The sequence below is a fragment of the Bubalus kerabau genome, chromosome 5 (assembly GCF_029407905.1).
Source record: "Bubalus kerabau isolate K-KA32 ecotype Philippines breed swamp buffalo chromosome 5, PCC_UOA_SB_1v2, whole genome shotgun sequence".
NCBI classification, from domain to species: Eukaryota; Metazoa; Chordata; class Mammalia; order Artiodactyla; family Bovidae; genus Bubalus; species Bubalus kerabau.
In genome coordinates this window covers 57,389,523-57,460,899 of record NC_073628.1, presented here as the reverse complement: position 1 = coordinate 57,460,899, position 71,377 = coordinate 57,389,523, and the positions used below count along the sequence as shown (strand labels likewise).

Below are 71,377 nucleotides of genomic sequence, written 5' to 3'. Positions count from 1 at the left end.
AGCCTGGCGCCTTTGGGAACTACAAAGTTCATACGACTGGAGTTTGCAGGGCAGGGAGTGATAACACAGCCTTCTGAGAGACACGCATGTCTGTGACAAAGCAGTTTCTCTGAGATGGCAGGTAGGGAAGGGCAGAGTCACAGTGCAGCCCCACCCAGGCCTGACTAAAGCCTCTGCTGGGAACCGCTGCCCACCCAGGACACGCCCCCCAAAGATTCAAGACCATGTTACATAGCACACAGTGCTGAGCAGTACCCTACTCAATGATCAGCCTTCTTTTTTCCAGCTTTATTGAGATAAAATTGACAAATAAAATTGTAAGATAGTTAAAGTGTGTACTGTGATGACTTCATATATGTATATGTTGTGAAAGGATTCCCGCCCCCCCATTGAGTTTACACATCCATCACTTCACATTATTACCATTTTTTTTTTCTGATGAAACATTTAAGAAATCAGCCTTTTATAATGGGCCTGGACTCTGGGACTAACTCTTCAAAGCAGTAATATTTAAAGTTAATGGAAAGAGTATAGTTGCTTGCTAATTATTATTTAGATAATATTTCAATATGCAATATTTTATATGATATAGTTTTAAATAATAGCCTCACTTGCAACTTCAATATTATCTCTAAAAGCTCTGCACAAAAGATTTTATCACCATTTTACAAGGGATAGCCTTTGGCACAGAAGGGTTAAGTGCCCAAGGCTGTGGATCCACACCCAGCTTTCTCTCAGCCCACCACGCCTGGAGCCCAATGAAAGCACTGGCCAAGCTGTCCCTGCATAGACAACACAAGAGCATTATACTGAAATAGTCAAAAATATAGTGCATGTTATCCCAGTTTCGCCCTTGAGACACCTTGTATTGCTGCAAAACTGTAACTGTCTACAGAAATAGACAGTATCTTCCAGTGGGCATTTAAAAACAAGCTTTCCAGGCGCTGTCCTATCCCTGATGATATTTTTGCAACATAATTATAGGCAACACCACCAACCCTGAGATCAGTCAGCTGGCTGTCTCCTGAAATCCAGCTGTCTCCAGCTAAAATTCAGTAACTGAATTCAGTAACAGTGTAGTGCTGTTTACTGCACTATATTTTAGGTTATCTAGATATAAAAATTTTTAATATGACTCCCAAGAAAGTGTCTGGCTTGGGAAAAAAAAGTTTTTTAAAAAGCTAATAAGAAAACAAACTGCTGGGAATTCCCTGGTTGCCTAGTGGTTAGGATTCCAGGCTTTCACTACCATGCTGCTGCTGCTGCTAAGTCGCTTCAGTTGTGTCCGACTCTGTGCAACCTCATAGACGGCAGCCCGCAAGGCTCCGCCATCCCTGGGATTCTCCAGGCAAGAACACCGGAGTGGGCTGCCATTTCCTTCTCCAATGCATGAAAGTGAAAGGTGAAAGTGAAGTCGTTCAGTCGTGTCCAACTCTTAGCGACCCCATGGACTGCAGCCTACCAGGCTCCTCCGTCCATGGGATTTTCCAGGCAAGAGCCCTGGAGTGGGGTGCCGTTGCCATAGCCTGGGTCCAATCCCTGGTCGGCGAACTGAAATCATGCAAGCCATGTAGTGCAATCAAATCAATAACAACAGAAAAATTGCAGGAAAGTGAGGACCAGTTAGCCAGCCAGAAAAAAACAGTTTTTAACATAATTTGTAAGGCCTTATGGCTATATTCATGTTTGGTTAAGTGGGGTTGACTAATATTGTCTAGTCGTTGTTTTTTTTTTTTTTTTAAGTTAAATGAAAATAGTCCCAAATAAGTAAAAAGAATGTCACATTCGGAGCACCGTATAATGTCTTTATTTTGAACATATTGGAACAAATTTCTTATTTTGAACATTACAGAAACTATTTTCTCTTAGATTCTATCAGGGAAATGTTGAACATGTAGGTAGAAATCATTGCTTTAAGGGAGCTCTAAGTTATGACCTGCCTGGGACGCACACGTGATTATCTGTCCTTGACTCTGCACTGTCACATATGTGACTTTCAAGTTCATTACCTAACTTGTTGACTACCTCACAAATTACTCTGAAATAAAGTATAATGTTTTGGGTTTTAGGCCTTAGAAATGTATGGGGAAAGAAACTAAATCAAATATGGAATATTAATAGGATTTAAAGGCTAAAAATCAAACCAGCCTTCGATACAGTTTCAAGAAGGTGCAGTAGCGAGATGTCACCGTTGCCTGAGTTGTTCTCGGGGAGCCCCATCCCAAGCCTGGACCACAACCACTGATCCTCTCCCCAGGGCCCCCCATGCTACAGAGGACAGACCAGCACAGCACACACCCACCCAGCCTTCTACACACTGTCTCTTGCTTCGCTTACCATCCAGATTAGCTTTGTCCTGTGTCAGAGTCAAAGCTGATGGCCAGATTCCTCTGGGATACCCCAGGACATCACTAGATTCTCCTACTCCCCCAACGAGGCACGACTGCCAGCCTGCCTTCTCCAATCAAGGCGGATGCTTATTTTTTGAGGTCAATAAGTGAAAGTCCTCGTGTCCACTTTTGGAATGAGGTAACTTTTGGAAAACATGCTGAGGATGCTATATTCTTCTGAGAAGTCACTCCAGTTTCCTCTCACAGCTTAGTTTTAAATATAATAGCAAAGCACAAGCTCTAGATGTAGACATAGGTTTAAGTCCTAGCTTTCTCAGTTCCTGTGTCCCCAACTGTCCCATCTGTAGAATGGGATGATAATGCCTTCTCTGTGGGGCTGTTTTGTGGGCACACAGAAGATTCAATAAGCAAACTGCTATTATTATGATATATAATGTTAATTGAAATGAGAAGAGAAATACTCAGGACATAGAGTGTGGGATGCTACGAAGGAACTAGTGAACTGAGAAGCTGATGGGCCCAGGCCCACCCTGGATTCTGCTCTTTGGTGGCATGGTTGCAGTTGAGGTTGGACAAAGCTGGGCCATGAGGAGGGCCAGCCAGTTTCACAGGTCTCCGTGGAGTAAGAAAACTGTGACTCTGACCTGGCTTCATCCCTAGAAGCCCAGAAACTCAATCCCATCCAGAAATCATCTTGGGGAGGCTAACCTATGCCCACAAGCTCACAGAGGCCTGTGCATGAGACCAGATGGTCGGTGGGCCCAACAGACATGTCCGCCTGGCCTGCAGAATCACTGCCCGGAAAGAATTTACCCAGGAGAAAGGTGATCAGAAGGCACTTAGAGAGCTTGGAATCGCAACAGAGAAGTTCATTTTATCACTTGAAAATATAGTAGGACCATGCCTTGCTAGTCGGCTGCCTGAGTCCTCACCGTCAGGACACCTGACCAGCGGGCAGGCGTTCCCTTCAGACCCTGGTGTCTGCCAGACAGAAGCCAGAGAGCTGTGAGCTCTTCTCTCAGTGTCTCCTTCGCTGCCAAGACCGACCAACTTCCCTTCAAATCCACACATTTCTCCTTTAGATTTGCTTATACTCCAATCAGATGATCTACTGCCTCAGAACTTCTCATGACATGTTGATTTTAGAATTTACCTCTGGGAGGCCTAGGAAGAAAGTATTTCCAAGCTCTTTGTGGAGGGATAGGGGATTGTCAGTGGGTAACTAAGGACGGTCTATGAGTACAATAATCTCTGCCTTGCTCAGCTCTTACAGAGTTGAAAAGACATAGAAAATTAAAATCCTCTGTGTGAAGGAAATGCCTTTGTTAGAGAGATGTGACTTTCTCCATGAAACGCTGACAGACACTGTGTTCTCTTTTTAATTTTATTTACTTATTTTTGGCTGTGCTAGGTCTTCACTGGGGCTTCCCAGGCGTCTTGGTGGTAAAGAATCTGCCTGCCAAGCAGGAGATGCAGGTTCGATCCTCGAATCAGGAAGATCCCCTAGAGAAGGAAATGGCACTCCAGTGTTCTTGCCTGAGAAATCCCATGGATAGAGGACCCTGGTGGGCTACAGTCCATGGGGTCAAAAAGAGTCAGACTTGACTTAACAACTAAAAATCATCAACAGGTCTTCACAAATGCACAGGCTTTTCTCTACTTGTGTCAAGCGGAAGCTACTCTCTAGTTGCGATGTGCAAGCTTCTCAGTTCAGTGGCTTCTGTTGTTGCAGAGCATGGGCTCTAGGAAGCATGGGCTCAGTAGCTGTGCCTCCAGGACTTTAGAGTACAGGCTCACCAGCTGTGGTTCACAGGCTTAGTTTTTCCACTTAGTTTTTCCATGCAGTATCTGCCCAGATAAGGGATCAAACCTGTGTCTCCTGCATTGGCAATTCATTCCCATTGAGCCACCAGGGAAGCCCACATTTAGTTCTTTAAACCACACATTCTCCTCTACCCCTTTTCCTGTCTTCTTTCCCTGGTCTTTATTTGGAATGAATGGGAGGGTATCCATGGAAGAAGGCAAATGTAGTAGCAAAAGCTGTAAAAGCTGGGATTTGATGTTTCCCCCAGATACTCCCAGCTCAAAGCTAGCTGCACACTCGGGCACAAGCCTGCAGAGAAGTGATTGACACACTGGCCTGTGAGCCCACCAGCCTCTCTCTAGAGGGTTTCCTAGGGCACCTTGCTGCAGAGCCTTCCGGCTGAATGCTTAGCTGGGTCACAGGCATCTCACCAAGCTACTTCCTGTGCCCAAAGCAACCACCAAAAAGTTACAATTACTTAAGTGAATCTGAAGTTTGAGGCTGAGGGACAGTTGGAGGCCTGTAGTCTGACCCTTCTCTTGCTCCATCCGCCTCATCCATGCTCCTGGGCTGTATCACTTCAGTCTCCATTTCATGTTACAAAGCATTTTTTTTCACTCTCTCCCTAGCACAGGAGTGAAGCAATGGAGATTATATAAAGTCTCTCTCTCTCTCTTTTTTTTCTTTTGGCTGCACCTCACAGCGTGCAGGATCTTTGTTCCCCAACCCGGGGTTGAACCCTGGCCACGGCAATGAAAGCCCCAAGTTCTAACCACTGGACTGCCAGGAAATTCCCTAAACTCTGTCTTCTATTTGAAGTCAAAGCCCCAAGTTTTAGACAATTTCCTGGCGCTGCATTACTTCTCTAATAAATATCAATATTTATTGAATTCACACAGTAGACGTCACCAACCTGAAATGAATGATGCAGTAAGCTGTACACTATGTCTTTCATGCAGTGCTCTTGCCAAAAATGCTTTTCCAGATCTATTCTTGAGAAAATAATCAGATAGTCTAGAATGTAGGTCAACAACCCACACTCTCTACAATAAAACTCTTTTAAAATGGGAATTTGTTGTATGGCTCAGGAAACTCAAACAGGGCTCTGTATCAACCTAGAGAGGGGTGGGGTGGGGAGGGAGATGGGGGGAGGGTCAAAAGGGAGGGAATATATGTATACCTATGGCTGATTCATGTTGAGGTTTGACAGAAAACAACAAAATTCTGTAAAGCAGTTATCCTTCAATAAAAAAAATAAATTTTAAAAAAGGAAAAAAATAAAGGCAAAGCTATTAGAAAAAAGAAAGAAACTCAGTGTTACGAAAAGAAAAAAAAAAAAGACAGGGAATTGTAGATTGAAGCTATTCAACATAACTGTCAGTGACAAGAAAAATACTCTATGTCTGAGCTGTTCAATATAGTAGCCACTATCCCATATGAACACTTGAAATGTGGCCAGTGTGATGGGTGAGCTGAATTTTAAATTTATTTAATTTTAACTTTGAATATAAATAATCACACATGGATACTGGCTCCTGTATTGAACACTGCATGAAAGGGAAAGTGTTAGTTGCTAAGACATGTCCAACTCTGTGACCGCATGGACTGTAGCCCACCAGGCCCCTCTGTCTATAGATGTTCCAGGCCAGAATACTGGAGTGGGTTGCCATTTCCTTCTCCAGGGACTCTTACCAACCCAGGGATTGAACCTGGGTCTCCCCACTGCAGGCAGGTTCTTTACTGTCTGAGCCATCAGGGAAGCCCCTAGGATACAGCATAGTTTTACATTAAAACAAAACCAAAAAAAAGACTAAAGAAATAAAACAACCAAATGCAATGTATGAATTTTTATTGTATTCTGGATCAGAGTAGGGGAAATGAGAAAAAAAATATTTCAAAGGATATAGATAAATGTAAATTGTTTATGATATTATCGAGCTAAGGTTTTGTTAGGAATGATAATGGTATTGTTACCAAGTCCAAGGTCCTACTCCTCACCCCACAACAAGCCAATAAATGGAGAGCTGATTTTGGGGGCAAGGAATCACAACTTTATTTTGAAAGTCAGCTGATGAAGAAGATGGTGGACTAATGTTCCAGAGAACCATTTTACCTAGTTAAAATCAAAGCTACTTTTATGGAGTGACTGTGGTAAATTGTTGCAAACATTCTGGTGATAGAATCCTTTTTTCTTGCAGCTGTCCACATAGGTCAAGTCATGATGCTCCTATAAACTTCTAACAAGACAAAAGTTATTCTCTGTTCTACAATGTTTTATTTCTATACAAATGGAAGAGTATTATACCTTTAAAGGTCAGAGCTTTGAGAATGAGTTATCCTGTATATTTCAGGAGACAGGCAACATTCTTAACTTGTAACAAAATCAATACAATTCAAAGGTTAAGGTAAAAGAAAACAGATCCAATATGGAGGCACATTTATCCTTCTCTATTACAACATTTTGGTTTTAAAAGAGAATTTAATTATTAGATCCTGTGTACTGAAGTGTGTGGGGGGTCCAACTGTGTGCTACTTAGTTTCAAATGGTTTGATACATACATATACACAAAGAGAGGAAGCAGATGGGGCAAAATGTCAGTAATCGAAAATCCAGTTTTAGGACATATTGATATACATTTACTCTTAACACTTCTATGGGCTTGAAAATTTTTTAAATAAAAAGTGGGAAGTACAAAGGAAAGAGGCAAGCACCCACTGGAACTGTGACAGGACCAGAGCAAGGCTGACCACTTTCCCCAGCTTCCAAAAAGCTGTGTTCCAAACATGTACATGCAAATTCGTGTTTGGCACTCCGACTATACTTTCTCTCTCTCTTATTTATAACTGTCTCTCTGGGAAACTGCAACTACTATTAAAGAAATCAGATCAGATCAGATCAGTCGCTCAGTCGTGTCCGACTCCTTGCGACCCCATGAATCGCAGCACGCCAGGCCTCCCTGTCCATCACCAACTCCCGGAGTTCACTCAGACTCACATCCATCGAGTCAGTGATGCCATCCAGCCATCTCATCCTCTGTCGTCCCCTTCTCCTCCTGCCCCCAATCCCTCCCAGCATCAGAGTCTTTTCCAATGAGTCAACTCTTCACATGAGGTGCCCAAAGTACTGGAGTTTCAGCTTTAGCATCATTCCTTCCAAAGAAATCCCAGGGCTGATCTCCTTCAGAATGGACTGGTTGGATCTCCTTGCAGTCCAAGGGACTCTCAAGAGTCTTCTCCAACACCACAGTTCAAAGGCATCAATTCTTTGGCGCTCAGCCTTCTTCACAGTCCAACTCTCACATCCATACATGACCACAGGAAAAACCATAGCCTTGACTAGATGGACCTTTGTTGGCAACATAATGTCTCTGCTTTTGAATATGGTATCTAAGTTGGTCATAACTTTCCTTCCAAGGAGTAAGCGTCTTTTAATTTCATGGCTGCAGTCACCATCTGCAGTGATTTCGGAGCCCAGAAAAATAAAGTCTGACACTGTTTCCACTGTTTCCCCATCTATTTGCCATGAAGTGATGGGACCGGATGCCATGATCTTAGTTTTCTGAATGTTGAGCTTTAAGCCAACTTTTTCACTCTTCACTTTCACTTTCATCAAGAGGCTTTTTAGTTCCTCTTCACTCTCTGCCATAAGGGTGGTGTCATCTGCATATCTGAGGTTATTGATATTTCTCCTGGCAATCTTGATTCCAGCTTGTGTTTCTTCCAGCCCAGCATTTCTCATGATGTACTCTGCATATAAGTTAAATAAGCAGGGCATCACCTTAGTATTTGACAAAAAGGCAGATTTCCCTGGGTCCTACCCCAGGCCTGCAAAGTCAGAATGTTCATATTTAACAAGCACCCCCCAGCAATTTTAATGTACACTGAAGTTTGAGAATTTAAAGTGTGGTAAGACTTAGGTGTATGAAAAGAAGCCTGAGGGGTATCCTGATAGGTGAAGAACCTGAAGCAAATATACAAAGTCAAAATTGAAATTGGTGACTTCCCTGGTGGTACAGTGGATAGTAATCTGCCTGCCAAGACAGGGGCACAGGTTCAATCCCTGGTCTGGGAAGATTCCGCATGCGGCCTGGGAGCCGCAACAACTGAGCCCATGCGCCGCAACTGCTGAAGGCTGGATGCCCTAGAGCCCCTGCTCCGCAAAAAGAGAAGCCATTGCAGTGAGAAGCCTGCACATCGCAACTAGAAGTAGCCCCCGCCTGCCCCAACAAGAGAAAAGCCCACACGTAACAATGAAGACCCAGCGTAGTCAAAACTACTTAATTCCAAAAAAGTCTGTCCTGGGAGGGGATGCTAGAGCTTAATAACTGTGCTCAGGATTGTAGAATTGGCTGTATCCCATCAAATCCTCCCCTACCTTACAAAAAAAAAAAAAAAGAAAGAAAGAAAGAAATTGGGCTTTTAAAGAGTAGAAGGAGCATCAGTTTTCAGAGGGGGACAATTCCCACTTGAGATCAGGTGAGACAGAGTTGTTAGGTAGGGTGGGACCAGTGTACAGAAAGCTGCTGACATCAGTCAGGGAAGTTGGCCTGTTTTTGAACAGTTGGTAAATAATGAAGGAACAAATCACAACAAACTGTGGAAAATTTTTCAAGAGATGGGAATACCAGACCACCTCACCTGCCTCCTGAGAAATCTGTATGCAGGTCAAGAATCAACAGTTAGAACTGGACATGGAACAACGGACTGGTTCCAAATTGAGAAAGGAGTACATCAAGACTATATATGGTCATCCTGCTTATTTAACTTCTATGCAGAGTACATCATGCAAAATGCTGGGCTGGAAGAAGCACAAACTGCAGTCAAGACTGCTGGGAAAAATATCAATAACTTCAGACATGCAGATGACACCACCCTTACAGCAGAAAGTGAAGAAGAACTAAAAAGCCTCTTGATGAAAGTGAAAGAGGAGAGTGAAAAAGTTGGCTTAAAACTCAGCATTCAAAAAATGAAGATCATGGCACCCGGTCCTATCATGGTAAATAGATGGAGAAACAATGGAAACAGTGACAGACTTTATTTTCTTGGGCTCCAAAATCACTGCAGATGCCATGAAATTAAAAGCTCCTTGGAAGAAAAGCTATGACCAACCTAGAAAGCATATTAAAAAGCAGAGACATTACTTTGCCAACCAAGGTCCATCTAGTCAAAGCTATGGTTTTTTCAGTAGTCATGTATGGATGTGAGAGTTGGACCATAAAGAAAGCTGAGTGCTGATGAATTGATGCTTTTGAACAGTGGTGTTGGAGAAGATTCTTGAGAGTCCCTTGGACTGCAAGATTAAACCAGTCAATCCTAAAGGAAATCAACCCTGAATATTCACTGAAAGGACTGATGCTGAAGCTGAAGTTCCAATACTTTGGCCACCTGATGCGAAGAACTGACTCACAGGAAAAGACCCTGACTGAGGGCAGGAGGAGAAGGGGACGACAGAGGATGAGATGGTTGGATGGCATCACTGACTCAATGGACATGAGTTTGAGCAAGCTCTGGGAGTTGGTGATGGGCAGGGACGCCTGGCATGCTGCAGTCCATAGGGTCACAAAGAATCAGACACGACTGAGTGACTGAACTGAATAAGGTTTTAGAAAAATCAACCTGGCTGGCTGTATAGGATGCATTGAAGATTTTAAAAACTAAAATCAGAGAGACCAATAAACAGGCTTTTGATGATGATCCAGGAGTGAGTAATGAAAGCAGCACTGGATACAAAGTGTAAAGGATGAGTGGAAGAAATGTCTTTGAAGGAAGGATCAATAGGATGTGGTGACTGATTTTTTAAAATGGAGGGGCTACACTGTCATGTGTAAAACAGACAGCTAGTGGGCAGCCGCTGATTAACACACGGAGCCCAGCCTGCTGCAGTGACAAACTGGAGAAGGGGGATGGGGGGTGGAGCTTCAAGAGGGAAGGAATAGAATATATAATTACGGCTAATTTGAGTTGTTGTATGGCAGGAACCAACACAACATTGCAAGGCAATTACTCTCCAGTTAAAAATAAATTTTAAAAATCTTAAAAGAGAGGGGCTGTAGAGCAATGTGTGTAAGAGGAAATATGCATAATGCTCAAGGTCCATATACACTCTACTGTACATAAAACAGATAGTTAAAAAGAGCTTACTGTATAGCACAGGAAACTCTCCTCAATACTCTGCAATGGTTTATATGGGAAAAGAATCTAAAAAAGAGTGGATATATGTGTGTATACAAGTGATTCACTCTGATGTATACCTAAAACTAACACAACACTGTAAATCAACTTTACTTCAGTAAAAATGTAAAAAAGAAAAGCAAAAAGTCTGGAAATTCTACTAACAAAAACAAAAACTTAACAACATATTTTTTAAATTGGCTAAGGAGTTGAATAGATTTTTCTCCAAAGAAGACATACAGATGGCAAAAAATACATATATGAAAAAGTGATCAATAACTCTAATCATTAGGGAAATACAAATTAAAACCACAGTGAAGTATCACTTTGCATTTGTCAGGATGGCTATTATTTTTTTTTTTAAAAGAGAGAGAAAGAGAGAAACGACAAGTGTTAGGATGAGGAGAAACTGAAACCCTTGTACACTGTTGGTAGGAATGTAAATGCTGCAGCCGTTACGGAAAACAGCATGGAGTTTCCTCAAAAAATTAAAAATAGAACTATCATATGATCCAATGATCCCACTTCTGGAAATTTATCCAACAGAATTGAAATCAAGATCTCAAAAAGATGTTAGTACTCTTATGTTCATCGCAGCACCATTTACAATAGCCAAGATAAAGTAGCAACTTATATGTCCATCAAAATATGAAATTTTAAAAATTGTGTATGCAATGGTGAAAAACCAAAATCATTTCCTCTAAGATCAGGAACAAGACAAGGGTGCCTACTCTCACCACTATTATTCAACATAGTCTTAGAAGTCCTAGCATGGCAGTCAGAGAAGGAAAAGAGATAATAGGAATCCAAATTGGCAAAGAAGTAAAACTGTCACTGTTTGCAGATGACATGATACTAAACATAGAAAATCCTAAAGATGCCACCAGAAAACTACTGGAGCTAATCAATGAATTTAGTAAAATCACAGGATACAAAGTCAATATGCAAAAATCTCTTGCATTCTTATACACTAACAATGAAAGATCAGAAAGAGAAATTAAGGAAACTATCCCATTCACCAGTGCAACAAAAATAATAAAATACCTAGGAATAAACCTAGGTTAAAAACATACGAGGTAAAAGACCTGTATGAAGAAAACTATGAGACTAATGAAAGAAATCAGTGATGACACAAATAGATGGAGAGATATGCCATATTCTTGGATTGGAAGAGTCAATATTGTGAAAATGAGTATCCAAAGCAATCTACATATTCAATGCAATCCCTATCAAATTACCAACAGCATTTTTCACAGAACTAGAACAAAACATTTTACAATTTGTATGGAAGCACAAAAGACCCTAATTAACAAAAGCAATCTTAAGAAAAAAAAAAACCAAAACAGAGCTGGAGAAAGCAGGCTCCCTGATTTAAGGCTATTCTACAGGCGACAGTCATCAAGACAGTACGGTACTGGCATAGAAACAGAAGTATAAATCAGTGGAGCAGGACAGAAACTCAGAGATACACACACCCACTTATGGTCACCTAATGTATGACAAAGGAAGCCAGAATACACAGTGGAGTAAAGACAGCCTCAAGGAATGAAATTAGAACACCCCTTAATACCAAACACAAATATAAACTCAGAATGGACTAAAGATCTAAATGTAAGGCCAGACTATAAAACTCTGACAGGGAAATGTAGAACACTCTTTGACATAAATTACAGCAAGATCTTTTTTTGACACATCTCCTAGAGTAATGAGAATAAAAACAAAAATAAACAAATGGGACCTGCTGCTGCTACTGCTAAGTCGCTTCAGTCGTGTCCGACTCTGTGTGACCCCAGAGACGACAGCCCACCAGGCTCCACCGTCCCTGGGATTCTCCAGGCAAGAACACTGGAGTGGGTTGCCATGTCCTTCTCCAATGCATGAAAGTGAAAAGTGAAAGTGAAGTCGCTCAGTCGTGTCTGACTCTTAGCGACCCCATGGACTGCAGCCCACCAGGCTCCTCCATCCATGGGATTTTCCAGGCAAGAGTACTGGAGTGGGGTGCCAAGACCTAATTGAACTTAAAAGCTTTTGCACAGCAAAGGAAACCATAAACAAGATGAAAAGACAGCTCTCAGAATGGAATAAAATATTTGCAAATGAAGTAACTGACAAAGGATCAGTCTCCAAAATATATAAGCAGCTCACGCAGCTCAATAGCAAAACAAACAGTCCAATCAGAAAATGGCCATTTCTCCAGAGAAAACATAAAGATGGCCAACAAGCACATGAAAAATGCTCGATATCACTAATGATTAGAGAAATGCAAATGAAAACTACAATGAGATATCACTTCATACTGGTCAGAATGGCTATCACCACAAAATCTACAAACAATAAATACTAGAGAGGGTGTGGAGAAAAAGGAACCCTCTTGCACTGTTGGTGGGAATGTAAACTGATATAGCCACTCTGGAGGACAGTTTGGAGATTCCTTAAAAAACTGAAAATAGAACTACCACATGACCCAGCAATCCCACTACTGGGCATATACCCAGAGAAAACCATAATTCAAAAAGACATGCACCCCATTGTTCACTGTAGCACTATTTACAATAGCCAAGACATGGAAGCAATCTAAATGTCCATCAACAAGAAAATGGATAAAGAAGATGTAATCATATATATATATATGTCAGTTCAGTCGCTCAGTCGTGTCTGACTCTTTGTGACCCCATGGACTACAGCACGCCAGGCCTCCCTGTCTATCACCAACTCCCGGAGTTCACTCAAACTCATGTCCATCGAGTCGGTGATGCCATCCATCCATCTCATCCTCTGTCGTCCCCTTCTCATCCTGCCCTCAATCTTTCCCAGCATCAGGGTCTTTTCTAATGAGTCAGCTCTTCACATCAGGTGGCCAAAGTATTGGAGTTTCAGCTTCAGCATCAGTCCTTCCAATGAATATTCCGACTGATTTCCTTTAGGATGGACTGGTTGGATCTCCTTGCAGTCCAAGGGACTCTCAAGAGTCTTCTCCAACACCACAGTTCAAAAGCATCAATTCACTGGCACTCAGCTTTCTTTATAGTCCAACACTAATATCCATATGTGACTACTAGAAAAACCATAGCTTTGACTAGACAGACCTTTGTTGACAAAGTAATGTCTCTGCTTTTTAATATGCTGTCCAGGTTGGTCATAGCTTTTTTTCCAAAGAGCAAGCATCTTTTAATTTCATGGCTGCAGTCACCATCTGAAGTGATTTTGGAGCCCAAGAAAATAAAGTCTGTCACTGTTTCCACTGTTTCCCCAACTATTTGCCATGAAGTGATGGGGCCAGATGCCATGATCTTAGTTTTTTTGAATGCTGACTTTTAAGCCAACTTTTTCACTCTCTTCTTTCACTTTCAACAAGAGGCTCTTTAGTTCTTTTCCACTTCCTGCCATAACGGTGGTGACATCTGCATATCTGAGGTTATTGATATTTCTCCTGGCAATCTTGATTCCAGCTTGTGCTTCATCCAGCCCAGCATTTCGCACGATGTGCTCTGCAAAGAAGTTAAATAAGCAGGGTGACAATATACAGCCTTGATGTACTCCTTTACCAATTTGTAACCAGTCTATTGTTCCATGTCCAATTCTAACTGTTGCTTCTTGACCTGCATACAGATTTCTCAGGAGGCAGGTGAGGTGCTCTGATATTCCCATCTCTTGAAGAATTTTCCACAGTTTGTTGTGATCCACACAGTCAAAGGCTTTGGCATAGTCAATAAAGCAGAAGTAAATGTTTTTCGGGAACTCTTTTGCTTTTTCAAAGATCCAACAGATGTTGGCAATTTGATCTCTGGTTCCTCTGCCTTTTCTAAATCCAGCTTGAACATCTGAAAGTTCATGGTTCATACATTGTTGAAGCCTGGCTTGAAGAATTTTGAGCATTACTTTGCTAGTGTGTGAGATGACTGCAACTGTGCAGTAATTTGAACATTTTTTGGCATTGCCAAAGTATAGATATGTGTGTGTGTGTGTGTGTGTACATACACACACAATGGAATATTACCCAGCCATAAAAAGGAGTGAAACTGAGTCACTTTTAGAGATGCTGATGGACTTATTATAGACTGTTAAACAGAGTGAAGTAAGTCAGACAGAGGAAAACAAATTGGAGAAGACTCTTGAGAGTCCCTTGGACTGCAAGGAGATCCAACCAGTCCATCCTAAAGGAAATCCATCCTAGGTGTTCATCAGAAGGACTAATGTTGAAGCTGAAGCTCCAGTACTTTGGCCATCTGATGGCGAAGAGCTGACTCATTGGAAAAGATCCTGATGCTGGGAAAGATTGAGGGCAGGAGGAGAAGGGGACAACAGAGGATGAGATGAATGGATGGCATCACCGACTTGATGGACATGGGTTTGGGTGGACTCTGAGAGTTGGTGATGGACACGGAGGCGTGGCATGCTGCAGTTCATGGGGTCGCAAAGAGTCAAACAAGACTGAGTGACTGAACTGAACACATATGTGGAATCTGAAAAAATTGGTATAGATGATCTTATTTATGAAGCAGTAATAGAGACACAGATGTAGAGAACAAATCCATGGATACCAAGGAGGAAAGGGGAGATGGATGAACTGGGAAATTGGGATTGACAAATATACACTACTGATACTATGTATAAAACAGATAACTAGTGAGAACTTTCTGTACTGCACAGGGAGTTTTACTGAACATTCTATAGTGACCTACATGTGCAAGAAATAAAAACAAGAGGAGATACATGTATATGCATAACAGATTCATTTGCTGCACAATAGAGATCTACATAGCAGTGTAAAGCATCTCTACTCCAATAAAAATTTTAAAATAAAATTAAAAGTTGTATATGCATACAATGTAATATTATTTTGCCATTAAAAAGAAGGAAATTCTGCAATACATTACAACATGGATAAACCTTAAAGATATTAATTATGCTAAGTGAAATATCCAAGAAAGAAAATTTACTGCATGATTTCACCTATATGAGGTATCTAAAATAGTTAAATTTATAGAAATAAAGAATGGACTAAATAGTGGTGACTAAGGGCTGGAGGGAGGGAGAAATAGGGAGTTAATAATCAATAGACATAAGATTCATTTAAGCAAGATGAATGAGTTCTAGAGATCTGTACCTCGATTGCACACTTAAAATTCGTGTTTTTATATTGCTGCGACTGCATACTTTAAAACTTAAAAAAAAAAAACTTACAAGGTAGGTCTCATGTTAAGTGTTCCTACCACAGTAAAATAAAAAATTTCAGCTCTGAGTGGAAGGAAGAAATGATGAGGCCAGTGACAGAAATAGTTGTTTTTGAGGTGAAGCAGTGAGAGGGAGGCTCTGGCAGGACAGCAAACTAAAAGTACCTTTATATCAGTTGAGCAAAACTGATTGGAGATGAAGATATAAATAAAACTTAGACAAAGAGAAATGTGAAGCCAAGGGCAATTCACCAAAGTAAAAAGTTTAAAGAATGATCAGCTCAGGGACCAAGAATCAAGTGTTTAGAAATACTTAAAGAGTGACAGGATAAAAGGAAGTAGTGAAATAAGGTGATCATCAGAGAAGAAGGAGGCTGAACAAGAAAGAACGGTGTCACTAAGTCACATGAGAAGCAAATTGCAAGATATGGTTCACTATGCCAAAGCCAACGGGAATTGAGAAAAGACCATTGGGAAGGAAACTGAGACATTCCAAAAAGATGAGAAGCCTAGCCTGACCCTTCCCTACCTGGGTAACAAACATTGTGAACCATGTTGATGGTCTCTCCTCGAGGTTAAGGTCAAGAGACCCGAGCAGGGCTGATTTTTCCATCTTCCTGTTGCTTTCTCTTCTATTCCTGGGAAAAGCATAGAAAACGGAGCTTATTTTGTTTGCCATGAAGCTCATGGCCGCTTAACTCCTACCTAAAGGGCAGGCAGGTCAGAAGTTACAGACTAAAAAATTAAAAATATTTGCAAAACTGTAGTTTAATCATTATTCATGAGCAACAGCAAAAACAAATGGAGGAGGACTGGCAGTGTACTTCAATCAGCTTCCAACTCAAATGATGTGAGCGGTGTAGTGTGACTGAAGATTGTGCAAGTGAGAATGAGGAACCGTCTGTTGTTTTCTGTCTTTACTGCAGTAGCAAGTTATTAAATATTAATAACTAACATTTAACGACATGGGATTTCCTGAGTCGGTCTTTTAATCTGTCCTTGAATTTGACTGGTTTGAGGTCTTTTGGGGTGGGTATGTCTATCTATCCATTTGGAAGAATAGGAAATGGACTTGAAGCATGAGGGATGAAGCTTGAGCTTTTATTAGTGGAAATAATATATGGAATCTATGGAATAATTTTTTTAATCTTAACTCCATAAAACTTTTATTAAAGATGAGACATGTATGTGGGGACAGATTTAGGAAGGTTAGATCATGTCGGACAAACCGCTTTCTTTAGAATGTTTTCTATTCCAGAATTATTTAAAAATAAAATTCCAAACCATTGAAGGAGTTTGAAACTAAGTGTATTAAAAAAAAAAAAAAAAATAGCGCATAAACTACACTTCCAGGAAGCCATACGGGCGAGTCGCTGCGCTCTGCAAGTAGCCTTCGCCGCAAGGTACGCTGGGAAGTGTAGTGCGCCAAGCGACGTTGCACGTGACACGCGGAGGCAGGCGAGGGGACCGCGCCACCTGAGGCGGTCCGGGGTCCGGAGGAGGCTAGGCGTACGCCTCTCTTTCCCCCCGAATTTGGTCTGTGCAGTTAGGGGGTGGCCTCCATCTCCTCCCCACCGTGAGGTGAAATAAGCTGGCTGTGTTCCGTCGCCCGCTGGAGCAGCTCCGGGGAAGTCTGGGCGGGTAAGGCATCGTGGTGCCTCGCCCCTTTTCTCGGCGGCCGGGCGGGCAGGGGAAGAAGGTAACAGCCGGGGGCTCAGAGCCTGCGCCCTGCGCTCCGCCCAGGCTGCGGCCGCGCGGGGAGGAAGCGCGTCTAGTTGAGCGCAAAGTTTCCTTTTTTTTTTTTTTGCTTTCTCTTCAGAGTCGCCCTAACGGGCTGTGGGGCGGGTATGCCACCCTTCAGTTTGAGCGGGGGTCCCGAGACCAAGAGGTGAAAATAAGCAAACCCCCCACTCCCCGCCTCCGTAAAGCGTCCATCCCGCTAGCCATGAGCAGCCGCGACCACCTGTTCAAAGTGCTGGTGGTGGGGGACGCCGCGGTCGGCAAGACGTCCCTGGTGCAGCGATATTCCCAGGACAGCTTCAGCAAACACTACAAGTCCACGGTGGGAGGTGAGACGCTGCGAGGGGCGGGCGGGGCAGCGGCCGGGGTCCTGCGACCAGCCGCGGACTGGAGTCGGCTGGGGGCCGGGGTTTTGCAGTCTTAAGGTCCTTCCCCGGGCCAGGAAGGAGCTGTCTGGGACCCTGGTGTTTGATGTGCATGCCTCTCCGGGGGGTTTCCAGTGAAGTTTACCCAGTCAGAGCTGACTGTGTCGAGAGAGAAAGGCAAAGGTGTGACGGTAGGAAATGGGGAAGGGTGGGTGAGAAAATGAGCAGTTGCTGCGTTTCGCTGGGGAGCTGTGAACTCAAGCCTCCAGCCTTCCTAGCGGTCACTGGCAAATCTCTGCGACAAGCGGACGCCGCTGAGACCTTCTGGAGAACCTGGTTAGGTACCAGCTGGAGCTGCTGTTCTACCTTTCACGAGAGTTACAGACAGTTGTTGAAGGAACAGAAGGGTGTTTAACCTGGCCTCAAGGAGCCTGGCTTTGTTATGGAGATGCCTGCCTGGGAGAGCCCCTTGGACACTCAGTCAGATGCTGATGAGCTGTGTGGTTTTTGTCCATTGATTGTTTAAAGACAACCTATTCCTAGTGTAAAATATACCACTTTTCTATTTTCCCACCCCTTTTTCTCTCAAACTGGGGAGGCAAAGGACAAAGGGGACACCAGGGGTTCACTTCTTTTCCAGGTGTGGCCTTTGGACTCAACTTTCCAGAAGTAGAAGAATGCCTTTTAATTAAAAGTTTAGCTGGGGAGAGCTGGTGAAGAGGGAAAGTAACAAACATTTATTTATCTCCATTAAAAGAACTTTTGTAATACAAATTTTGAAAATGTACACTAGTGTTCATTATGGAATTTTTAAAAATTAACATGCAATTACATTGCAATTAAGACATCTTCCTTAAGAACACCCATCAAAATGAAGGGTTTTAAGGTTCAAACAAACAAAAAAAAAATAAGTAACATGAGGGCCCCTAATTCACGGATTTGGTTTAAAAGTATCCCACTAATTTTTAGCAATTGCTCTAGTTTTCCTATAGTAAAGAATATAATTGACTGGCTATTTTTTTCAGTGTTTATTCTAAATTTCCCCTAGCTTTCATTTCTGTCATAGATGTGAAGAAATATATTTCCAAACACCAGAAATTATCCTGTTTCTGTCTTCATCAAAAGCTCTTCCCCCTTGTCCTTAACTCATGGAGTCTCAGCAACTACAGATGAGGCAGGAGCTTCCAGCACAGCTCTTAAGCATCACCCGTGGGGTGAATCCTCTGGGACCTTTTCACTTTATCTCATTCCTGCCCAGGATAATTCCTACAGCCTTATGAAGGATGTAGAATTCCCCCAAGGGTGTGATTTTCTCATAATACAATTGGATTAGAAACCAACAGTGAAATTGAATGTGGAAGATGCAAAGGCCAACACACTTACCTCATTTCCATCTTCTACCTTATCATTGCTTCCCTAAGAAAGCCCCCTAAATCTTCCAAAAACTGTTTAACCTGAGATAAGTTGTTTTTGTAATTACTCTCACCTAATATTCTCCAATTGAGTTTTCTCAGCCTGAGCCAACTGTCTGAAAAGAGATAAGGCAATATTAGTAGGATCAAATAATTGGTTTGACAAGAAAGTAAAAGCCAGAGATGCCTTCAGAAGATGCATGTGAATTATATGTCCCATATTCAGTACATGGGTGTGGTCCATTGAGGGCTTAAAATAACCAAATAAACAAACAATGAATGAATGAATTCGATTGGAGTTGTGTGTCCCTAGGGTTGTATCTGCGTATTTGATATGACTTTGTGGACTTTTTAAAGGTAAACTTTATTCAAGTATATTATACATATATTTTCAGTGGATTTTGCTCTGAAGGTTCTCCAGTGGTCTGACTCAGAGATGGTGCGCCTCCAGCTGTGGGATATTGCAGGTAGGATGGGAAGACGGGACAAGAATAAGGGGAGAGATTTTGGTTTAACCAACAAGCTTTCAGAGAAAAAGTGGAACCAAACTTTTTTTTCTGAAGCTGGAATGATCAGACTGCTCTGAGGATATATAAGCTGAATAGATGTAGAGCTTTTGTAGATCTGTAAATGTTTTACCCTGAATAAATGTAGAGCAGTCTCTGTGTGGGTGGAAGGGCTGGTGAGGTAGTGAACTATGAAGACCATAGGTGGATGCTCCCACAGCAGGCAGAGGGTGCTCTTTCTAAGGTTTCCAGCTGACCTTGGTGAGAAACAAGAGAAGACAATAATAATAGCTAGACAAAGTATTAAAAAGCAGAGACATCACTTTGCTGACAAAGATCTGTCTAGTCAAAGCTATGGTTTTTCCAGTAGTCATGTATGGATGTGAGAGTTGGACCATAAAGAAGGCTGAGCGCTGAAGAATTTATGCTTTCAAATTGTGGTGCTGGAGAAGACTCTTGAGAGTCCCTTAGACTGCAAGGAGATCAAACCAGTCAATTGTAAAGGAAATCAACCCTAAATATTCATTGGAAGGACTGATGCTGAAGCTGAAGCTCCAATACTTTTGGCCATCTGATGCAAAGAGTGGACTGATTGGAAAAGACCCTGATGCTGGGAAAGATTGAAATCAGAAGTAGAAGGGAACGACAGAGGATGAGATGGTTGAATGGCATCATAGAATCAATGGACATGAGTTTGAGCAAACTTCGGGAGATAGTTAAAGACAGGGAATCCTGGCATGCTGCAGTCCATGGAATCACAAAGTTGAACGCGACTGAGCGGCTGAACAACAACCCTTATTTATTATTTGCTAATCACTTTTCTAAGCGTTTTAGATTCACTGACTCATTAATCTTTACAACTAGCCTGTAATAAAAAAAAAAAAAAACTACTGCTTTCCCCCACTTTACAGATGAGCAATCTGAAGCACTGAAATGTTGACTTATCCAAAGTCACATAGATGGTAAATGACAGAGCAGGAATTTGGAAGTGGATGATCTGGGTACAAAATCTGGACTCACCCGCTCCTCATACTGCCCTCTTTCCTTTAATGAAGATGGAAAGGGCAGGGTGTCAGAGAGGGTCCCCAAGCTGGTTCTGAGGATCACCTTCTCAAGAACTGTCTTACTTCCCAGGGCAGGAGCGCTTCACCTCTATGACCCGACTTTACTATCGGGATGCCTCTGCCTGTGTTATTATGTTTGATGTTACCAATGCCACTACCTTCAGCAACAGCCAGAAATGGAAACAAGACCTGGACAGCAAGCTCACACTGCCCAATGGAGAGCCGGTGCCCTGCCTGCTCTTAGCCAACAAGGTAAGTGGTCAGCTTGGAAAACGGCCCCTGGCTTCAGTCTGGTCAGAGAGTAAGTGAATCTAAAATGCACTCTGATTCTAGGTTTCCACTTGCCCTTCTCAAGCTGGCAAAATCTTCTCTACCTCTCTTCAAGAGATGTTGAAACTTTCTTTGAGAAGAACGTTGACCGTAGATTTCTGATGCTTCTGTTCTAGCCATTAGGGGAACTATTTTAAATCCACGTGTATCTGAGCAATGTTCCTATTCTCAGGAAGTTTATGGTGTTGCCTTTGATTTATTTTCTTTGCCAGTGTGATCTATCCCCTTGGGCAGTGAGCCGAGACCAGGTTGACCGGTTCAGTAAAGAGAATGGTTTCACAGGTTGGACAGAAACCTCGGTCAAGGAGAACAAAAATATTAATGAGGCCATGAGGTGAGTAGCTTATGCTGTTCTAGAGATAAGCATACAGATGTACCCATCTTTCACGGCAGTATCTTGAACCTTCTTGTTTCTGAGCAAACAAGAACAGATTGAGCCAATAGAATGCTGACTTCTGAAGGCCAGGGATGCGGTCTTCTCTCCTGAGATAATTGGGGATAATGAGGCATTTAAACCTTGTGGCTTTACTGATTGCCATCTGGTGACAAAACACAATATCTGCTGTTTCTCCATTCAGTTTCTCAGGCTTATTTTTTATTTGATTTTTAGAGTCCTCATTGAAAAGATGATGAGCAATTCCAGAGAAGATATGTCTTTGTCCACCCAGGGGAACTACATCAACCTGCAAACCAAGCCGTCCTCCAGCTGGGCCTGCTGCTAGTAGCATTTGGCTTGTTTTCCCTCCCAGCTCCAGGAGGTCTTTCTCTTCCCTTTGGTTGCCCATCCAACAGTTTTACTAAGTACATTTGACCTGTCTGCTGGTAACTGTCTGGTAAGGAGAGCCATCATCACTAAGAAAAGACACATGGGACCCATGGGCATTTCTGCCTCTTGCTTGCTGCTGGCTTACAGAGACCAGTCAGTGTCTTCTGTCCAAACAAGATCATCTCATCCCTCAGTTTATGGTCTGGGATTGATTTTGTGGCAAGGATTAGAAATTAGCATCTGTGTTTCAAGAAGCATAATTCTCACCTGCTTTTGAGTGTATTTTTCCATTCAATGTATATTGATATCCCAGTCTGATAGGACTTCAGTTACAAGGAAAGTGAGATCAAAGCTCATTTCCCAAATTCCTTGTTGGCCATTGCTTTCATATTCTTTCTGTTTTGCCTTTGAATTAAACATCTGATTCTGAGATGCAGGAGGAGTGGGGCCAGATAATGTGGGTTTAGGGCTACTGGAGGCCCTAAACCAAAAGTCACTGTATTTTTTAAAGATTCTAAAGTTGTATTAGCTTTCTCCTGTCTTGGCTTTAAGAACAGCCAAGCTTTTAAATGAACTCTTTGGTGAGAGCATTTCTTTCTCCAAAGAAATTAATTCTCACGTTATTGTTTTCTAGTATCTTTTTCCCAGTGGGCTGGGGACCGGGTTTGCAGGTTTCTGGGTTGATGTCTTGCTGTATAATGCTGCAAGTGACATCAATTGGCCATGGTGCCCTAAAATAGGTCTGTTCCTCAAAGCTCTGGTAGTCTGAGTGGAAGAAGAGGGAGAGGTTAACAGAACAAAATCCTGTGGGACAACTTGCTTATGAGCACTTTTGTGGCTAGCACTTAACAGTCATAGGAAATAAATATTATATATAGACCTTTGCCTGGGGGTGGAAAGTAGATACACAGAAAATCATTAGGTAATTTAAGTGCTAAATTGGGTAGAGTTTTTAGTATCCAGTCACTTCTAGACAGTTTAATTTATTAAATTCTCACAGGATGGTGATTTATAACCTACCTAGAGTTATGAATATTCTTAGTGAGCTCAGACTTAAGAGCTCTGTGAGAGACACTTAGCTAAATAAGTGTTCTAAGTCTGTAGTTCCCACATACGATCAAAACCACCTAGAAAGTTTGTTTAAAGATTTTAAAATAAAATGTTTTAAGATTTGTGTTTCCCAGTCTAACCTACTAAATCAAAATGTCCAGGAGTGAAACCTGCGGATTCATTGTTGTTTTCAAAACTTCCCAGGCAATTCTAATCAGGCCAGTTTGGAAACCACAGCTGGAGAATGTGGTAAAAATGCAGACATCCAGGCCTTCCCAGTGAAATGTTCCTGGGCTTCTGTAGGCTCCGTTAGTTCTCTAGGTGATTTTGACACACACCAGACTGGGGCTTCCCAGGTGACACTAAGAGGTAAAGAACCCGCCTGCCAGTGCTCTAGACATAAGAGATGAGGGTTGGATCCCTGGATCAGGAAGAACCCCTAGAGGAGAAAATGGCAACCCACTCCAGTATTCTTGCCTAGAGAATCTCATGGACAGAGGAGCCTGATGGGCTACAGTCCATAGGGTTGCACAGAGTCTGACATGACTGAAGTGACTTAGCACACACGCGTGCAGACTGAAAACCACCCTCCTAAGAGATCAGAAGCCAGATATCAGAGCCTTTGGTGGTTTGTTTTTAATGCCAGTTGTTATAAATTTTGCACAGTCTTTTTAGACCTTCAGGTTCTCTTTTGTATTACCCATTCCAGGTAGAGTTTTTATTACAATGATTCTGAAAATAATAGTGGAAGAACAAGTTCTCTGTGAAAAGAAAATTGATTTTTATTCACTGATTTGAACCCCGGCAAAATCACAAATAAATGGGAAATAAGTGTTGTATTCATGGTAGTTACTGACCTTCAATTTGTTTGTTAAAGTGTTATTTTATACTGATAAGAGTATTATGGAAATGGAGACTTTTTAAAATACCTTCTTTAAAATGAAGGTAAATGTTACTCTGTTTATCTGTTAATTTACTAGTACCAGTTGCCTTGTTCCAATTCAGTACTTGATGTAACTTCTCAAATACTGCTTGGAAATGTGACCATTTTTTAAAAAATTGAATATGCTTTCTTTTCCCACTGGCTGACTCAGGATATTTCTGCCTTTTCAAGCATTGCTAGAGGCTGGCCTGCCAGCCCTTCTGGATTTTCTCTCCCAACTGGTGAACATTATGGCCCTGAAACCAATTAAAGAAAGTGAAATATAATTCCTCTCCATATCCCTATCTGTAAAGAAAAGAGAAAGTAATTAAGATAAGGAAGAATAAAAAAATATTTACATGATTAGAAATGTGATTATATTAAAAATAATTAGATCTTATCATTTGGATGCTACTTCTTGGGTAAAACTGTTTGGAACATGGATATCGTTGTAGCCCTTCCCTAGAGAAATTTCCATATTTGAGACAAGATGCCCCTTCACTCATCCAGCTAGTCTGTGGCCAAGAAGAAAACATAGGCATTCCCTGCAGAGTGTTCTAAGAGATGCAAGGAAGGGCTGAGAACAGAGCTGTGGAATTGTGACTGCCTTGGCTTGCTACTTTGAACAGAATAGCTGAGTGATCAAACAAGCTGGGAAGGGAACCACAGGTCACGGAAGGCCCCTCAACAGTAAGTGATGGTTTGCTCTTCTGTGCTATAATGAGCCAGAATTGCTCTAAGATGATTTCTCTAACTCATTTAACAATAGCTGAGGATTATTTGGGTTCCTCATTTCCCCCCTTATCTCCAGATTTAACTCTTTTCCTTAGCTGGTTTGTATTCTGTCCCCAGAACACTGTCCCATCTAAAAGAAGGCTCTTCCTGCCTTTTATCCTTTTGTAGGCAGTGGCCAAGCTTAGCAGATGTAAAAATTTCCATGATAGATATTCTGTACAATCCAGTGATTAGATTGCTCAAGGAAATAAACTTCAGTGCCCTTTTCTCCTTCACCCCCTTGTTTCACTATGTATAGGAAGAGGCCCCAGCTGTGTACATGGCTCATTTATTAAAGGCAGATACCCCCCATGCTGCAAAGTGCAATAGGTAGAAAGCCACTCGAAAATGTGCACTGGAAAGAACTCTACATGTATTTTTGACTTGAGAATATATCTACGCATAATCTTTGTTGTTGTTAGAAAAACCCTGCCTTCTCTTTGGCCTTCAAGCATAATCTGAATTCTGTTCAGTTTTATCTGCAGAGTTTTAGTATAATAATGGTATTGCTCTGCTTTAGGTTTCTCCAGGGAAATAGAACTAATAAGATACAGATATGTATGCATATATGTATATGAATATGTGTGTTTATATATGTAAAGGGATATATTATAAGAATTTGTCTCGTGTGATTATGGAGGCTGGCAAGCTTGAAACCTGTGGAGCTGATGACACAGTTCAAGTCCCCAGACTGGCAGACTGGAAGAGCTGATGTTCCTGTTCAGAGGCCATCAGACAGAATTCTCTGCTACTCAGGATGGGGAGTCAGCCTTTTGTTCTGTTCAGGTCTTCAACTGATTGGATGAGGCCTACCTATATTAGAGAAAGCAAGCTGCCTTATGGCATCTACCAATGTAAGTGTTAATCTCATCCCAAAACACCCTCACAGAAACACCCAGAATAATGGTTAACCAAATATCTGGGTAAACCCACGTTCCAGTCAAACTGACACACAAACTTAACCATTACTTGCACTTAATAGTACTTTTCTATGTAATGGTGCTGTTTTGATAACTTTCTTCACACTCAACTTGATTTACACTTAACTGATTAGGAACTAACCTACATATAATGGGAGTAAAAAGGAAAAGCAGATACGAAAGGAAAAAAATAAGATAGACATTTTATTAGTTATCATGACATGAGAAGAGCAGTCCAGTAGTACTAGATACCAATATCTGACTTTGCATAAACTCTTCCCTCAGATATGTGAGTTGTGCATGTTTCTTATGCTACCCTGGAAATAAGAAAGTAAACAGTTCTTATTTTATATTTGAGGGAAAAACTATCTCAAAATTTGACTAATGGAAGACAGCCATTTGAATCTGTAATAAAGCCAAGACATAACTGCAAATCTTCAAATTCCCCATCTCCATTCTATCATTTAGGTTTCTGGGAAGCATTTGACCTGAAAAACCTATTTTATTAATAGAATATGAGCCCAGACATTTAGAGAAACAGAACTGGCCCTTTTTGGGTTGGAAATTTAGTTTGTATTAGATAGACTTTGAGATCGTGTTCAGAGACGTGTGTAATTAAACTTGGGGCCAAGTTTAGTGCTGTTTGAATAGCACGCAGCACAGATATGTCCTGAGGTGTTTGACAAGTTCCAGTGACTAAGATAATGTCACCCAAATGCAGTGACTGTCATTTAATTTTGAACATCGGCTTTATTGTTTGCAAATACAGAAATTTTAAAAAGTTATTCTTTTCCATTATAGTTTATCACAAGACACTGAATAGTTTCCTGTACTATACAGTAAGACCTTGTTGTTTATTTTATATATGCAAATACAGGGGTATTAACAGCCATTGCATTTTCAACTGTTGTTGCCAGTAGCTAACATCTGGATGTTTCTATAAGCCAAATACATATTTGACTAAGCAGGTCACATGGATTATTTTTATTTTCACAATGATCCCAAGATTCTATATATATATATATATATACACTTAAGGCACAAAAATTAAGACTCTGCTCAAGGTTAGACAGCTAGAGAGTGGCAAACTCATTTTTAACCTTTAGCTGTGTTAACTTCAGGAGCTCCTTTAAATAAACTGCCTCCTGTTTTTTATGTGTCTGTTTTGGTGGTGGCATCCTTGATGTTTTCCCACATAAAGAGTAATTTATTAAATGGGTGTACAGGTTTTTGAGTACTTCTATAACAATTTTAAATCTGCTCCTTAAGGAAAATGTCCCACAACCTAAACAAAACCTCTGTTTACATTTTGACAAATTTATGTTCAGTCCATTTTTTTCATGTGCAGACTTTTTCATATACTTGTATTCACACTTAAGTCAGTTTTCATTGCATACTTTTTATGTATCCAGTATTACAGTAGGAGTTGTGGAGGATATAAAGATCTATGCCATAGAAGTTCATGGAAGGCAGTCAATAAAGATTTCTTAAAGGGAAGTAGGACACAAGATGGATACCAATCGAGAAAGAGGTGGGATGGGATTTCAGGCTGGGAAGAAAGGGGGCTTAGAGTTTTTATGCAGGTTTGAGTAGTAACCAGTAGACCAAAGGTGTCATGTTATAGAGCAGTGGGAAATAAGGTTAGAAAGACCATGGAGATTATATAGGTCACTAATTAAGTGGTACACCTACCGTTATAATTGTGGGATAAAACCTGGGGAAGAAATGCTTTCTGTCTAGGAAGGGCAGTCCAGAAGAGAGCCAGGCATGTAAAAGAATTGCATCTCACTGCAGGGAAACTACTTCTTGTAGTGATGCAGGACAAGGAAGGAGGTAAGGAAAAACCTCATGGAAGAGGCACTCCAACTGGAGGACTACAAGAAGAAATGCATTCTTAGACAGGATAAAGTGAATAAAGGCGTGGGGGCATTCACTAAACATCAGAGCTTGCTGTAAGGACAGTAGATGGATGTTAGACCTGGAGCTGTTGAGGGGGCTGGGGTAGAGAGAGGATGGATGGAGGAGAGCAGGGGACTGTGGGAAATGAGATTGGAGATAGTGTAAATCAGGAAGAGCTCTCTCTATAGGCTATGCTGAGGCATCTGAACTTCATTTTGTTGGAGAACTGTTAAAGGTTGTTTTTTTAATATTTTTTTCTAATTGAAAAATACATAAACATTATTAATTTTTTAAATGGCCAGAAATGTATTATTTTGTAATTCTGGAGGTCAGAGATCCAGAATAGGTTGCATTGGACTACAATCAAGTTGTTGGCAGGACTGCATTCCTTTCTAGAGACTCTAGGGAAGAATCATTTTCTTACCTTTTCTGGCTTCTGGAGGCCATGCACATTCCTGGGCTCATGGTCCCCTTCTTCCATCTTTGGAGCCAGCAAAGGTCCGTCAAGTCAGTTTATCACTCTGACATTTCTTGTCCCTCTCTTTGACTTTTAAGGACCCTTGTGATCACACTGGGCCCGCTCAGATAATCCAGGTTAATTTTATATTAAGATCAGCTGATTAGCAATCTAGTTCCCCTTCCCACATTCACAGGTTCCAGAGATTAGGTTATAGAACTGAGGAGTAGTGGGTTAAGGAACTTGTCTGGAGTCACACGACTAGCTGGTAGTAGGGCCAAGAACATTATTGTTATAATTCACATAATATATTTTTTAGAAGGAAATAGAATTCTTTGTAATTTGACCTCTGAAAGACAACTTAAGAGTATGAATATTCCTCCAGGATTTTCTCTGCATATGCAGTCCCAGCTGTACAACTTTTTCTCCTAAAAACAAAACAAATTATACACGGCTACCTGAAACTTGCTCTTTTTCTTTTTTAATGTATCTTGGATATCTCCCCTTGTAAGAATACACAGTTCTACCTCATTCCTTTTACTTGCTGCATAGGATTGTATGGATGTATTATAATTTACTTGAAGTGAAGTGAAGTTGCTCAGTCGTGTCCTACTCTTTGCGACCCCATGGAATGTAGCCCACCAGGCTCCTCCATCCATGAGATTCTCCAGCCAAGAATACTAGAGTGGGTTGCCATTACTTGACCAGTTATCTATTAATGGATGTTTGGATTATTTCTTTTTCCTCTCTACAAATAGTGCCACAGAATCTCTCTATAAATTTATAGACTTGTGTGAAACCTTCTTTATGAACTCCTAGAAGTAAGTCATGGAGAAGGCAATGGCACCGCACTCCAGTACTCTTGCCTGGAAAATCCCATGGATGGAAGAGTCTGGTAGGTTGCATCCATGGGGTCGCTAAGAGTCGGACTCGACTGAGCAACTTCACTTTCACTTTTCACTTTCATGCATTGGAGAAGGAAATGGCAACCCACTCCAGTGTTCTTGCCTGGAGAATCCCAGGGACGGGAGAGCCTGGTGGGCTGACGTCTATGGGGTCCCACAGAGTCGGACACGACTGAAGCGACTTAGCAGCAGTAGCAGCAGAAGTAAGTCAAAGGGTATACATACTTTAAATATAGTGCCAAATTTCCCTCCAAAATGTTGGCCCCATTATATACTCCCACCAGTAGGATATGAGGGGCCAGTTTATCCATATCCTTAACAAGACCGTTTTCAATGTTTACCAGTTTAAGTAGTGAAATGTAAAAATGTCGAGAGCTGCGTTAGGCATTGCTGACAAAATGGAGGCACGGCGCCAACCCGCTCTCCTTGTCCCACAGGTGCGGTCCCAGGATGAAAGAGTTAGTTAGGTCTTGTGATTCTGACTTGTTCTTTCCTTTCTTCAGTTGAGTTGGCTGGAAAGAATGTTAAGGTGCTTATTGTTCTTGAGAGGAGCATGAGAAGGCACAAAACCTTCTGCAGTTGTGCCCAGAGAATAATCCGTAAAGTTAACCATTGACATTTATTCAAGGATCTTTACAAAGAACATTCCAGGATGAGCAGGTAGGCCACAACTTGAGGCCATGGGAAGGATTGTTATCTGAGACCTGTTTGTGAGGGATATGTTTGTGGCAAAGAAAGTTTGCTGAGTTTAGGGTTTAGGAATAGTTAAGAATAGTTAGAAGCTAAAAGCTTAAGGAATGTTGTAGTGTTAGCATATTTTACTATAGCTTGTAGGGATTAGGAATTTTAGAGATATTAATAGCTAGAAGCCTTTTTAGGAGGTGGTGAGCTTAGGATACTAGGGGCAAGCAGGATTTACAAAGATAAGAAATAAACTGAGGAATGTGGTATGCAGCCCAGACATAAGCATGAGTTACAATGTAATCACAAGTAAACACAATTCTGAGAGAATCGCTGAAGCAGGAACTCTGTTTGAAGGGCAACAATGAGACAATAAATCTGGATGAGGGGGAACTGAAAATGTCAAACCTCTGACCTAATGCTTTTGTCAGAGTATAAAAGAGAACCTGAAGCTTGAAATAAACATGCAGTCCTGCACCTTGAATCAGAGGCTGCATCATTCTCCACCGACACTGCTCATCTCTTCAGGCTGATTCCCTGGCTGCTGGCGCTGGACTCCAGCATTAAAAAAAAAAAAAAAAAATTTGGTTATGATTAAATGTAATTGTCATTTTTATTTCTTATGTTAGTCACCTATTTGTATCCGATGTCTCTTTTTACTTTGTTGTCTTTTTTAGTGCTTTTGTAAAAGCTCATTGTATATTAAGGATATTAACTTTATCTCATACATATTGTAAATATTTTCCCCAGTTCATGGAGAGATTTAAAGTAGAATAATATTAGACTTGTGCCTGAGAAACTCTGGCAACAGCTTAAATGTTAGTATAAAGCATTCAGACTTTATTATGAGAACCATAAGGACATACTGAAATTTTATTTATAGGAATGCCATGAGTGCTGTACTTCAGGAAGATAGTATTGTCTGTTGTATCTACCACACATTCCAAAAAGGGAAGAGAAGCTGTTGCAGTAATTTAAGCATGAATGGTGACAATGGACATGGCAAGTGAATAGTGAATTTGAGAAATGCAATGAAGAAAGAATCAAGAGGTTTCCGTGTTGAAGACAAACAGTGAAGGGTTGGGGTGGAGTCAGTAGCACCAAGGATTTGAGCTCAGACGATTAAGAAGATGCTGCTGAAAGAAATGAGGAGTCAGGAAAAGAAGGTGGGTAGGGGAGATAATTTGTTTGGCATAGATGAACTGCTGCTAAGTCACTTCAGTCGCGTCCGACTCTGTGTGACCCCATAGACAGCAGCCCATCAGGCTCCCCCGTCCCTGGGATTCTCCAGGCAAGAACACTGGAGTGGGTTGCCATTTCCTTCTCCAATGCATGAAAGTGAAAAGTGACAGTGAAATCGCTCTTAGCAACCCCATGGAATACAGCCTACCAGGCTCCTCCGTCCATGGGATCCTCCAGGCAAGAGTACTAGAGTGGGGTGCCATTGCCTTCTCCATAGATGAACTGAGCTTGTGGGTATTCAAGTGGAAATGTCTGTTAGGCAGTCAGGATACTGGACTGGAACTCCAATATCCTGGAATTCATTGGAAGCAGAGAGGCTGGCAGCAGTTGGTAGAATCATGTCTGTACTGGGTGTGGTCAGAATACAGTACTTCTCCTAGGAATGGTTAGGAGATAGTGGAGAATGAGTGATAGCACCTTGGACATGTTATTGTTGTTCAGTCACTAAGTCATGTCCAGCTCATTGCGACCTCATGGACTGCAGCACGCCAGGTTTCCCTGTCCTCCACTGTCTCCAGGAGTTTGCTCAAATTCATGTCCATTGAGTTGGTGATACTATCTAAGCGTCTCATCCTCTCCCGCCCTCTCCTCCTTTTGCTTTCAATCTTTTCCAGCATCAAGGTCTTTTCCAATGAGTTGGCTCTTCACATCAGGTGGTCAAAGTATGGACATACCTCTTTGGACATTCATGGAGGTAAAAGATGACTGTCATCACTTCTGTCACCTTTTATGCATGTGTAGCTGTGGGCACTCTTTCTTTACTCTCCTCCCAAGGATTGTTATGTTCCAGTGGAGGCATAAACCAGCTCTTGGATTTGGTTTTTTCTCTTCAGTGAAGACAGTGTAATCCATTCTACCTCCTACAGTGCTTCATAGTGTTCAACCTGCTTTCACAAGGGAGCTCCTTTTGTTGCTATTGTTATACCAATCTTGTGAAGGAGGGAAGGACCAACATAATTATCCCCATTTTACAGATGAAGAAGCAGAGGCACAAGAATTTAAAATTTGCTGAAGATCACCTAGGTAGTAGACCGCAGTGCTCAGGGCCAATATTCTTCATCACAAGTTCAGTGCTCTTTTTGTTATACCTTGGGGCTTCCCCGTTCAGCAATGTTCACTTAACAGTGTTTGCTGGTGGTTTAGATGGATAAGGCTGTGTTATCTTTCATGTTACAAGTGCAAGTTTTCTGTGGATTTTACTGCTGTTAAGCAAATCAGCAAGTGTTAGTGTTGGGGTTTTTTCCTTCAATCTGATGTCAAGTTGTACATCCTATTTGTCTTAGCAACGGAAACCCACCTAAACTTAGCTCTTAACATTCTTTTATTTATTTATTTTTGGCTATTCTGAGTCTTCCTTGCATTGTGGGCTTTTCTCTAGTTGCGGTGAGTGGGGGGTGCTCTTCCTTGTGGTGTGCGGGCTTTTCATTGCTCTTGTTGAGGCACGTGGCTCTAGAGCGCAAGGGTTTCAGTAGCTGCAGTGTGTGGTTCCCAGGCTCTAGCGCACAGGCTCAGTAGTAGTGGTGCACAGGCTTAGTTGTTCCATGGTATGTGGGGTTTTTCCAGACCAGGGATTGAATCCATGTCTCTTGCACTGGTAGGTGGATTCTTTACCATTTAGCCACCAAGGAAGCCCCAGCTCTTAACATTCTTAGGAATAGAAAGGAAGATGGAAGTCTGGAGCAGAAGAAATATACACTTGAGAAGATAAGAAATGTACACTTGAGAAAATGAATTAGAAAGTTTAAATTGACTTTGGCCCATTCTTTTTCTGGCTGTGACCTGAGGCAAGGAAGCATCCTTCTTAACCATGAACCTATCTCCAAGAAGGTTTTTGGCCACTGGGATTACAAAAAGACTTACTAAATACACAGCTCCTCTATCTCACCCTTTCTTATGAGTGTTGTGATGGGACAGAGAGTCAGCAGGTTGGAGGTAAAAGATTTTTAAAAAGAAGAAGAAGGAAAAAGAAAACACAACTCTGGAGAATCTTTCTTTAATTTCCTGGCAGGGTCTTCAAAGACAGGTCCCTTTCTGAGCTCCTGTAGACAGTAGAAGCAGTGTCTATCTTTATTTTTCTTTTAATGGACAATGTGGAATCTTTAATTGAGTATTTAAGAAAGAACATTTGTCATTCTGTTATGGTTGGTGTAGCATACAGCCTTACATAGGTTCTTTTTTAATTTTTTCTTTTAATTGGAGGCCAATTACTTTACAATACTGTGGTGGGTTTTGCCATACATTCACATGAATCAGCCATGGGTATACATGTGTTCCCCATCCTGGCCCTCCCTTCCCACCTCCCTCCCCATCCCATCCCTCAGGGTCATCCCAGTGCACCAGCCCTGAGCACCCTGTCTCGTGCATCGAATCTGGACTGGTGATCTGTTTCATATATGATAATATACATGTTTCAATGCTATTCTTTCAAATCATCCCACCCTCGCCTTCTCCCACAGAGTCCAAAAGTCTATTCTTTACATCTGTGTCTCTTTTGCTGTCTCGCATATAGGGTCATCATTACCATCTTTCTAAATTCCATATATATGTATTAATATACTGTACTGGTGTTTTTCTTTCCGACTTACTTCACTCTGTATAACAGGCTCCAGTTTCATCCACCTCATTAGAACTGATTCAAATGCATTCTTTTTAATAGCTGAGTGATATTCCATTGTGTAAATGTACCACAGCTTTCTTATCCATTCATCTGCAGATGGACATCTAGGTTGCTTCCATGTCCTAGCTATTGTAAACAGTGCTGTGATGAACATTGGGGTACACGTGTCTCTTTCAATTCTGGTTTCCTCGGTGTATATGCCCAGCAGTGGGATTGCTGGGTCATACGGCAGTTCTATTTCCAGTTTTTTAAGGAATTTCCACACTGTTCTCCATAGTGGCTGTACTAGTTTGTATTCTCACCAACAGTGTAAAAGCGTTCCTTTTTCTCTGCATCCTCTCCAGCATTTATTGTTTGTAGACTTTTTGATAGCAGCCATTCTGACCGGTGTGAAATGGTACCTCATTGTGGTTTTGATTTGCATTTCTCTGATAATGAGTGATGTTGAGCATCTTTTCATGTGTTTGTTAGCCATCTGTATGTCTTCTTTGGAGAAATGTCTGTTTAGTTCTTTGGCCCATTTTTTGATTGGGTCGCTTTTATTTCTGGAATTGAACTGCAGGAGTTGCTTGTATATTTTTGAGATTAACTGTCAGTTGCTTCATTTGCTGTTATTTTCTCCCATTCTGAAGGCTGTTTTTTCACCTTGCTTATAGTTTCCTTTGTTGTGCAAAAGCTTTTAAGTTTAATTAGGTCCCATTAGTTTATTTTTCAGAGAAGGCAATGGCACCCTACTCCAGTACTCTTGCCTGGAAAATCCCATGGACGGAGGAGCCTGGTGGGCTGCAGTCCATGGGGTCACTAAGAATTGGACACGACTGAGTGACTTCACTTTCACTTTCATGCATTGGAGGAGGAAATGGCAACCCACTCCAATATTCTTGCCTGGAGAATCCCAGGGACAGGGGAGCCTGGTGGGCTGCCGTCTATGGGGTCGTACAGAGTTGGACATGACTGAAGCGACTTAGCAGCAGCAGCAGCAGTGTATTTTTGCTTTTATTTCCATAACTCTGGGAGGTGGGTCATAGAGGATCTTGCTATGATTTACGTCAGAGAGTGTTTTGCCTATGTTTTCCTCTAGGAGTTTTATAGTTTCTGGTCTTACATTTAGATCTTTAATCCATTTTGAGTTTATTTTTGTGTATGGTGTTAGAAGGTGTTCTAGTTTCATTCTTTTACAAGTAGTTGAGCAGTTTTCCCAGCATCACTTGTTAAAGAGATTGTCTTTTCTCCATTGTATATTCTTGCCTTCTTTGTCAAAGATAAAGTGGTATAGGTGTGTGGATTTATCTCTGGGCTTCCTATTTTGTTTCATTGATCTATGTTTCTATCTTTGTGCCAGTACCATACTGTCTTGATGACTGTTGCTTTGTAGTATAGCCTGAAGTCAGGCAGGTTGATTCCTCCAGGTCCATTCTTCTTTCTCAAGATTGATTTGGCTATTCAAGTTTTTTTTTTTTTTTTGTATTTCCATAGAAATTGTGAAATTATTTGTTCTAATTCTCTGAAAAACACCATTGGTAGCTTGATAGGGATTGCATTGAATCTATAGGTTGCTTTGGGTAGTATACTCATTTTCACTATATTGATTCTTCCAATCCATGAACACGGTATATTTCTCCATCTATTTGTGTCATCTTTGATTTCTTTCATCAGTGTTTTATAGTTTTCTATATATAGGTCTTTTGTTTCTTTAGGTAGATTTATTCCTAAGTATTTTATTCTTTTCATTGCAATGGTGAATGGAATTATTTCCTTAATTTCTCTATTTTCTCATTGTTAGTGTGTAGGAATGCAACGGATTTCTGTGTGTTAATTTTATATCCTGAAACTTTACTATATTCACTGATTAGCTCTAGTAATTTTCTGGTAGAGTCTTTAGGGTTTTCTATGTAGAGGATCATGTCATCTGCAAACAGTGAGAGTTTTATTTCTTTTCCAACCTGGATTCCTTTTGTTTCTTTTTCTTCTCTGATTGCTGTGGCTAAAACTTCCAAAACTATGTTGAAGCAGTATCTGTCTTTAAACCTGGCTGGCTGATTTTCACGCAGCCACAGAACTGGAAGTGCCCGGCATGGAGTAAGTGCTCAAAAATTTTTACAAAGTTCCCAGAAACTATAGCATAGCCTTGAAGGAACTGGGTCTTTGTTAGGGGTAGGAAAGAATCATCAGACTCACTGCCCCCACACTGTCACTCTTATTGTCTTTAACCTATGCAGGGGAGAAGGAAAAGGCTAATTCTCAAAATGTAACTAAAATCATAGGGGAAATTAAGCACTGGGTTCCCAAAGCCATTAAATCTCATTTCCTGGGAAAAAGAGTAACTGTCTTTTCTGTCTCCTGTGCCTGTTTCATTTTCACAGTTTCAGTGCATCTAAGATCTAACGTGTCAGATGATCATTGTCTTTCTTCAGTTTCCTACAGAGTGGCTGTGCTTGAGACAGGTGTCCAGGGGAGATTGTGTGGGGATGCACTGGAGGGATCTGACCTTGGAGGTTGCATTTCAGATTCTCCTGACAGCTAGGGAGACAGTTCTAGGGGTCTTGTAGGCATAACTCTGTACTTACTCACTAAAAAGTTAACTAGAAGTTTAAGTCTTCCTTCCTTCCTGAGAGACAGTGTTTGTTGAAATACTGAGTGAAGGGACTTCCTGCTGATCCAGTGGTGAAGACTCCCCACTTCCACTGCAGGGGGAACAGGTTTGATTCCTGGTTGGATAACTAAGATCCCATGTGCCACACAGTGCAGCCAAAAGAACAAAAAGAACAGTACCTGGAACAAATGAAAAGGATATCCAGTGTTTTAAAAAAGAGGAAAAAAAGAAATACTGAGTGAATAAACAAGCAAACAGAAGCTATTTGCTGAAGCTAAGGAGAGAGATAGGATATGACCCTCACTTTGGAAGAGGAATAGCCGTCAGTGGCCATCTGTACATAGGCCTGGAAGTAAACTACAGTGCCAAGGCCCAGAAGACCTGTTCTGAACTTTCCAGTTGCCTGGATATGTAGACTGGTCAGTTCCTTTCATTGCCTAATAAATGAATAACAAGAATTCCTCTGCCTCATCTCACAATAACAAATAATGGTATTTGCTAAATAACAGCAATCTGACCTAATAAAAGAGCTTCCAAGAAAGTCACCTGTGACTGCACCACGCCAGCCTCTGCACTGGTATTGTGACAATAATGGATGACAATACTTAGTCAAAACACATTTGGACATCCACTAAGACCACCACCAGAAAAAAAAAAAGATGACTACTATCAAAAAACACCAAAACAAGTGTTTCCCTGGTGTCTCAGTGGTAAATAATCCACCTGTCAATGCAGGAGACATGAATTCAATTCCTGATCCAGGAAGAGCCCACATGCTGCGAAGCAACTAGCCTGTGTGCCACAACTATTAAGCCTGTACTGTAGAGCCAGGGAACAACAGCTAATAAGCCCATGTGCTGCAACCACTGAAACCACATACCCTAGAACCCGTGCTCTGCAACAAGAGAAGCCATCACAATGAGAAGCCCTTGCTCTGCAACTAGAGAAAAGCCTGTGCAGCAATGAAGACCCAGCGCAGCCATAAGTAAATAAATTATAAAACCAAAAAAAGTGTTGGCAAGATACGGAGAAACTGGAACCCTTGTGCACTGTTGGTGGGAACGTTAAATAGTGCACCTGCTATGGAAAATAGAATGGAGATTCCTCAAAAAAATCACAAATAGAATTACTGTATGAGCTAGGATTTCCATTTCTGGGTATATACTCCCAAAAATTGAAAGCAGGTACTGGAAGAGCTATTTATATATTACATTCATAGCAGTAATTATTCACCATAGCCAAAATCTGGAAGTGACCCAAGTGTCCACTGACAGAGGAATGGATAAACAAAATGTGGTATATACATACAATGACATAGTATTCAGTCTTTAAAAGGCAGAAAATTTTTATACATGCTTCATGATTGAACCTGGAGGGACATTATGCTAAGTGAAATAAACCAATCACAAAAGGATAAATACTATATGATTCCACTTATGTGAGGTTCCTTGCAGTAGTCAAATTCATGAAGACCGGAAGAAGAATGGTGGGTACCAGGGCTGAGGAGAGAGGGAATGGGGATTAGTGTTTAAGTATAATGTTTAGTTGAAAATATTCTGGAGATGTGAATGTACTTAATGGTATGCTTTCTTTTTTAACTACCAACAACATTCAGGGGGGAAAGGGTGGCGTGACATGGAAGAGAAAATACAACTTGTTTAACACTTTACTGGTGGACTGTGCTATTCTTTTCCCTTAGGGAAGCCAGAGTTTACAAGGGGAGACATTCAGGAGGCAATAGTAAAGGTTTGGTTTGTTTGTTTATGGACTGTGGCTTCAGTTGGTTATTAACAGGCTGCCTGTGACAGGGATTGAAGTCTGTTTTACAATGGTCTTGGCCTTTCCCATAGGGATCCTGAGCTCTACTTCTGAGAGTTCTATGCTTCCAACAAATGTTCATAGATTTAAATGGAACGATCTGAGTCACCCTCAGTTATTTGACTTGAGTCTTGAGCCCGCCCCCTCCCCCATCCCCACCAAGGAATTAGGAATATGAATTTACTAATAACAAATACTTACATTCCGCTTACTGTTCCAGAGACTGTCCTAAAGCCTTTTAATATATCAACTCGTTTAACCCTAAGAATTCTATGAATTCAGTACTACTGTTGCCCATTTTACATATGAGAAAACTGAGGCACAGAGCGGTAAAGCTATACACCTATTAAATGGTGGACCTGAGGTTCAAACAGAAAAACCTTCTGGCCCAGCACTCTTGCTCCTAATTTTTAGGCCCCTAAGGTCCACGACTGGGACGTTAATGACCCTGAAGTGATCTTAAGGTCCTGAATGGAGAATGGAAATTGGTGGTGAAGTTATTCCTTGACTGAGAGCCTGCCTCCCTGCTCCAGCAATTGCTGGGCTCCTGAGGTCTAACGGTGAAGCAAGGCGAAGGGGCTTGTGGGTTTAAGGTCAAATTTTTTGAAGCTGTGAAGTTTCCCTCCAATTCAGAAGCAGCCCCTTGCTGACGAATCAGCTGCCTAGCCCACAGGTTTTGCTGTCAGTGGAGTTTATAGATGACCAAGACAGGCGAAATGATGTATCATTAAGCTAACATTAAATAACACAGAGCCCTTCATAAATCTTTTTTCTCAGTCGTCCTAAGGCGCGACCCAAGACGAATCTGCAACTACGGAGTGGCAACCAGGGGGCGGGACGAGCAGCGACCATTTTTGTTTTGCGGCCGTGCGCTCTCAGAGAATCTTGACAAACAGGACCTCACGGAGGAGGTGGGGCCTCTCCGCGGGCGGGGCGGAGCCTGGGGGACGTGATGATTCAAACGAACCAATGAGCTCCGCGCATCTGGCAGGAGCTGCCAATGACCGGTCGTGCTGGGGCGGAGCCCACAGGCCCTAGTGGGCTCGGTTGTCCGGCGGCTTTGGCGCATTTTCGGCTGGTTTGATTCATCCATTTTGAAGAGACTGGGGAGCGGGGGGCTCGTCTGGTTAAGGGGCCCTGAACCAGGGAGCGGCGGAGTTTGAGAAGCCAGCAGCTCGGGGCTCGGCGGCAGCGGCCTCCTCGGCCGAAGTTGGGGGGGGTGGGGCGCCAAGCGCGCGGGGTGGGGGGGGTCCTGGTCTTTGGCTCCTCGACTCGGTCCTGTTTCGACAGCGAACATGTCTCGGCCTGTCAGGTCAGTGCGGAGTCCGAGGCCTGGAACGGGCTGGAGGGGGCTGGGGTGAGTGGTGAGGGAGCGGGGTGGGGGGGGGGCCGAGGCTCAGCGCCGGCCTTCTCCGCGCCGCGCGCGGCCTCCTCCCTTTCGGGCCCCGCGCGCGCCCCTGAGCGCGGGGGCCCTGGCTGGCGCGCGGGGCTGCGCGGGGGCGGCGGCCGCGCGCCCGAGCGCGGGCTCCTCCCCGCCCCGCGCCGCTGCAGGGCCCGGGGCCGCGTTGCCGCCTCCCCCACTCGCCGCACTGGGGCGGGCCGGAGGGGGAGGGGTGTGAAGTCGGCGCCCCCGTGCAGGCCCCACCTCCTCGGGGCCGGCCTCGCGGGCTTGGTGGCTTGGCCCGGCCTCATTGGGGGTTGGGGCAGAGACGCCGTGGAGCGCCTGCCCCTCGCGGCCCGCGTGGGGGTGGGGGGAGGCGGCCTGTTCTCTCTGGCTGACGGGGGTGCTCCCTGCCGGGCGGGAGGGGCCGCGCTACCGCGGGGCCCCGCCTCCGTCCTCCGGGGTCTCTGCAGGGCCCCGCCTCCCGGATCGGGGCCGGGCGTGGGCGGGACGCGTTCTTTTCCCCTCCGGCCGGAGGAAGAGTTCTGGGCTGGGCCCTGGCGCGGACTGCGGCCTCTGCCCCGCCTGGGGGGTTTCTGAACGGGGTAACCCCCCGCACCTCGCATCCCGAGTTCGCTCCCGGCCCCCGTCTAGAAATGCCCTTCCCTTGGAATCGTCCCTGCTCAGGGAGGTGCGGGTCAACTTGCACAGCCCAAATCCCGAGTGCTCGTCCTTCCCGCTACCCGGCTCTCCTCTCACGTGGCCGAACACGTTCGGGTGTGTTTGTAATCTTTTTACCCCCCGAGTAACTTTAATAATAAACGGGCTAGGGTCGTGCAGTCGTTGGACTTCCTTCTGAGACTGGCAACAAGTTTGCCGTTCCCCAGCGCCCGGTGGAATCGCCCTCTGCCGTCCAGGCTATTGTATGGAATGTGCCATTTATGGAGGGGTGTGGCTTAATCCAGTCTGGTGCGGCCTTAAGAAGGAACGCTGTTGCTAATAAATGTTATTTTTAACATAATGTCCTTGAGGCTGTCAATGTAAGGATTGGCTACTTGGCGTAGTGTTTTCTGGATAAATAGGTTTCGTTTTTAGGTATTTTAACAGTTTCTTCCCCCTTCTCCATTCCAAGTTTTGTGAGAAACGGAAGTATTTTGACCTAAAGCTGTAAAGGGGGGTTTGGAACCCCGGAAAAGGTTTTTAAATGTTGCACACCGTTCTGTCTCCAGACTAGACTATCCGCTCCAACTGGTGGTGGGCTGGGACTGCATACTCCTGCGCTCCGGGTGGGCGTGAGGAGAGTGCTCACTACCTACCTGACAGCCTTTCTGCTTAATTTCAACCCACATCTCTGATACCTTACCATCGCCGCCGGGAAGAGTTCTGCCTGCATTTTGGCACGGAGTCTGAATCGATATTTCAAATTATAGTATGCATACTTTTTTGCATAATAATTAACCGGTGTATCCGGTCAATTTTCGTAGAGTATTTTCTTTAGGATCAGAACAAACAAGACAATTATCATAATAAAGATTTGTTTCACCTGGATTGGATCTTCTGCCTTCTGGAAGTAAATTACTGCGTGATGAAAATGGATTTGTTTTTCTCTACCTTCTAACCGCAGTTCACTAGGTTTTGATGAGTTTTCACTGTTGTAACTTAACTCCTCTGCCCGATTTTGTGCCCCCCAGATTTACATGTTGGGACAGGAACATTTTTTACCTCTTGAAAACTTTGATTTTTTTTTAATATCACCAGGTGGGAATAAATACATTAAGCACGTTCTAATGCGTTTTTTTGTAGGCATTGGGATTTGTGCACAACTTTTTTCTTAGTATGTTAAAAGTAATTTTTTTAAGTGTTTATTTGCCCCTAATTGAAGAATGAAGTTAAATATATTGTAGACTTTTTTGAGTCACTTTCAAATTATTAATTTCAAGCAACTTGGTTTCTGATTATATAGTGATGAAGTCTCTTTGTAACTGTCTTTTAAGTCTTTTACATACTCTTGATCAATAATAAAGCAGAAATAATTAAACTTGAGTTTGGTGGTTTGTTAAATTTGCAATAAAAAAAGTTCTGTCTTAGGGAAGTGCTTTTATTTCAAGGTGTAATTGAATCTGTTTACTCGAGGGAATGTAACCAAAAATTACAGATGTTGACCTGGTATCAGAATGATCAATCTTGTTTAAAAACAAACCAAAAACCAAAAAAAGCACGTGTTGGATAAGTGTCTCTGCAGCTTCTTTGGGGATATGTTTCTGTCCTTAGGCCTGTATATAATTTTGAGGGTTTTCTGGTTTACGTTTTTACTCTATTTTAATGTTAACCTAAGCATTTAAAGAAGATTTAGAAATGTACTAATGGCTGCTTGACACCAGTTTCCAAATGAGTGGAATTGATCAGCTACTGCAGGATTTTCCATAGATGTGTGCACTACACATATCTAAGTAGTTTTGTTCAGGCTGTATTGCTCTCTCCACCTTTTATAGTATATGATTCACATATAAATGACAGCTCAAATATTTTAGGCCTTGGATTCGAGTTTATAGCATAAAATTACAGTCTTAGAGCCAGAAAGAAATTTAGGCAAATTCATCTTGCAAGTGACTTTATGTGGGGACCTGAACAAGTGAAGTGCCTTGCGTCATCCGCTAATACATGCCAATATTGGGCCTAGAACCTAGATTTCTCAATTTCCAGCCCTGCTTACCCTCATCCTCCCCCTTTCCACATAAATGCGCTCTACCTTCTACCAGATAAGAATTGATGTTACTTGACTGTATGACACTTTGAACTTTTGTTTTTATGACTCTTATCCTTTGGGATAGGGACTAAAAATGCTACTACTTGTAAAAGATGAAAAAGAAAGCTCAGAGATGTAGTGACTTGCCCAGACTAGAAAGTGGGTTTTTTGAAATTCAGCTTGGTGCATTTGCCAGAGATCCTCTCTTATTGAAAATACTCCCAAGTCACTCAGATCAATCTATTTCTCCTTTCTTCATCTTGTAAGTGTTATCATGCCTCTTTTTGTTAAGTACTTGAGATTGCAAACAACCTTTAACATTGAAAGTTTAGATGTGAAAGCATAGGCTCTTACAGATAGATAAAAATATTTTTGGTCTTGTTTATACTTTTGTTGAGAATTAACAGCTTTTCCAAGATTTCAAATTGCTTTATTTTTAAAGAGAATTTTGTTTGTAATGTGTCTGGATTTCTTACTAAAAAAAAAAAAAAGACATTCTCTCTTACAGGGAAATTAGTTTCAAAACGGCCTGTTAAAGGGAAAAACTTAGAAACCTGAAAATTTTAGGTAGTTTGGATTTTGATACCAAGTATACACTGTGCTAAGTCGACTGTGACTCTAGCTGGCCAAGCTCCTCTGTCCAAGGGATTCTCCAGGCAAGAATACAGGAGTAGGCAGCCATTCCCTTCTCCAGGGGATCTTCCCTACCCAGGGATCAAACCAGAATCTCTAACGTCTCCTGCTGCATTGGTGAGCCGGTTCTTTACCACTAGCGTCACCTGGAAAGCCCCCAGGTAGACACAGGAAGATACTTAAAAGTGTCATATACTAATAAATGTGGTTTTAGATGAGCCTGGTTCCTTGTATCTCATCTTATTGTCTATGTCCAGGGTGTGTGTGTGTGCATGTGAAAGAAGTGTGACTTTTATTAACCTTGAATCTGTACATTGTTACTTACATGTCACTTTCCTCTAAAAAGAAACTTTGTAGACTTTACCTTTCAAAATATCTCACATAACTTGCAAAGCCTGAATAATGGAGGAGTTAATTTTGTAACAACACTTAAATACTCAACATTTCCCAACATATATATATTTAATGTGAAAACTATAATAAGACAATGCTGGGAATTCCCTGGTGGTCTAGTGCTTAGGACTTGATGCTTTAACTGCGATGGCCCAGGTTTGATCCCTGTTTGGGGGACTTAAGATCCTCCTGCAAGCTGTGTGGCACAGCCAAAAAAAAGTGTTTTAAGTTTGATTTTAGAGAAATTACCAAATAAACATTTACTAAGTATAAATACAGAATCAGGTACTCCACTAGAGGATTTCACTTTATCTTGTGTTATCCTTATCACCCTGTAATAGAACATTTTTTAAAATAACGGATGACAAAATAAGTTACAATAGTATGTTACTCAATGTCACAGAACTATCAAACAGCCAGTATTTGAACTGAGATTTTCTGAGTACAATACTGGCGTTCTGTGGTACCATCTTTCCTTCCTAGTGTTTGGCATGAAGATGGGCAAATGCTCCTTTATCTAGTCATCTCTAATGGTGAGTGCATTCTGTATGCACTGGTGGTTAAGATTTATATAGAAAATAGTTGAGGGGAAATATATGGCCAAAATGTTTTAAATAGCGATCTGTGTTTTTTCCCAACTCAATCTTTAACTTGCAGAGATAAGTTTTAATTAAAAGCATTTTTAAAAAAAACAACTAGAAAGAACTTCGGCTTAGTCCAATACCATCTGTTGGAAGTGATAACTTTGAAGTCAAGGAGCTAAGGTGTAGAAATAATAATAAAGGTGGATTTAGGCTTCATGAGTCTTATTTAAGTCTCTTCCAGATTTGTATTGTATTTGATTACACACCGAATGTATTACAGGTCCACAATCCTTAGTTTGAAACCATTGGAGGACTATATGTGTTTGAGAGTTCAGTATTTTCAAAAGTTTTAAGCAGGTAACAAGATTTAAAAAAAAGAAGTAACAGGGTTCCTATACTGTATATATAATGTACCATCACCAGTTTGGGTTAGTGCTCCTATAACGAAACACATTAATCGCTGTTAAAACCTAGGAATTTTCACACTAAAATTCTAAAAATCCTCTCGTTTGCCCCTCATATGTTTACCACCATATACATTATGAAAAAACTTGGTTTTCAGAACTTTTTGAATTTCCAAATCATAGATGAGAGAATGGACCTTTTAACAGTGCAGTCCCTTTCTCAACCTTTAATTTTAGAAAAAATAAAAATCTTGAAACAACTCCTTAAGCAAAGTATATATATTATCCCTATTTTGTATGTGAGATAGCTGAAACTTAGATAATTACATAATTGGCCCAGTTGACCTAACCATTAAGAGGAAGCAGGAATTCCAATAGAAACTGGCCAGTCCAAAGCCAGTGTGGTCTTTTCTGTGAGTCACTGCCTCGGGGTATTACTGGTAGTAACACACTTTGCCGTCTTTGGAGGGGTTTAGTTCATAGCAGGACTTTGGTGGACAAGACCAACTTTAGAGTGAGCTGGGGAGGGTGTGAATGGAGAAAAGGAGAGTTTGGGGGGAAGAATAAGAGAACATGCGAAGAGGTTCATTAAAGGAAAAGAACACTTGAATGTACAGGAAAACGCACTGAAGTGTGAGGCTTTTGTGGGAAGAAAATAACATGGCTTTAAGTGAATACGGTTCCTAAGTCAGGGGCATTTTTCCCCTGACCAAAATAAGTGAATGGATTCCAAAGCCACCTATAGGACACCACAGGAAATTAATGGGCTCATTTTACGTATGCAAATAGATGCAAGACTGCCAAACATAGCTAACTGAATCTAGTATGTATTAAAAATATCAAGTAGAATATGTCCCAGAAACAAGGGAGAAAGACCATAGCATTTGAAAAGGTTCAGCACCAATTATAAAACTCATTAGTATACTACAATTAGTAGGAAATTAAGATTAATAAATTGGAGTTGATTTAACTTGACAAAAGTTATAAATTAAGGTAAGTGGTTGAGTTTTAGTGATTGAAATCATTTAGCAATACAACTCATTAATAAGGAGAAAGTAATTTGGAATAAAGAGAGATTGGTTTTACTTATGTTTTTGGTCTGTTTTCCCCAGAAATATAAAAAACAAGGCCACCGTTCTGTGTAGCTCTGGGATACCGACCCAATTAACATCCACATTACAGTCCATGTGAATGGTGCCTCTCTCAAGTTGAGAGTTAATGATACACAGTCACATAGAGTTTGCAAACTTGAGTCACTTGAACTTAATGAAGTTGTTGAGTATCCTGTGAAGTGTTACTTCTGTTTGCCTTTTTAAATTCTTAGCTGCAAAGGGAAATAAACATATCATTCTGGATTATGAAGTGGCTTCTTGGATTGTTGAGTCTAGAAATAGAGACTGCAGTGTTGTAGACAGTAAAAGAAAACATTTTATCTAGCACATGACAACTTGATCAAACTGGGGCATCCCTTTGTTTTGCCTCAAAAAAATATATTCCTATCTAGGTTCTAGGAAGAACTGATTGTTACAGAATTGCATTGCCATATTTTAAAATAACTAGTATCTGAATAGAGGTGTTTGAAAAACTTTAGGTTGCCAAGAGTGTCTCAACTGGCTATATTTTCAGGTGCTTCTTAGTATCTTTTGAACTGTGCACCTGTACAGTTACCTGCAAAGCAAGGTGATCTTCAGGAAGATTTCATCTGTCAAGATAAAATGACCCAGAACATGAATTTCTTTAAGAAACTAAAACTTAGCTCCACTGAGAAGTAAAAATCCAGCCATCTATTCATTGGACTGGGATAACGGACTATCTTCCGCAGAAGCTACAACTGGAAAGATTTATAATAATTTATAATAAGTATAAATAATTTATGATAATATTTTGACTACTGCTTTCCCACTGAGTTCTCTAAATCAGACTGTCAAACTCTGCTGCTTGATATTGCATCATTTAGAGTGAAACATCACACTTGTCAGGAAAAGCTGTCCTTTTGATGCAGAGAACTGTCCTTGATTTACAACTTTAGAGCCTCAAACAAGGGCTTCCTGGGCACAAAATTCACATCTACCTTAACTTCTTTGCCAAAAAATAGGACCCAAGGTCCACTTCACAGTCTAAACCTGATGAAGACCCCTTTTCACACAGTCCTACTGTGCTTTGAACCCATCAAGACACTGATTCATTTAAATTTCACCTAAATTGTACCCTTCCCCAAATCCTTTTCAGTTTTCCTGTTTGGTTAGATGCTCCACACTTCTGATGTTCCATCATCTTTATTATAATGAGTCGGTAAATCTGACTTTCTTAGGCTACAGATTTGTCCCTGATAGTTGTGTTGAGACAACTGGAAGAGTCCACTGAAGTTTCTAAGACTTTGCTGCAGACAGGACTCTACTTGGTAATGTGCTCATCTGAGACCCCTGTAATCTCACCTGCTTGAGGTTTACTCTTCCTAATTGCATAGTTTTTGCACTAAACTTAGGTTGGGAATGTTTTCCTATATGGAGGAACTGAATATATTTTGGGAATAAGGAGTGCCATATAACAGTTCATATTTATTCACCTGGACTGAAATAGTAGCAAGTTGATAAAAGATTTAGAAGGGAATTGTAATAACTAACTAATATGTATCTGGCTCATCATTCAGAATGCCTTTATTCTCGTACAGAAGTTAGAAATTTACTTTTCCCATTTGAAGAACTGAGAGCTCTTTCCTGTAACGTTCTTGATTTTTTAATTTTTATTTAAAATTGTTTGCTTTCTTGTTTCTTGTGACTGGTTTTGAATTCTATTTAATTGTAAAAAGCAGAATGATATACAGTTAAAGCAACATTTCTTAGCCAAAAGGAACATGAAGCTCAAAGATAAGCAATTGTGAGAAATTACCCTGAATTGAATTTACATATCTCAGCTTCTATGAACTAATTTTCTTACATCCTGAGAAAATTTGGCACATGAATAATCTTGAGAGTTACAAAAATAGAGGTAAAATGTCCTAAGTTTTAAGGGGTGAGTGGATAGTGATTGTTGATAAGCAGAAACTTTCATATTTAGCCTTGAAGGAAAGAGTGGAAACTGTCACATCAATTTTAAGGGCTGCTCTGTGGAAGAAAGTTTAGATTTAGACCATGGTAATACCAGGAGCTAGACAAGACAATTGGTGAGTGGACTTTAGAGGCAGATCTCACCGCAATGGAAACTTCCAATATGGAGTTTTCTTCGAATTAGTAGCCATGGGAGATCATGAAGGTTCTCAGTCAAGCCCTTACAGTACGTCTGTTAATAGGATAACGTGTTTTGGGTAAGATTGGGTTAGCTGTTAGGTCCAGTAATTCCAGTACCTGGTGGTACATCACCCTTCCCCCTGACCCCCACAGGCCACTAACCTTGGATAGGCTTTATGAGTGCTTAAGGAAATGGCAACCCACTCCAGTGTTCTTGGCTGGAGAGTCCCAGGGACGGGGGAGCCTGGTGGGCTGCTGTCTATGGGGTTGCACAGAGTCGGACACGACTGAAGCGACTTAGTAGTAGTAGTAAGCTTAAAAAAGTGATTTTCTTGAAAAGATGAGTTAAAAGTAGGAAGAAATGTTACACTTTCGTGGCCACAGATTATAACTGTTGCTTGTAAAAGTGAAACTACTTGGTAAATCAGTATATTCTAAAGTGGCTCTCCAGACATTTTTGATGAGGTTCCTGTAAGAAATAGGTTTGACATTGCAATTTTGTTACACGTAAGAATACAAACACGGAAACAAGCTTCAGGCACTTGCCAGTTATTTAGGCACAATTTTCTCTGATCTTTTCTATTTGCTGCTTTTTCTTTTAAAGAGCTAGTTATAGGGAATTCCCTGGCGGTCCAGTAGTTAAGGCTCAGCGCTCTCACCCCCTAGTGGGGGAGACTAAGATCCCCCACCTGTGTGGCAAAAAAAATAAAATGCTAGTTACACATCAGTAAGGGCTTCACTTTGTAACAACGGACTGGTTCCAAATTGGGAAAGGAGTACATCATGCAAAGTGCCGGACTGGATGAAGCACAAGCTGGAATCAAGATTGTTGGGAGAAATAGCAATAATCTCAGATATGCAGATGACACCAGCCTTATGGCAGAAAGCAAGGAGGAACTAAAGAGCCTCTTGATGAAAGAGGAGAGTGAAAAAGTTGGCTTAAAATTCAACATTCAGAAAACTAAGATCATGGCATCCTGTCCCATCACTTCATGGCAAATAGATGGGGAAACAATGAAAACAGTGACAGACTTTATTTTCTTGGGCTCCAAAATCACTGCAGATGGTGACTGCAGCCATGAAATTAAGACATTTGTTCCTTGGGAGAAAAGCTATGACAAGCCTAGATAGCGTATTAAAAAGCAGAGACATTACTTTGCCAACAGAGGTCCGTTTAGTCAAAGCTATGGTTTTTCCGATAGTCATGTGTGGATGTGAGTTGGACTATAAAGAAAGCTGAGCACAAAAGAATTAATGCTTTTGAACTGTGGTATTGGAGAAGACTCTTGAGAGTCCCTTGGACTGCAAGGAGATCCAACCAGTCAATCTTAAAGGAAATCAGTCCTGAATGTTCATTGGAAGGACTGATGCTGAAGCTCCAATACTTTGGCCACCTGATGTGAAGAACTGACTCATTGGAAAAGATCCTGATGCTGGGAGAGACTGAAGGTGGAAGGAGAAGGGGACGACAGGATGAGTTGGTTGGATGACATCACCAACTCAATGAACATAAATTTGAGCAAGCTCCAGGAATTGGTGATGGACAGGGAGGCCTGGCATGCTACAGTGCTTGGGGTTGCAAAGAGACACGACTGAGCTACTGAACTGACTAACTGAATGGCTTCCCAGGTGGCTCAATGGGTAAAGAACCTGCGTACAAAGCAGGAGGCACGGGAGTTGTGGGTTTGATCCTTGGGTCAGAGAGATCCCCTGGAGGAGGGCATGGCAACCCTAGTATTACTAATACTAATACTAATACTCTAGTATTCTTGTCTGGAGACTCCCATGGACACAGGAGTCTGGCAGGCTACAGTCAACAGAGTTGCAAAAAGTTGGACCCGACTGAAGTGACTGAGCATACTCGCAGGCATCCTTCAGTAAATTGACTTCAGGACCCAATAACGGGTTGTGGCTGACAGGCTGAGAAACATTGTTCTAGATATTTACCTCTTACATGATTAGTGAAAAGAGCTGTGTTAGCTGTTTGGGGTTTCTCAAAACTCAGATAAACTAGATTCTAGAAAATTAGCTAGGTGTTTCTTCTTCCCTGCATTGACCAGAGCAGTGTGATTTCTTCAGGGTTACAAATGGAAGGCTAGTCCGCTTGAATGAGCTAAACAATGTAAGTTGTTTATAAGTTCCCTCTGGTTTTCCTTGAGAAAATGATTTTGTGCTCTTTAAGTAGTGTAGAGCTTAGGTGTCAACAATTAAATGTGTGTTTCTGTTTTAAAGTTCTGCTTCCTTGCCTGGAATTTGGTGTGAACGTTGGTGACAGATTAGCATCAGATTTTGTGGTTTTAGTTGTTTTCTCATCTGTAAGGTTAAGAGGGTTAGTTGAGATCATCTCAAAGCTGTGGTAATTTTCATCTCTGAAGTACTGTTCATTCCCTGATAGCTCAGTTGGTAAACAGTCCGCCTGCAATGTGGGAGACCTGGGTTCAACCCCTGGGTTTGGAAGATTCCCTGGAGAAGGAAACAGCTACTCACTCCAGTATTCTGGCCTGAAGAATTCCGTGGGGTCGCAAAGAGTCGGGCACGGCTGAGTGACTTTGACTTCACTTGATCTTTAGAATGTTATTCAAAAATTTTGACTTGGTCTTAGATGGTTGCTGCTATAAGAAAGAAATTTGGGAGGTAGACTTACCATTATTTAGTAGAAGGAAGTTGATGATCAAGAGAGAGGAAGAAAAAAAATCTTATTGCTTGAGTTAGCCATATTTGGTGCCAAAAATGGATCTTTTCTTGTTCTTTGTCTAGCTTCCAACTTTACCTTTCATTTTTGCACTTTATAGCAATGCAAAAGTGAGGACTTATCACAAAGCCCTCTGGTGGTCATCCAGGAATTGGTTCATGTGTAACCAAGTTACCTTTAGAATCTAAATATAGTGATTATATCAGCTTTTAAAATAAGAGCAGGCACATAATTGAAGTTTTTGTGTTCCTATAGTTTCTATTTTAAACATTGGTTTTCCTTACTGGGTTACAGTTCTGTTTTCTAGTGTAAATTTTTAGACTTGTTTAGATGGAACTCCATTTGATTTGAGTGACAGAAATTGATCGAACTTGAATGGTGGATTTAAAATAGCTAGTATTGCTACTTTCTCTGCCCTAATTGGTAACTGGAAACTTTATCATAGAGTTGGAAATAATGTTAAAATACATATTTTGACGTTGCATTTTAGTGAAATGAACAACAAACTCTTGAACACAATCTTCCTAAATAATACTAGAACCAGACACCATGTTTTTAAGAGGAGTGATTTAATCATGCTGTTCAGATAAATAGTTCAAGAGTGTTGTGTAATCAGGTGGGTTCAAGATTGCAGTGGTATTCTGGATGGAACAGGTTAGTGCTTACAAGAAATAATGGCTGCTATTTATTGGATAATTGTGTGCCTGGCACTCATGGCAACCTTGAGAGACAGGTGTTGTTATTTCTGTCTTACAGGTGAGAAAACTGAAGTTCAAAGAGGGGAAATAACTGGGAGACCCAGGATTTAAACCCAATTTTAAAATCCATGTTTTTAACTTTTATGCTGTCTTGAAATTCTTAAATTTAATTTATTTTAATTGGAGGATCATTGCTTTACAATGTCTGTATTAGAAATTTTGTATTGTCCTCCCAGTTTGAGTTTTTGATGTTCATTTTACACTAAAAAGTTGGTTTTGGCATTTGAAAGTTGCTCCAGCGGTTACGACTCCGTTCTTTCAGTGGTATCATAACATGTTTGTAGTTTTCCTGTGTTGAAAACTAGGATAGAAAAAAATATATTGATACAAAATATGGGACTTCCTTGGTGGTCCAAGGACCTTGGTGGTCTTCCTTGCCAAAGCAGGAGGCTAGATCAAGGAACTAAGTAAGATCCCACATGCCATGCAGCATGGCCAAAAAGAGAAGAATGTACTAAATAATTTTTTGGCTGTGCCAGGCGACTCGCAAGGTCTTAGTTCCTTGACCAAGTATTGAGCCCTGGACCACTGCAGTGAAAGTACTGAGTCCTAAGCACTGGGCTGCCAGGAAATTCCCCTTTCAAATCTCTTAAATCTAAAATAAAGTTGTTTAGTTTGGAGAAAACTGAATTTTCTTTTGTTGTTAAGGGCAGTGGGATTAAAAGTCTGATAGGTTAAAACCTCCAGTGGCACATACATCCTCCCTTCTGTTGCCCTTTCTCACCCTAATCCTTTGCAGAGGCCAAATCCATTCACTCATCAAACCTTCCTTGAATCTGATGTTCTAAGTGAAGGAGAGACAGCCTCTGTCCTCAAGAAGTTCACGTTTAAAAGGGGAGACAGACATTAGTGGTTTATGTAGTATCAGTAAGGGATTAAAGGTGTTGAGAGGTGATGTTGTAGCTGATATGAATGAGACTGATACGAATAGCATTCTAAGCAAGGAAGCTGCAGGACCAAGTGGTAAAAAAAAACAAACAAAAACAAAACCTGATTCTTGGTTGCTACCTGGTGTTGATTGTTAAGTGGCAAGAAATGAGATCCAAAAAGACTTTTAAGGAGCTACTGCTGCTAAGTTGCTTCAGTCGTGTCCGACTCTGTGCGACCCCATAGATTGCAGCCCACCAGGCTCCCCCGTCCCTGGGATTCTCCAGGCAAGAACACTGGAGTGGGTTGCCATTTCCTTCTCCAGTGCATGAAAGTGAAAAGTGAAAGTGAAGCCACTCAGTCGTGTCCAACTCTTAGCGACCCCATGGACTGCAGCCTACCAGGCTCCTCCCATGGGATTTTCCAGGCAAGAGTACTGGAGTGGGTTGCCATTACCTTCTCCAGACTTTAAGGAGATTGGATGATTAACCTCTAGAGTATTTTCTAGAATTAGATTTCTAACAGAGCTCTTAAAATTTGGCCCTAAGAGCAAAAAGTTCAGAAAATATTTGAGTGCCTACCTTTTACCTGTTCTGTAACACCAGTGGGGACATAAGACATAACTGTTACCTTCAGAGAGCTCAAATTAGTGAAAAGCAAATGCTACAGCAGTATGTTTTAAGCTGTGTGGTCCCCAAAAGGATCATTGACTGTTTGAATTTGACAAAGTCATGTTTTTCATTAAGCTTCGATAATTGTGTTTAATTTTATAGAGCAACTTTTTAGATCTGTGTGGCAACTTTAGGTCATCAGTTCCAACAGCTGAGGGACTGGGGCCCAGAGAAGTGATTGGCCTGAAGTTCTAGAACCAGAACCTGGAATTCCTCTTGGCAGATTCTGTATTTATCACTACATAATTCCTTTCTAAGGAGTGTTTGTAGGGATACACTAGACAAGTGTATCTATCATTAGCAAGCTGTTAGAAGGTTCTTTATATTGAACCCATACTTAATCTGACCACCAAATGTAACGTGTTTTCTCTTTTGCAAGTTAGAAAAATCCCAATTTATTCAGTTGTTCTTCATATGAAGAAGGAAGAAGGAGGAGAAGAAAATGTCTACCCACTGCAGTATTCTTGCCTGGAGAATCCCCATGGACAGAGGAGCCTGGCGGGCTACAGTCCATGGGGTTGCAGAGAGTCAGACACAACTTAATGATTTAAGAACAACAGTGATCCTTTTCCATTATGATTACTTGCCTTTATACAGTATCATAGGATATGTCTATCGATCCCTGGAAATTGTACCGCATTTTAGCTGCAATTCCACCAGCATGGATAACCTAAAATTATTATACCTGCAGTTTTAGAATCTGTACATAATTATTAGAAGCTGAGGTTTAAAACTCCCTCTCTTAGATCCTTTCCCCCTGCTTCAGTGTCCCATTTTCCTTGATACCAAGTAATGCATAAAATGGTCATCTTTGCATAGGGTTCATAATGTTGTTTTTCATGGTGTCTGTCAGTAAAAATCACTATTTTGCTAGAACATGAATATTTACTAGCTCCCCAATAGTTTTTTGTTTTTTGGTTTGTTTTTTTTTGTTTGTTTTTTTTTTGTTTGTTTTTTTTTTCAAGAAAAATTTTTGGTTTTTTTTAATTGTGGTAAAGTAGCATATGTCCCCACTGCAGTACTCTTGCCTGGAAAATCCCATGGAGGAGCCTGGTGGGCTGCAGTCCATGGGGTCACTGAGGGTCGGACACGACTGAGCGACTTCACTTTCACTTTTCACTTTCATGCATTGGAGAAGGAAATGGCAACCCACTCCAGTGTTCTTACCTGGAGAATCCCAGGGACGGCGGAGCCTGGTGGGCTGCCGTCTATGGGGTCGCACAGAGTCGGACACGACTGAAGTGACTTAGCAGCAGCAGCAGCATATTTACCATCTTAACTTTTTTTTCCCCCGATTCTTTTATATAATTTTATTTATTTGCTTTTGGCTGTGCTGCTTCTTCATTGCTGCGAGCGGGAGCTACTCCCTAGCTGGGATGCTCAGGCTTCTCACTGCAGTGGCTTCTCTGGTTGCAGATCACAGGCTCGAGAGCTCACGGGCTTCAGAAGCTGTGTACATGGGCCCGATGATTGTGGCGCGCAGACTTAGTCGCTTTGCCACATGTAGGATTTTCCTGCATCAGGGATTGAACCCGGCCTCCTGTATTTAAAGGCAGATTCTGTACCACTGAGCCACCAAGAAAGCCCCATCTTAACCATTTTAAAACGTACGGTTCAGTAGTTAAATACATTCACATTTTTGTGCATTCAGTCTCTGCTGCTGCTGCTGCTGAGTTGCTTCAGTCGTGTCCAACTCTGTGCAACCCCATAGACGGCAGCCCACCAGACTTCCCCGTCCCTGGGATTCTCCAGGCAAGAACACTGGAGTGGGTTGCCATTTCCTTCTCCAATGCATGAAAGTGAAAAGTGAAAGTCAAGTCGCTCAGTCATGTCCGACTCTAGCGACCCCATGGACTGCAGCCCACCAGGCTCATCCGTCCATGGGATTTTCCAGGCAAGAGTACTGGAGTGGGGTGCCACTGCCTTCTCCGATTCAGTCTCTAGAACTCTTGTAAAACTGAAACGATACATACCATTGACTTCTCCATCTTCCTCTACCCCACCCCTGGCAACCACCATTCTACTTTTTTGTCTCTCTGCATTTGACTAGGTAACTCATGTAAGTGGAATTAATAGTCACATTTTTTAAATTAACTTTCCTAATAGAATGGTATCTTTAATATATAAACTCAGTTTCTTAAAACATAGTTACAATATATTTTATGGTTTTGCATCTTGACTCATTGAGGCAATAAAGTCAGAAGATAATTCATTATTAGTAGACTAAAGAAAAACAATGCAAAATTCCTTATGAGTTCTTTTTCTCTCTTAAATCAAGAGTGTGTCCATAGGGCTTCCCTGCTGGCTCAGTGGTAAAAATCCTGCCTGCCAACACAGGAGGCACGGGTTTGATTGCTGATCTGGGAAGGTCCCACTTGCCACAGAGTAACTACGTGCAGGGGGCCGCAACTCCTGAGCCTGTAGCTCTGGAGCCCGTGAGCCTCGACTACCGAAGCCCGAAGGTCCTAGCGCCTGCACCACAACATGAAGCCCCCACTTACCACAGGTGGAGGAAAACCTGTGCGCCACGGAGACACAGCACAGCTTGAAAAAATGCGGCCATACCTTCTTGCACATCTAAGCCCCAAGCATGTGTTCAGAATTCACTCCTCCTCTATCATTTTTGCATATTATATAGACGTCGCACCTGTACTCGAATTCTGACTGCCCTATTTTTGCTTTTAAATGGTTCCTTAATCTATTGTTGTGCTGATATTTAGTCACTAAGTTGTGTCCGACTCTAGAGCCCACCAAGCTCCTCTGTCCATGGGATTTCCTAGGTGAGAATACTGGCGTGGGTTGTCATTTCCTTCTCCAGGGGATCTTCCCCACCCAGGGATCGGACCCCTGTCTCCTGCATTAGCAGGTGGATTCTTTACCACCGAGCAACCTGGGAAGCGTCTTAATCTATAAAACCAGGAATAGTCCTCAGCTTAGGTTTAAGTGTAGTTGGTGGTATGTTTCTCTTAGTTCTTTCAATTCATTTGTTCAATTTCCCCTTAGTTACAGTGCATCTAAGGTTCTTCTAAATGCCAGGCTGTTTGGATACTAACATGGAAGCTCTTATATCTCTCTTAAGGCAGAAATTTTAAACTTCTGGGTTTAGAATATGAAGTAGAATAATGGGAATTAAATTTGTTTGAGATATTAAAGATGCTTTACCTAGGAAGAAATACTTTTAAAAGTACTTTTAAGTACTTTAAGCTGAGCGCCGAAGAATTGATGCTTTTGAACTGTGGTGTTGGAGAAGACTCTTGAGAGTCCCTTGGACTGCAGTCAATCCTAAAGGAAATCAGTCCTGAATATTCATTGGAAGGACTGATGCTGAAGCTGAAACTCCAGTACTTTGGCAACCTGATGCAAAGAACTGACTTGTTGGAAAAGACCCTGATGCTGGGAAAGACTGAAGGCAGGAGTAGAAGGGGATGACAGAGGATGAGATGGTTGGATGGCATCACTGACTCAATGGACATGAGTTTGAGCAAGCTCCGAGAGTTGGTGATGGACAGGGAAGACTGGAGTGCTGCAGTCCATGGGGTCGCAAAGAGTCAGACACGACTGAATGACTGAACTGAAAGGACTTAAAAATCACTGAGCCAAGTAGATGCATAAATTTGTTTCTTTAATAAATGCTCTTTAGGGGAGTTTCCTGGTGGTATAGTGGGTAGGATTCCATCCAGGCTTTCACTGCCGTGGGAAGGGAGCTGAGATCTGCATGCTGTGAGGTGCGGCCCCCAAAAATGCTCTTTAATAAAGAACATTTGGCTGTTTATTATATTTATTATATTTGGCTGTGCCAGATCTTAACTGCAGCATATGGAATCTAGTTCCCTAACCAGGAATCAAACCTGAGTTCCCTGCATTGGGAGCACTGAGTCTTAACTACTGGACCACCAGGTAAGTCCCGAAAAACAGCTTTTGAATGAATCAGTTTCTTCCATTCCCTTCTGTGTAAAGCTTAACTTACAGTCACCATAGTTTGTTTATTATAATTAACTGTATTATATTTAAAAGCTAAGACACTTTGCCGTGAAAAAAAAATTAGTAGTAACCTTATTTATCAGGAATATGTGTGAATAAAATAACATTTACAGTTTTGGTTTGTGTGCTTATGGTATCAGACTGTATATAAAGAATATATGGTACTATGGCTCATTTCTCCATTTTATGTACTCCTGGGAGGTTGTTTTGTTGGAAAGGATAATATTTGAGCTATCCCTGAGATGAGCATTATAAGAATTGTCATTTGACATAGTTTTGTTTTAAGCTATGCTTTCCTATAACACAATATGACATTCTTTTGGCTGAGATGACAGCTTTTTGAAAAATAAATTTCAGAGAGCTAGTTCTGGTTCTGTTTATGAAATAGAAATGTGTGTTCTAATATCTTAGAAAAGTCCTATATTTTTATGATCTTGATTAGAGTCTTTTCTTTTTACAGAAATAGGAAGGTCGTTGATTATTCACAATTTCAGGAATCCGATGATGCTGGTAAGTTTTATGATTTCAGTAAGTAGTAAATTGAACTGATTAGTGGAAGAATACCCAGCTTATTTACACTTTTTTTTATTCTTTTGAAATAATTTTTAATTTTTAGACTATTTTGACGTATATAAATTATATCAGTCTGTGTTACTCAAAACAAATGTTGAATCTGCATGGATTTTAATTTTTCCTTTGTAAATCATTGATAATAAACACTTCAATAATTTTTTTCTTACCTAGTTTTAGACTCTAAAGTTTAAATGTGCAATAATTCTTATACATTGTTTATTAATATATCTCCTGCTATAATCACAATAAAACTCATACCTTGTAATAGGGAGCATGTATGTATTTTGCATGATGAAGTAAGATGAGAGTATTTTGTGAAACACCTTTGATTTGTGAACTAACTATAGAGAGGCTAGTGTATTGTAAATCTTAGCCATAAAAGGTTTCTTTAGAATATGTCCTTACTCTCATTTTCAAGATGTGTTTACTGTTCTTTTTTCTTTAATCTAATTTTACTTTATAAAGATAATATTATATGCTTTGGGGAAATGTAGGAAATACAGCAATGTATAAAGAAGAATAAAAAAAGAACATAACCCAACTTCCCAGAGGCAATACTTGCTAAATGTATTTGTTTACTCATTTAATCCTTAGCTCAGTCCTGTTAAAATGGGGTTATAAGTATTGTTATTTCCATTTTACAGATAAGGAAACTGAGACAGAAATATTGTTCAAGGTCCCTTAGCCCTCAAGTAACCTTTTTGTTTAAAAAGGCTTTGGTCTTTTTTTTTTTCCTTTTAAAAATATAGTTGACATCTTTCTGTAGAATTTTGGATTCTGTGCCTCTCCCAGCTGCCCCTACTTAGCTTTCTTGTGTTATGAAAAGTTTATGCTTGTTAGTGGTTGTGTGGTATTCCATAATTTATAATTATTCAACCATTTAATAATTGCTGAAGCTTCACACTGTTCTCAGTCCTCACGAGTGTATATAATGGTCTAGTGAACAGTTTTGGAAATAGTCACTTTTTAAGGTTTTATGGCACTTTTTAAATTGAGGGTGTTTTCTTCAAGTGTCAGAGTGTGCTATATATAATACTTTAGCTTAAAAGTAATTTGCTTGATAACAGTAATTGTGTTAGGATTGTAGGATTGTGGGTTCTTTACATTCTCAAATGCTTATAATATAACCATGTTACCATAATAGTTTCCAAATAAATACAAAGATGTGGAAACATGTAAAAGGCTTTAACAAATTAAAAGGGTAAAATATAAAATAAGAGATATTTGGCTGTGAGTATATTAAAGTATACACATGAGGACTAGAAAGCAATAGGCAAAAATAAAAATGATTGAGTCAAGGTGGAACTAGAGTGGAAAAGAATTTTGTTTTTGTAATGAAAGAAAATTATTTAGGATATTCTGCCTTCTTAGCTTTTAAACAGCTTGAGAGAATTATCTCAGTAAATACTGTGGCATTTTTGATATGTAAAAATCATAATATAGTTCATTGAATTTGAAAATTTTTATCTTCATAAATAAATTTTATCTTCATAATCTGTTTAGATGAAGATTATGGAAGAGATTCAGGCCCTCCAGCTAAGAAAATTCGATCATCTCCCCGAGAAGCTAAAAATAAGAGGCGATCTGGAAAGAATTCACAGGAAGATAGGTAAGAGGCATTGCTAATCTGTTTCTACTTACAGATGAGGGTAGTCTCTGATCTCTAAACTGGTAGAATCTTCAGTTACTTTGGGACAGTGCTCTTGATGGTGTTTTTGTGTATTTCATATTATCAAAGCATGCAGTGCTTTGATTCTAGAGGTAGGCTTGCTTAGACTCAACCTGGAGTCTCAAGTGAGCTCTGGGAATGATAGAAGGATTTTGTTGCTACTGCAAACCTCTGAACAAAGGCAGAAAGATTGTTTAAGTATGTACTGATAATTTGTTGCCCAAAGATACTATTGGCATTTTCACTGTAGAAAGGGCAAAGAATAAGTGACCTTTCCTATTCAGAAAATCACTGGCACAAATCACTGACAGAATTATAACTAAAGCTTATAGAATCTTACGTTGCATTGCCTGCTGAGTTTTATATAATCAATCCTACTTTGTTTAAATAATTTAATCATTTTGAGCTGTTCCCTTTCCCTTTGTGTCATAAATGAGTTCAGATGAGTTATATTGTCAACTGTGATTGGCTCACAAGACCAGGGTACAGTAGCTTTCATCTCTGCTCTTACAGGTATACGTGCAAGCTCTCAAATTCAGTGTAGTATAACTATGCCACGACCTTCTTGGTGGTGTGGTGATGATAGTTACCATTTAGGATTATTATATGCCCGTATCTATTATGTGCTAATTTATAATCATTATCATTTAATTCTCACAAAACCTTTATTAGGGTAAGTAATATTAAGTCAGAGGAGTCAGTGATTTATCTAAGGACTGGCAAATGAACCAACAGGTTTTGAAACCATGTCTATTGGACTCCAAAATCCATTTTTTTAGCCATTAGACTACACCACTTCCAAACAGTACTATTAAGTATGAGCATTTCAAAGAAATGAAATGATAATTCTCATTAGTTCTTCTAAGATAGTTACTTTTGAGCACTAAAATCAGTATAATAAAGCCTTGAGTAGAAGTCTTTCGTTCTGAATTCACAGAAAGCTAAATTTAATATATTCACCTAGCATTTTCTGTTTGCTTGAATCACTAACCTCTAATATTTTCTTTCCTGGAGAATTTCAGAAATGTGGAAAATTTTTGAGGAAAAGTAAGATAAAATTTTACTGTAGGAAGATAACTCTTGCATAATTTCATTAATATATCTCTCTAATCCAGTTTTTTAAAATAATTTTTTTTTGATGTGAACTATTTTTAAAGTCTTTATTGAATATGTTACAGTATTGCTTCTGTTACATGTTTTTGTTTTTGTTTTTTTTTTTTTTTGGTCACAAGGCTTGTGGGATCGTAGCTCCCTGGCTAGGGATCAGTTCCACACCCCATGCATTGGAATGCGAGGTCCTAACCATTGGGCCATCAGGGAAGTCGGCACTCCAGTTTCATACAGCAGTCCAACTTAGAACTGTCTTTTATTGTATTTATTTTATTATATTTTCCCTAGGAATGAGCATCTTCATTGCCTGTTATCATGTCTCATCATTATAATTGATATCTAGACTACGTTTTCATTGTTGCAATCATTTGGTTTTATTGCTGTCTCCTATGGGTCCAAGAATGGTTGAAATAGTTTTTGTTGCCATTTGTATTGTCTCATATGTTTATTCCCTCAGACCAGTATTATGTTGATTTTTCTGTTGGTCTCTATTTCAAAGTTTAGCTATTATTTGACTTCATTTTAAAGGGGCTCAAGGATTAATGGTCTCTATAAACTAAAAATAATAAGATAAACAGAGAAAATGATTTCATTCTTCATCATTGTAATAGACTTGTGAATTAAATGCTTATTTTGCATAAAATATTTAGATAGAACAGTCACAATTTTCAAAATTACAGTATATTTAGATCAGATTGCTTAGTAAAGAAATGTGTTTGGTTTTTTTCTTTGCTTAGGAATCTTGGGCTCAATAGTTTGTCATTTGAGTGTGATCTAGATTATGGGAATACCAAAAGATTTACAGGATCTGCTGTTGAAAAAAAGAAAGCTATGAAGACAATTTTATGTATGGTTTTTTGGTGGTTGTTTGTCAGAATTTATCATGGAATCATAAAATTTTAGCACTGAAGAGTACCAAGTGAATTGCCTAAGATCATACAGCTAATTAATTTATGACAAAGACAGAACACTACACACCAGATTTCTAAGTTAAAATTTGTGAGGATATAAAATGTGCATCTTTGTGACATAAAAAATTATTTTATAAAATTTTCCATTTAACTTTGAAACTCTTTAACTTTTACCCTGCAGTGATCTTTAGCTTGCTTTTATTTTCTCCATGATGTAAGGCAGGCCTATATGTTGAGATTTCTGATGTACAGCATACTAGACTCCTAAATATTAATATTAGGAGATAATTAATTTATTTTCATTTTGCTTTAGATAAATTTCTGGCATATTGTAATTTATATAACTCCAGTTTCCTTTAATAATTATAAAGGTACTTGCTGCATTTATATTTGGTGCTATCCACTAATTTGCCTTCTTTACCACTGTTGATACATTACATGGTTTATTTTCATTATATTCATACTCTGTCTCTGACAATGAAGTTTTTTTCTTAGTAAATGTTCTTGTGAACCAGGGCTTATGCCTAGGTGAAAACTTTTAGCCTGTGTTGAGATACCTTGGTTTTTTCCTTTGGGTCTTCAAAGGAAGCAATATTTTCCAAAAGTGGATAAAATTGTTCTTAATCACCAGTATCTCTATGTATTAGGGAAATAATGGAAGCAATTTCACTTCTCAGCATCTGAATTATTTTATGTATAACAGGTTTTCTTTAGCATTCTTCTCCGGTCAGATTTCTAGAGATTTATGTTCACTTGGATTTTCGTCTAAGACTTTTAAACTTTTCCCTCTTCTTATAGTGAGGACTCAGAAGAAAAAGATGTGAAGACTAAGAAGGATGATTCTCATTCAGCAGGTACTAACAATTTTTAATGTAGTAGCTGTAATTCTATTTATCTATTTATTTATTGGACATTTTAATAAGTGGTTTCATAGTAATGCCAGGCTCTGTGGTAAATACCACATTACAAACAGTAAGTGTCTCCATCTGCAAAGAGCTCACGATGATTCTTAGTCCAGCTGGCTTATTACCGTTTCCTATGAAAGCTTTTTTTTTTTTAGCATACTTATGTCCATCCCATCCCAGGACTTCTGATTCAGTAGGTCTAGGTGGGATGTTGGGGCTTTGTTTTTTTAAAGTATTTACAGATTATTCTCATGCATAATTGAAATTGTGCATAATCGAAATTGAAAACCACTTACATGAACAAATAAAGATATCAAGCTATATAGAATATATATAATACTAAGTGAAATCAAGGTATAAAATACAGGAAGTGATGACTGTTGAAAAGCAAACAATGATTAGTTTTAGTTTGACTTTTTAGCTGGGAAGAGGTCCTTTGAAACAGTAGCCACAAAGAAAGCTTTTTTGTAAGAGTTTTAACTTAAAAGAATCAATTGAAGAGACTCTGACTAGATTAAATGTTAAATCCTGATTATTTGTTGTTGGTATTTATTTTTTAAAGTTTAACTCGTTCAAGAATTGAGAGTTCCACCTTGCTCCCAAACATTTTAGTTTTGGTCTACGTTCCCATGCTATTTAGGTAATGTGTAAAGCGTAGACAAAGTTCCACTGAATTCACCCTGCTGAGCTATTTTTTCCTAATCATTTAATTAATTTGTTTATCTTGGGCTGTGCTGGCTCTTGGCTGCTGCGCAGGCTTTTCTCTCGTTGCGGCGAGCGGGCGCTACTCTTTGTCGTAGTGCTCGGGCTTCCATTGCGGCGGGCGGGCTCTAGGGCACACGGGCCTCCGCAGTACGGCTCCCGGGCTCTGGAGCTCAGGCTCAAGAGTTGTGGTGCAGGGGCTCAGCTGCTCTTCAGCACGTGGGATCTTCCCGGATCAGGGATCAAACCCGTGTCCCCTGTACTGGCAGATGGATTCTTATCCACTGAGTCACCAGGAGAGCACTCCACTGAGCTGTTTTGCTTTCACTTGTTCAAGTCTGCTAAATAATCTAGTAATGTTGTGATAATGTAAACATACTCTTTTATTCATTTACCTTGTAAACCCTAATTTGAATCTCTTGTGTTTGTAAACATTTGAGCACTTCAAGATGAATAACTCTGTATTAATGTTAAGCATACCTCCTACCAAGTGGGTTTAGTTTTGAGTCTGCCAAAATCAGCTGTCTTCTTGCGTCTGTTGTCTTCAGGTGAAGTTTTTGGTAGTGAAAGTGATGGCTTGAACACTGACCATAACAAGGCTTATAAGACTCTAGTGTTTCCAAAAGAGTAACAGCTAAACCTTGAGGGAATAAGGGAGCCTCAGAGTCCAGGAGCAGGGCTGTAGGTGAAACTATACAAATATAACTTGGCCTAGAGACAGTAGGCTGGCATCCTGCCCTTTCAGTCAGATTTATGCATGGCCACAACTATGTGCTGAGGAGCTTCTAATTAATAAACGATAGTATATGGGAGTAATTTTTTATTATAAAATTGTGTTAAGATCTGATTGATCTAAATGTGTGTTTTGAAGATTTCCCTCCGTCTCCTAAACTGAAATGGCCACACCTCATTCATTGAAAAGGGTAGTAGTTTGGCATTATTTTGAGTTCTGTATGTTTTGTATTGTAGAATGAAAATATTGGAAAACTGTCTTCCCCTGTTCTACTATTTAAAATATTTTTCTAACTTTAGTTTCTAAAAACTGTGTAGATAGGTTTGAATGTAATTGAGAATTTTAGGGTACAACAATAATGTAAGTTTAAAGCATGTTATGGGAAGCATGTGTTCATACCTAAATTCAGCTTTATTATTTCTTAAAACTACATGCCTAGGTTATTTTATATGTAATAGTGGGTGAAAGTGAAAGTCACTCAGTTGTGTCTGACTGTTTGCAACTCTTTGACTCAGTCCATGGAATTCTCCAGTCAAGAATACTGGATGTGGGTAGCCTATCCCTTCTCCAGCGGATCTTCTCAACTCAGGAATCGAACTGGGGTCTCCTGCATTTCAGGCAGATTCTTTACCAACTGAGCTATCAGGGAAGCCCATAATAATGGGTACATAGCCTTATTCAAGTTCATTCTTTGAATTTTACCTCTCTTTTTGCATATTTTGTAGACATTTTTAGGAATAGAATTTTCCCTTTCTGAATGAAATAAAGCTGCAGTTTATATCTTACATTGCCTTTTCCAGTCATCTGTCAAACCCATAACTCTTTGATCATTGCATTATAACTTTGATATTGCAGAGGACAGTGAAGATGAAAAAGAAGATCATAAAAACGTGCGCCAGCAACGGCAGGCAGCCTCTAAAGCAGCCTCTAAACAGAGGGAGATGCTCATGGAAGATGTGGGCAGTGAGGAGGAGCAAGAAGAGGAGGACGAGGCGCCATTCCAGGAGAGTGCGTAACGTGCCTTGTATCTTGGTCGTGGCTGTGGTTTGTGACCTCAGTTTTACTTCAGCAGTTTTTTGGATGCTCAGTGTTCAAATCAGCCCCTTAAATTAGATACTCAGTGTTATTAGAGATGATTGTTTGATATCTATTTATATTTTAAGACTCAGAGATTCTCATGATTATTATTTGATTAAGTATATCAAATAGTACTCAAGTACTGATTAAATACTCAAATAGTGATTAAGTATATCATTCATTCTCATATACTGAATGAACCATTGTTAGAATAACAGTTACCTGGTGGGTACTGTGATTAAAGATCTGTATTTTGTCCTAGTGGAGAAAGGTGTAGACATCTCCTTGCAAAAAAGGTGTTAACAGAATTTAGATGTTTCACAGGTTACTCAGATTAATTAATTATGTGTATATTTGCTTTGTATGTAGGTTTCTTACTTTGTTTATAGTGGAGCCAAACACACCAAATCAGTTCACTTTCATTTTCCTGGTCTTATCAGGACTATATGGAAAATGTAGAACTACCAAGAGTTATTTGATGACTTCAGTTTTTGTCCACATTAAGCCTAATCTCTTCCTGTTTCCTGCCTACTCTTCAAACAAGTCAGTCCTGTAACCCTCATGTGCATGTTAAACCGTCTTACAGGTGGGGCCAATGACAGCTCCAACCGAACTGGTAGGACAGCTGCAGACAGAACCCAAGAGTGCCTGCTTCCAAACCCCATCCTCCATTCTTAGCACTCTCTCCCTTTGTTCACTTGGAAGGATGTATACATTAAGTTGGACGTTGAAATTCTTCTTTCCTCTCAGAAGATTCCGGCAGTGATGAGGATTTCCTAGTAGAAGACGATGATGATAGTGACTATGGCAGTTCAAAAAAGAAAAACAAAAAGATGGTTAAGAAGTCGAAGCCTGAGAGAAAAGAAAAGAAAATGCCGAAGCCCAGGCTAAAGGCCACAGGTGAGCTCTGCAGAAGTCAGGTTAAGTCACCAATGAACGTTCTCTACAGAAATGCTTCGGTAGGGCTTGATAGTGACCACATAACAAAAATGAAAGGACCCTGTCTTCTGTGCCTGGGAGTGTCACTCACCTATTATTAAGGGCTCCAGCCCCTCTAGGAGTCTGGCGGCTTGCCCTGCTCTTCAGCCAGTGCTGCTCCGAAGGCCAGATTTGGGAATAACCCATTCACACCGCACCAGCTTAGCTATTGCTGCCTTTTTTTCCCACTGATATCACAATCCTGAAAATTGTGAAAATACATACCTACAGTAATACATTTAAGTGTTCTGATTTGTACAGAGAATGAAATCGCACTTGACAGCATAGGTTCATTCTCTTTGGGCCCTTGTGGTTTCTGTCAGATGTTCTGCTGGGTGAAGCTAGTTTATCATTAAATCAGAAAGCTGGATTTGCTTTTTTTTTTGTTCTGGCAAATAGAAGTTTTATTCATCATGTCTTACTGTTTGGTAATGATGGAAGTATTAAAAGTTGCTTGATGGGGACTTCCCTGACCCTCCAGTGGTTAAGACTCTGAGCTTCCAGGACAGTGCGCACGAGTTCGATCCCTGGTGAGGGAACGAAGAGTCCACATGCAGCATGGCCAAAAAATTTAAAAACAACAGGTATTTGACGGCTTTCTGTTCCGGTTAAGTTGCATCCCCCCTTCTTCACTCAAGTTTTAAACATAAGCAACTGACAGTTTTGCAAGCCACTAAGGATGTTACGTAGTTTCTATAGCATCTTGTTTCTTTATTACAAACATTACTGTTATCATAGTCGTGTTGGCTAAAAGTGTTTGAAAACCAGTACCCACCTTCATTTTCAGTAAGTCAGGGTGTCGTCTTTATGATTTTTTTGTCTTACAGATTGTTCTGTAGCTGATTTTTGTTAAAAACGTTAGACGTTTCTTCCCTTCCCCAAGTTGGTATTTTTCTTCTTTCAGTGACGCCAAGTCCTGTGAAAGGCAAGGGGAAAGTGGGTCGCCCCACAGCTTCAAAGGCATCAAAGGAAAAGACTCCTTCTCCCAAAGAAGAAGATGAGGAACCAGAAAGCCCTCTGGAAAAGAAAACGTCTTCAAGCCCTCCGCCTGAGAAATCTGGGGATGAAGGGTCTGAAGATGAAGCCCAGTCTGGGGAAGATTAAAAGTGATGATGGTCTGGGGAGAGATTTTATTTAAAAAACAAAAAAAAAAAAAGAGAAAAAAAGAAAAAAAAGAGGGAAAAAAAAGAAAAGCTACTTAAGATAGAATATGGTTTTGGCTATGGCTTGACTCATGGGCTTTCAATGCCTTTTTCCCCTTTTGTTGAAAATAACATTTTCTTCTTCTTTTTCTTCTTTTTTTTTTTTAAAGAAAAGCATTGTATGTTTAATTTACCTTTTTTGTCTATTGGTCTCTTCGTCATGACCCCCTCTTCCCCCTCCTCCCCCTTTCCCAATGAAAGCCATGTTAAATTAATCACTGGATTGACTGCTTCATCTTTTTTATTTTTAATGGAGGGTATGCCACAGTTGTAAAGCAATAAGATTTGAGGTAAACACTATGAAAATTTTGCTTTTTGCTAAATGGTAGCAAGTTGAACAGAAATCAAAAAATGTAGAAGGTTTTAGTTAAAAGTTATTGCTTCTTTCTCTACCTGAATTTAAAAAAAAAAAACAGTTGTCATCTAATACAAGTTTATATTCTGTATACAAAAATACGGATGTCTAAAAAATCCAGATGTTAAACTTCACTGATGGGGCAGGTAGGAGATAAAGATGAGTTCTGAACTGCTACTAAAGGCATTCATGATTTTTACTGTGGGGCAGGGCAGGGAACTGAGGTTACCTGACCCTGTTTGGGGATATAGGTTTGCTTGTTTTTAGTTTCATCACCTGTTATCTCTAGGAGACTCGGAGCCAGTGATCCTTTTATTCAGCTATAGTCTTTAAAGAACGTAAAAGCAAGGGCCGCCAAAACTTATATCTTTCTTGATTTCCTATCTCATTCTCTAATGGTTCATGTTTTTAAATATATATATGTATCCTGTTTCTTGGATAAAAAATTTTACCAAGGATCAAAAGAAGAAACCCTAGAATTAAAATGGGGCGATCTATATATCACAGTGAATTTCTTCTCAAACTGACAATGTTTAGGTTTTAAGCAAAATAAAGTGCCAGTTAATGTGAAACTCAATCACAAAGACTTGAGATTTTTGCTTTATGGAAACAGAGAATTGAAATTCTTCTATGCTATAAATATGCACTCAGAGTCCATGAACCATGCTCTGCTTTTGCTGAGGGATAGAGTGTTCTGCTGTCAGGCCTGTTCTTCCCGCCTCTTGGTAGAAACGTGGTGTGGGGCGCCTCTCGGCCTCCTGCTGGTGCACAGGGCACTCCTGCACAGCCCACTCGCAGCGCCCGCCAGCCCTGCTCCAGTCCATGGTTTCTCCTGGTTCCGTTCTTCGCTTCATATCCTGCGCTTGGTGGGAGTATGTGACATGCTGCTCCGACGCTGTTCAGTTAGCGTCTGTCTTTATACCGGTGCCCTTGCTGGCTGCACGGCGCTTACAGCAGCAGGTGCGGGGCTCTGCAGAGCTGGGGAGACCATGCATCGATGGGAGGCCTGTGTGCAGCGGTAACAGACCAGTCACACGCCCTATGAAGGTAGTCAGGAGACAGATCTGTGCGTTTGCTTCTCCACATTCTGATACCATGAGCTAATGGGAGCAAGGTTTAGGGGGTCTTAGTGTGCTGATGGGCTTCCCAGGTGGCTAAGTGGGTAAAGAAACTGCCTACAATGCAGGAGACGCTGGAGATACGGGTTCGATTCCTGGGTTGGGAAGATCCCCTGGAGAAGGGCGTGGCAACCCACTCCAGTATTTCTTGCCTGGAGAATCCCGTGGACGGAGGAGCCTGGCCGGCTACAGTCCATAGGGTCACGAAGAGTCGGACGCGACTGAAGCAACTTAGCACAGGGCACAGTGTGCTAATAAATTGAAAAATTAGTGAAATTTAACATTTCCTTTATATCTATATTTGCTTCCTCAGTATTACTAATGCAGTTTTCTTTGTATCTGCTGTTACAGCATATTTTTCTCTCAAACAACCTGGCTTTCCTACAGATGTTCATAGAAAAAAAGGTTATTTAAGGAATATTTTTAAGACACTGTAAGGAATATCCTTACTCTGATTTTTTTCTTTTTTTTAAAGAAAGCTCCAGTGGCAGAGAGTCGTTTCACTGTTCACTGTGGGGGTTAAAGAATGAATTTGGAGATTTTAGTACTCGGCCAAATATGTGAAGCTTGAACATAAGTAGCAATTGGACTATTCTCTTTCATGATGGTTGACTTCACAGTTGTGAACCTTGTAATGAGGTGTTAAAGATTATTCTGTTTGCTTTATTGGTTTGTTCAGGTATTTTAACAAGAAGGTTTGTGTTCACATGTTTTAAAAAACCTATCAGTGTTTCCACCATGCAATTCTGTTTTTAGGGGTTTATAACTTTAAGTCTTAACATTCCTAGTAACGTGTGCTTTCCTCGCGAAGACTAGGGGGAAGGGTCTTTTAAAACTTTAGCCTTAGTATTTTATGTAATAGTCCCTTTAATATATTAATCTGCACTAACGTTTCTGTGATATATGCACATCCTTTAGAGTAATCACATCCTCTAGGTTATTTGTGTGCATTTGGTTGGGCTTTTTGTCTGGGATCCCTTTTTTAAAGGTTAATTCATGAGATTAAAAAATGTATATTTCTGATAGACTGGACAAAAGGATCTGTGTCCCCAAGAGAGACAGGCTCTGAATGACCTTTGTTTTCTCCAGTTTTTGCTGATGATTTAAAACACGCTGGTCTTCCCCTCAAATCACGCAGGCAAATAGGACAGCTGTGGCGTCTCAGCTGGGAACAGGCGCTCAGCAGCCAGGCTGACAGTGTCGGGGGGAGGGGGGGGGCTGCTGGGACTGCCCGTTGGCACCGCCCCCACACGCCCCCTTTCTCTAGAGCGCCTACCAGGAGGCGGCGGCAGTGCTCGCTGTCTTGTTTTGCAGCTGCTCAGGAAGTGGGACGTTGACTTTGAAAGTGCTTGTTTGTGTTATCTCAGTTCTCTGTTAGCTCTGTTAGGTTTACCTCTGGAGCGTGGATTTCGGCAGCTACGCTGACTGACACTACATTCTAGTTCTTCAGATTGTTTTCTCAGACTTCCCTCCCCAACACACACACACACACAGAGCTAGGTAGCCTGCACCTTTTGTATCTATTGTAGCCTGCTGCGGCTCTTCGCCTTTCCCACCTCAGACTGGAATCAGTGGAGTGGGCTCGAAGGATACGTGTTAGTTTTCGTAAGGGTAGCTTTGTCCTGCGTTGTAAAACATTTCTGCCTCTCATATCTCTGCTCCCTAATGAGTCCAGGTAGGGAAATTAATGGGTGTTTTCCTCCTTTAGGGAAGTAGTGAGTGGAAATCTTTGCATCTGGAATAGTAGTTGATTTTCCATTATGGAGCTTTTGGTAACCTTTTTTGTTTTTTCTCATAATAACTGGTTTGTTCCAGGCTCAACCCTCAGTTCAGTACTTACTCTTGGTACTGGTTCAAACAGCATTTTCTTACAGGTAACTAATCAAGAGTGGAATTCGAGGTTAACAGTCCAGTGAAGTGTTTGACATTCTTACGGATATGATCAGCTAAACTGAAGTTCACACTTTTGGGGGGGTTTGTTTGCTGTAAACATTGAAGTGAGTGGGTTTTAGAGTCCTTACTGGGGGAAGGGAATAGTGCCTGTTTTTCCTTTTCCTTTTCTGTAGGAGATGCTTTGAGGGTGTCAGAAAGGCAGGAGCAGAAATTAATCCCAGGAGCTACAGGGAAAGCTTTATAAAAGGTCATGTGACCATCGTGGCTTTTATGGAGAAAGGGAGTTTTGATTTGAACACTTCTACTTCTTTCTGTGCCTGCATCACCAGTAGCTGTGCCTAGAAGAAGCTGTCACCTTAGCAGTTTGGAAGGGCAGAAGCCTGGCCTCCGGTTTTTATGACATTCAGAACAAGCAATACTCATTTTCTGTCAAGGGATAGCTCTTGAGGTTAGAGAGTTGTCCTTTTCTCTGTGCATGGAGCTGGGTTTATTTGAAAAGGGAGTTAGTTTATTTGAGTATTGGGACGTCAAACTACTTAAAGCCAAATTTCAATCTGCAACCCATTTTCCCTTTTTCTTGAGATAAGCTTGATACAAAATGAGTTTTCCTGACTCCCAAATCCCTAAGTTACACTTTTTTCTCAAAGCCTAATTCAGAATTCACAGTGGTGCTTTCTGTGTATTAACCACTATTGGAAAAAAAACCCTGTAAACCTGCCTGTTGCCATGCCATGGAGCGACTGGACTGGTGACATCTGTACGGCGTGCTTTGTGTGGCTGGTGGGACACCACCATTGCGCATACACTTTGTACATCGGGGTGAAGGGAGGGTTTTCTAGATTATGGGGGGAGGGCAAAATTGGGATTTTTTTTGTTGTTCCTTTTTTGATGGGATGTAGGGGTATAGTACTCAGTTTATGCCCTAAATAACTTGTATAAAAATCCCTGAAGTATTGTGTGGGTGTGTGTGTGAGTGTGTGTTTGTTATATGTCTGGCAGTTAAAACTTTGTCTTCTGGAAATTAGCGAATTCTCTTTTTTTCTCCAGAAGTGTTTGTTACAAGATTTGTAAATAAGAGCTCTACTTAGTTTGTTTACCAAGAACATGTTGCAGCAAACCTTTTACACCTAATTCCCACTAGGTTGAAGTAACGACTTTTAAGATTTGCCAGGTTAAGCAGCAGCCAGGTTCTCAGTCATTGTTGCCCTTGACTCATCTTTCAGACTTCATTTTCCCAGCTCTAAAATTCCCAGTCTTCCTTAATTGTAGTCCTTAACCTTTTATGTTCTAGAAGCAGGAAGGGGGAAAGAGAAGACCCTGCTTAAATGTATTTAATGTCCATGGGCTGAGGCCCGGGCATCCCTCAAGACTGTGATGTTGCTGGGTATACGTGATCAGACACCAGAGGGCTGGGCATTCTTGCAGCACCTTAACAGTGCTGGTACCTGCAGCATGGTACTAAGGAAGTTAAAAGTTTGAATGTAACCACTTTATTTAAAAGTTTTTTTCTTTTAATTTAAATGAAATGGGGGTTGAAGTGAACATGATTTTGTTGACCATGTCCGTGAATTCTAGATGCAACATGCATTGGTAGACTTGTGCGATGGTCTTTTGTGATACTTAATTTTTACATATCCCAGTCTCTGTATGTATCTGCATAAACAAAGATAAAACAAACTCCTGCTTTCTTTTATTGAAGGGTTTCCAGGACTGCGTGTCTGTTCCTGAGCTCTGTTTTAAGTATGTGTATCCTTTGCTTGTATTTTGTATTAAAAAATAAGAAAAAAGAACACTTTATTGTTGAGCATGTTGGCATTGTCCCTTTTATTTTTTTTCTCTTTTTGGGACATATGAAGCAAGTTATTCTTTTTCTGTATCTTTTTTTCTTTTGTAAACTTTTTTTTGTTTTGTTTAAAAATGGCTTTATAAAAGGGCTTTTGTAACCCAGATGCGTGCTCTGTGTACTTCTTGTGATACTCAAGCGAATACACTGATTTACTATACAACTGGGCACCTTGGCCTGGCACCTCCCAGTCTAATTTGACTTTAGGGGGAAACTGCTAGATGAATGAATTCTTTAGAAATTAGCGGTGACCGTCACTGTTGTTGGTAACAGGAAAGGTATGTTTTGTCTTAACTAGGACTAGAGTTAGGAATCAAGAAACAGACTCATTAACCTTTGATTAATCAAGGGAGCACAAAGCTGGGTGCAGGGGGAGTCCTAGTGAGTGCTTTCCTCACGTTCATGTCCAG

General features: G+C 40.8%; 2 protein-coding genes and 1 long non-coding RNA gene across 5 annotated transcripts; 2 read left to right on the top strand and 1 right to left on the bottom strand.

The window, feature by feature from the left end:
* Nucleotides 1–16,921: 16,921 nt before the first annotated feature.
* RAB29 (RAB29, member RAS oncogene family) lies at nucleotides 16,922–25,497 on the top strand. 2 transcript variants are annotated; one of them, XM_055581753.1, is made up of 6 exons: nucleotides 16,922–17,141; nucleotides 17,320–17,569; nucleotides 19,413–19,484; nucleotides 20,658–20,839; nucleotides 21,130–21,251; nucleotides 21,528–25,497. In XM_055581753.1, exons 2-6 carry the CDS (start codon nucleotides 17,446–17,448, stop codon nucleotides 21,637–21,639), a joined length of 612 nt encoding a protein of 203 aa, XP_055437728.1. In that variant the 5' UTR covers nucleotides 16,922–17,141; nucleotides 17,320–17,445; the 3' UTR covers nucleotides 21,640–25,497. The 2 variants fall into 2 exon arrangements, with proteins under 2 accessions (XP_055437728.1, XP_055437729.1); XM_055581754.1 differs by having other exon boundaries at nucleotides 16,922–17,199; nucleotides 17,322–17,569.
* An 11,640-nt stretch (nucleotides 25,498–37,137) lies between these two features.
* On the bottom strand, nucleotides 37,138–38,497 carry LOC129653888 (uncharacterized). Its single transcript, XR_008715253.1, has 2 exons — nucleotides 37,763–38,497; nucleotides 37,138–37,242 (listed from the first exon to the last, which is right to left on the bottom strand). It is a non-coding gene; the product is annotated as an uncharacterized LOC129653888 (long non-coding RNA).
* A 270-nt stretch (nucleotides 38,498–38,767) lies between these two features.
* NUCKS1 (nuclear casein kinase and cyclin dependent kinase substrate 1) lies at nucleotides 38,768–71,071 on the top strand. 2 transcript variants are annotated; one of them, XM_055581752.1, is made up of 7 exons: nucleotides 38,768–38,873; nucleotides 56,359–56,408; nucleotides 57,975–58,080; nucleotides 60,960–61,015; nucleotides 63,357–63,509; nucleotides 64,332–64,478; nucleotides 65,461–71,071. In XM_055581752.1, the coding sequence occupies exons 1-7, from the start codon at nucleotides 38,857–38,859 to the stop codon at nucleotides 65,658–65,660; spliced, it is 729 nt and encodes a 242-aa protein (XP_055437727.1). In that variant the 5' UTR covers nucleotides 38,768–38,856; the 3' UTR covers nucleotides 65,661–71,071. The 2 variants fall into 2 exon arrangements, with proteins under 2 accessions (XP_055437727.1, XP_055437726.1); XM_055581751.1 differs by having other exon boundaries at nucleotides 64,329–64,478.
* Nucleotides 71,072–71,377: the final 306 nt, after the last annotated feature.

Coding starts and splice junctions, on each gene's coding strand:
- RAB29 (XM_055581753.1), top strand. CDS start 17,446: ATGAGCAGCCGCGACCACCTGTTCAAAGTGCTGGTGGTGGGGGACGCC. Junction 20,840..21,129: donor GCCTGCTCTTAGCCAACAAG/GTAAGTGGTCAG, acceptor TTTCTTTGCCAG/TGTGATCTATCCCCTTGGGC. Junction 21,252..21,527: donor AATATTAATGAGGCCATGAG/GTGAGTAGCTTA, acceptor TTTGATTTTTAG/AGTCCTCATTGAAAAGATGA.
- NUCKS1 (XM_055581751.1), top strand. Junction 58,081..60,959: donor AAGAATTCACAGGAAGATAG/GTAAGAGGCATT, acceptor CTCTTCTTATAG/TGAGGACTCAGAAGAAAAAG. Junction 63,510..64,328: donor CGAGGCGCCATTCCAGGAGA/GTGCGTAACGTG, acceptor CTTTCCTCTCAG/AAGATTCCGGCAGTGATGAG.